The sequence below is a fragment of the Nicotiana attenuata genome, chromosome 1, assembly GCF_001879085.1.
Source record: "Nicotiana attenuata strain UT chromosome 1, NIATTr2, whole genome shotgun sequence".
Classification (NCBI taxonomy): domain Eukaryota; kingdom Viridiplantae; phylum Streptophyta; class Magnoliopsida; order Solanales; family Solanaceae; genus Nicotiana; species Nicotiana attenuata.
In genome coordinates this window covers 35456121-35528209 of record NC_031989.1, presented here as the reverse complement: position 1 = coordinate 35528209, position 72089 = coordinate 35456121, and the positions used below count along the sequence as shown (strand labels likewise).

Below are 72089 nucleotides of genomic sequence, written 5' to 3'. Positions count from 1 at the left end.
CAGCTGGATACTCGACCAAATTTTGTTTCAACTATCGTGATGCTATCGAACTCCGCTCGTTCAACCCTTGGGTGAAAGCTTGAATGGCCCAATCATCTGTGACCGATGGCAACTCCATGTTTTCCATTTGAAATCGGGATACGAACTCCCTTAGCATTTCGTTTTCCCTTTGTCTTATCTTAAAAACGTTCGATTTTCTTGTTGCGACCTTTATGGCCCCGGCGTGTGCCTTCACGAAAGAATCTGCTAATATGGCAAATGAGTCGATGTAATTTGGCGACAGGTTGTGATACCAAATCATTGCTCCCTTTGACAAAGTTTTCCCAAATTTTTTCAGCAAAACAGACTCAATCTCATCATCATCTAAGTCATTTCCTTTAATTCTGCATGTGTACGAAAGTGATGTGTTCATTAGAACCGGTGGTCCCATTGTATTTAGGTATATCCGACATACAGAACTTCTTAGGAATGGGCTTCGGAACCGCGCTCTGAGGAAAAGGCTTTTGCACGAACTTTTTTGAATCCAAACCCTTCAAGATCGGGGGTTTCCCCGGTATCTGATCAACTCGGGAATTGTATGTTTCCATTTTTTTATCATTATCTTCAATTTTTTTCTCCCCCGACTCAATTCTTTTGGTGAGCTCCTCGAGCATTTTCATAATTGTAGGATCAGTCCCTGATCCGTTACCATTCGACCTTTCTGTCACTGGCTCGGTACGACGAGTGATTTCCGGCTCGACCACACTCGGAGTTCTATGTTGACTTTGAAGCTGAGCAATATCGGCCTGTTGAGCCTGGAGCATCTCAAATATTACCTGGAGACTAACTCCCCGTCTCCTACGCCCTATTTTTCTTGGCCACCAGATCGGCCTTCCCTGCGCGCACTCCCTTTGGGTCCATGCCTAAATCCGCATTAATGCAATGTGCGAACTGATATCGACTGGGTCGACGACCGGTACTCCCCCGAGATTAGTCGGTGGCACCCCGACTCCTGGAGCAATTACATTGTTGTTTTCTCTGTGAGATCCAAGACCCTCATCACCATGTACGGGTACGTTTTGTGAGTTTGACATGCTTTAACCTGAGAGCAAAAATACTTGACAAGAACAAGTGTGAAAATAACGTGTGTTATCAGAATCAGCACTAAAACAATCACTATTACCCTTAGCCCGACGGTGGACGCCAAACTGTTTACCCTAAAGTTCGAGTAACAATTAAACTTGTATTGTGGTTTTAAGGATATGTGATTTAATTCAACGCCAATTGATAAACAAGGGATTAAATAAACAAATTAAAGAGTAAAGTAGACCAAACCAGTGTGTAGGCTAAGTCTCGAGCTCGACCTGTGACGGTCTCGAGGTATGATTATGGGAATAAATGATAAAACAATTCTAAAGAACAGTAGGTATAATAGCAAGAGAATAAAGTATGTATATTTTCTTATCAGTGAACAATGGGTCTACAAATGAATAGGATCCCACCTTTTTAAATAGGGGAATCCTAAATAAGGTACACTCCTAATTACAGTAGGAAATCATATTTGACAGCTGTCTAACCGCCGAAGATCAATCCATTCCGAAATTTACGCCGTGATCGCCGGGCCGTTGCGGGTATCTCGCTCTTTCCGTTACTAAATCATAACGGTATCATCTCGAGGGACGCCTTCTTCCAACCTCGGCAAATGATATCGACCTCGACATTGAAAAGGAGCTTCGACCCCGAGCTCGGCATCTTGGCCTTCCGACGTGGTATTACTTTCTCCATCGAAGAACGAAATCAGATAGCCCCGTTTTCCACCGTATACATTCAAAAAGATACTTCTTTTGATGAATAAATGAATTATTTTTTCTTGATAATGCAGATGGAAAACGATGATCGAAATCAAACTTGAGTATTCACTCATTTTCATCCCCTTTGTACATAAGGTTGCAAAGCCATTGAGAATACACCAACGTAATACTCTCTTACCCCCACTAATCTTCTGTGAAATACTATATGAAAATAAAACTAAGTCTTTTTTGTTTTGTTGAGGAAGAGGCAAACCCGAAATAAAGAAGATAAAGAACACCAAATTTTAATGTGGAAAACCCTTCAAATCGAAGGTAAAAACCACGGGATCACAAAGATCCAAAAAGCTCCACTATAACAATAAGAGGGTTATAAAAGTTCTCCAAATTGGCTACACAACTAGAGCCAAACACGGAGCAACAATAGCAACAAGAGCAACAACTAATCAATTGAAGAAAGAGTATAATCCACAAAATCAAGCTGCTGTTCGAGACTCGAAATCAGATGCTACGAGCCTCCAAATCCGATCTCCACCGTTCAAATCCAAGAACATGATGTTTCGAACGCTCAGTCAAAATTTCAGCCCGATCCAACGGTTAACGAATCAGAAAACGTAATTTGAATTTGGCTGGTCGGAATAAAAATCTGCAGCAAAACAAATACTTTTCTTCTCTCTTCTCTCTTGATGAAAGCTCTCTCTAAACCACTCTTATGTGCTTAAGTCTTTCAAAGACTTGTATCAATGAGCATAGAATAATTTTCCAAGGTTGTCCGATTTATAGATCATGAGTGGTGCTTTCTCTTAAAGCCAAAACCAACTCTAAATAGGAACAAAAACCGAATCCAATTCCGAATAGGAACGGAAACCAAAAGAGAATAGGATTAGGCCATTGGGCCTTTGGCTGGATAACATGGGCATGAGCCCAACAAACCCCCCCTCCAGCCAAGGGGCCAAATGTGTCTTTAAGTTCAGGAACTATTGACAGGCTTCATGCCTGCCAATTTTCTGCAAAATTTATGTTTATCTGCAGCCACCGCCTTTGTCAGCATATCCGAAGGATTTTCATCAGTGTGTATCTTTTCAACCTCAAATAATTTCTGCTCCACGGCCATTCTTATCCAATGATACTTTATATTTATATGTTTGGTCTTAGAATGAAAAGTGGAGTGCTTGGTGAGACAGATAGCACTCTGATTATCACAAAATAAGATGTACCTTGGCTGCTCAAAGCCAAGATCATTAATAAACTCCTTCATCCATAATAGTTCTTTGGCACCTTCTGTGACAGCAATATATTCGGCTTCTGTGGTGGATAGAGCTATGCACTTCTGTAGTCTAGATTGCCAAGAAACAGCTCCCCCTGCAAAAGTGATCAAATAACCGGAAGTCGATCTTGAATTATCAAGATTGCCTCCTAAATCAGAGTCTGTGTAACAAACAAGTTCAGGATTGCCATTGCCAAAGCACAGCTTCAAATCTGCAGTACCTTTCAAATACCTTAATATCCATTTTACTGCATCCCAATGTTCTTTTCCAGGATTGGAAAGGAATCTACTAACAGTACCAACGGCATGTGTAATATCTGGTCTAGTGCAAACCATAGCATACATCAAGCTACCAACGGCAGAAGAGTAAGGAATACGAGACATCTCCTTTTTCTCTTCATCAGTAGATGGACTCCGACTAATACTCAATTTGAAGTGTTTAGCAAGAGGTGTACTAACCACTTTTGCATCTGTCATATTGAACCTCTTGAGTACCTTCTCAATGTATTGCTTTTGGGACAGAAATAACTCCTTTCTGTCTCTATGTCGGTGGATTTGAATGCCCAAGATTTTCTTTGCTAGCCCCAAGTCCTTCATCGCAAACGATTTGCTCAACTGCTTCTCAAGGACTGCGATTCTGGATTTATTCTTGCCAACAATAAGTATGTTGATCACGCCCAACTATGCCTTATAAAAAGGACAATGCGGTCGCTGCAAATATAATCCGGTTTACAAGTCCGGAGTCGAATCCCACAGAGAACTGAGGTTTAGCTACAGCTGTTCACTATCACCAAGAAGACACGCTTGAACAATTCCTAACTTATAGATATTAAGATTCTTGTGTTTAACTACTTAACTAACAAATTAAAATAGTAAATTAACAACTAACGATACTGAGGGTTAGAGAAAAGATTAAGGAGGTCTAGAGTTATGATTTCCCCTATTGTCGGAATCCTTCCCGCTATGTCTTCTATAATTTTGCCTAAGTATTCTCTACCGATCATGAGCACTCTTATTACCGTAAATCTCTCCCGAGTAATTACGACAATTTACTAGACGCACTCTCCCGAGCTACGCTAGCTGGCTTTTAATACAGCTCACTTCAGATCGCACCCAAGGCTTTGTTATCCCTAATCCCACCTTTAAACCCTCGGTTATTGATCCCTCATATACTCTGGGAGTGGTGTTGTTCAACAATTACCTAAATATGCACTCTCTCCCGAGTTATGCATACAAAATAGGCACAGCTAATTGAGAGCTCTTCAATCAACCAGAATATAAACGTAGTTGAACAAATAGAGAAAAGCTATGGCTCAATTATATAAAAACACAACAAGAATTTATCCTACAAAAGGTTCTATCAAAACTCTAGATAACAAATTAGCTATTCATAATAGTATGTAAAACTACAATACTAAAAGTCATAACCAACAATGAAAAATAGGAAGAGGAAGGAAAAACTCGTAGAAAAATTCTCCGCCTTGCTCCCAATGTGTTCTTGCCTCCTTAGGTCGAATCTATGTCCAAAATATGTCCCCCTCCCTTTCTTGGCCGGCTTCCTTGGTTTAATATAGCGTTTAGGGCTTAAAATCCCGTGTTTTGCACATAAGTCCCTGAAATTTCCTCCTCCTGCCGCGGTTTTGCCGCGGTCGCGGTGGAACCGCGGCCAAACATGCCCTCTGATTCTTCAGTTGTCCGCGAGTACACTCTGCCGCGGTTCTGCCGCGGTCGCAGAGGAACCGAGGTTTTTCACCCTGTTACGTTTGGAATTTGGAAAAACGTAAAATATGAAAGTTGTAGCCCATTGAGTTAGCTTTCCAACCATATATTGTGGATCCCAAATGGAATTCTGAGCAAAAAGTTATGTCTATTTTACTAGACAGTGTCAATATGCCTCCTCAAGTCTTCGTTCGTACTTAATTATCAAATTTGACCCCCGAACACGATCCCGGCTTAATTCCTTGAGCTTTTACTCAGACTTCAAAGCTTCAAATCACTTAAATTCATTCCATAACATCTATATAGCTCGGAATCACACCTACAAGGCATAAAACACACAATTAGTGCAAAACACTAGCGATTAAAGCGCAAACTCAATTAAAGTGCAGTAAATTCGAGTGTAATAAGCGACTAAAATATGCAATTATAGCCTATCATCAACACCCCACACTTAAACCATTGCTCGTCCTCGAGCAATCAAACTACACTTTTTTATAGACACGACTTTTTTAAACAATTCTCCTAACTCATCACACCAAGAGTATTTAAAATAGACTAAGCACAAAAGCGTAACATCTTCACCTCAAGATTTGACTCACAAGTAGCACACCTTATTCACAACTCACCCACTTACTCTAATATAGAGGTCACTGACATTACCTTTCCTTCATGAATCAAGTGCCTCACACAACAAAAGAGAGTAGTTCCACATAATAAAATTTAAGAACACTTAGGAACTTAAGATAGAAAGAATTCACTCACTCTCAGAAATAACATTCATATGCCACAAAAGATGCACCATAAGCTTGCCCATAGTGTCTACTCCACTAATCGAGCTCATTCAATCTTGGATCAATTAGGACTTTATTTGGTTGTAATGTAGGCTACGGGACGGGTAGGATACATTTAGATATAAGAGTGACCACACCTCCCTAAGCACTTTAATACATACATTTTAACATTTAAACCCCATACTTATGTCAAACCAAAACTCCACCTTCACATCAATTTATATTACCCCATACTTCTTTAAGCACACTTACGTCAAGAGCCACCACTTATCAAGATTTTTTTTTCAACAATCCAACTATATTTTTTTTTTCAATTCAAGTAGCTCTTCCTTTTTCAAAACAGTGCACCTTTCTCCTTATTTCATTAGTTCCACTCAAAAGCCAAACCAACCACCCCACACTTTAACTTTTATAAAGTTCATAAACAATTCAAGTGCTCATGAGAGGTTTCAATGGTTCAAATAGATGGTTAATTCGAACAAATGGGTAAGGCTTGTAATGTGGTTGCCAAAGAAACAGGATTACAAGCTCGAATGGGTTAACTACGATACATAATAATTAGGCGCGTAAAATATACATATCTGGCTCAACAAAGAAATGCCTATATCACTTCCTAGACTGAATAAAACTACTATTTCGCTTTGCAAACACACGGGGCAAGTTCTAGGCATCAAATGCAATGCACAGAATATCACAAAACCTTACACACACATGGCACATAACTCACTTATGATTGGATTCATCAAGACACCCTAGTCAGAGCAGTTAAGCAAATTTAAAATCATACAATTTAAGGTACTTATACAAGAGTCAAAAACTGAGCCTAAGCGTCACAGCCAAAGTACTCACTATTCTCAAGGCATAATAAAGTCAAGAGATATTGCTTCATTTCAAAACAAAACACAATGGCTCCTATTCCCAAAAAAAAAACTAACTACACCCGGTTCAAATAAAACCCTTGGAAAAGAACCGTGGTTTAAAGAAAAACCAAGGGGTGATTGCTACACTACCTAACAAAACAAAAAATCTTTTTGGTATTTTCTTTAGACTTACTTCGCTCAAGAAAACTGTCTAGAAGATCCGTCATCAGGAAAAGTCCAATCTTTTAAAAAAAGCAAACACAGCTAAAGTAGCATGAAAAACCACCCAGACAATCTCCTCACCCCACACTTAAAATTGTGCATTGTCCCCAATGCACATCCATACATACAAGAAGGTAAAAGAAACTCCCTGGTAGGCCAAAGGCCGAAGCACTAGCCGCTCCTGGGGTACTCAGACTTCTCCCAGCTTGGTCCTTCGTGCGGGTACCTCACACTTAGTTCCAACCATTTCATTTGTTGGTGCATCCTTCCAATACCTTTGTTTTCCATGCTCCTTGAAAATAAAAACATTGACACTACAAAAATAATATAATAAAAAAAAATATAAAAAAAATAAAAGAAAGCAATAAAGCTGGGTTGCCTCCCAACGAGCGCTTGATTTAACGTCGCGGCACGACGTGAATCACTTTCTGCCTCCACTTTGAACTTATGAATCGGACCCCAAGTTTTGATTCTGCTCTATGATCATGCTCCTGGGGTGGTAGAACGAATCTGGCTGGCCCAATAAAATAATGTAGTATTCTGCGCTTCTTGGCCTTTATATGAGGTGTGTAATCCCGACTTTCTGGCAAGAAGAATTCCAGAATGTAAGCACTTTGTTCCTCATTCCTTGACTCCTCAAATGGCTCGGACGACTCTATTTCCATATCATCATCTAAACACAATGTGGAAAAATGCTTGGAGTGAGGACCAATGCGCTCAACTACATGAACATTGGGACTGTCTACATTCTCAACACTAATGACAATAGAATCAACTAAATATGTATCCTCAATATCCTTGGTTGACTCTAGTATCTCTTCTACAACATCGACATCCTCAAAATCTAGTGCGATTGATTGTTGGTGTTCTACTCTAGCCTCCTCCTCTAGCTCATCCTCATATTTTTTTAAATCCTCCAGTAATATGGCAATTTCTACAGCCCTTTCTTGCTCATATTGGCTACTATCCACAATGTCAACTTGTTGCGCTTTACCAGGTTCAATTATTTTATTCGCTTGAGCCTCCAAGTTGTGAATAGTTGCCCCTTGCCTTGGTACCCGCAGTTGTATCTCATCATATTGTTTCGTAAGGCACTTTAGCATATCCTCGATCTCTTTCAGGTCCTCATACCTGGGTTCTTTGCTCCTATTAACTTCACCAAAAAAAGAAGAACCATCAAAGTAAGGGGTTGGGGGAAGTAAGAAATATAAGTACAACCGTGAAAGTGGCCATCTTGACCACCACATCATATCACACACATTCCACACATAAGATTGAGTTGGTGTACAAAACTCACTCTCAGGAATATTTTGATAATTTTGCCCTGGGTGGTTTCCTTCACAATATGCATAAGGAGGATAAAAGTAGGAATTACCAACAACAAAAATTCTCATAATTCCATGATGTTATGTTTCTCAAATAAACAAATAAAACTAAAATAAAAAAAAGTAAAAAAAATCAAATAATAAAATAAAAGTTCAAACTTGAAACCTAGCAATATGTACACCTACAACTACACCGTTAGTTCCCCGGCAACGGCGCCAAAATTTGATCACGCCCAACTATGCCTTATAAAAAGGACAATGCGGTCGCTACAAATATAATCCGGGTTTACAAGTCCGGAGTCGAATCCCACAGAGAACTGAGTTTAGCTACAGCTGTTCACTATCACCAAGAAGACAAGCTTGAACAATTCCTAACTTATAGATATTAAGATTCTTGTGTTTAACTACTTAACTAACAAATTAAAATAGTAAATTAACAACTAACGATACTGAGGGTTAGAGAAAAGATTAAGGAGGTCTAGAGTTATGATTTCCCCTATTGTCGGAATCCTTCCCGCTATGTCTTCTATAATTTCGCCTAAGTATTCTCTATCGATCATGAGCACTTGAATTACCGTAAATCTCTCCCGAGTAATTACGACAATTTATTAGACGCACTCTCTCGAGCTACGCTAGCTGGTTTTTAATACAGCTCACTTCAGATCGCACCCAAGGCTTCGTTATCCCTAATCCCACCTTTAAACCCTCGGTTATTGATCCCTCATATACTTTGGGAGTGGTGTTGTGTCAACAATTACCTAAAATATGCACTCTCTCCCGAGTTATGCATACAAATAGGCACAGCTAATTGAGAGCTCTTCAATCAACCAGAATATAAACGTAGTTGAACAAATAGAGAAAAGCTATGGCTCAATTATATAAAAACACAACAAGAATTTATCCTACAAAAGGTTCTATCAAAACTCTAGATAACAAATTAGCTATTCATAATAGTATGTAAAACTACAATACTAAAAGTCATAACCAACAATGAAAAATAGGAAGAGGAAGGAAAAACTCGTAGAAGAATTCTCCGCCTTGCTCCCAATGTGTTCTTGCCTCCTTAGGTTGAATCTATGTCCAAAATATGTCCCCCTCCCTTTCTTGCGTCCGGCTTCTTGGTTTAATATAGGGTTTAGGGCTTAAAATCCCGTGTTTGCACATAAGTCCCTGAAATTTCCGCCTCCTGCCGCGGTCGCGGTGGAACCGCGGCCAAACATGCCCTCTGATTTTTCAGTTGTCCGCGAGTACACTCTGTCGGGTTCTGCCGCGTCGCGGCGGAACCGCGGTTTTTCACCCTGTTCCGTTTGGAATTTGGAAAAACATAAAAACATGAAAGTTGTAGCCCTTTGAGTTAGCTTTCCAACCATATGTTGTGGATCCCAAATGGAGTTCTGAGTAAAAAGTTATGTCTATTTTACTAGACAGTACGCAATATGCCTCCTCAAGTCTTCGTTCGTACTTAATTATCAAATTTGACCCCCGAACACGATCCCGGCTTAATTCCTTGAGCTTTTTCTCAGACTTCAAAGCTTCAAATCACTTAAATTCATTACATAACATCTATATAGCTCGGAATCACACCTACAAGGCACAAAACACACAATTAGTGCAAAACACTAGCGAATAAAGTGCAAACTCAATTAAAGTGCAGTAAATTCGAGTGTAATAAGCGATTAAAATATGCAATTATAGCCTATCATCATATGTCATCCACATAAAGCAATAAAATAATAAAATCATTGTCACACCTCCTTTTTCACTACACCCGCAAGGGCGTAAAGGAGTTTTTCCACTTAAAGGACAATCAGAACGGGATTTATTATTAAGGTTCAGAGTCGCCACTTGGGAGATTAATGGTGTCCCAAGTCACCGGTTCAGAATCCCGAACCGAGGAAATTATGACTCTGTTAACAGTCCGCGAACCAGAAATCCGGGTAAGGAATTCTGTTAACACCCAGGGGAAGGTGTTAGGCATTCCCGGATTCCGTGGTTCTAGCACGGTCGCTCGACTGTCATATTTGGCTTATTATTTGATTTTAATACATGTTTTGGATTTATGTCTTTAGCTTTGAACCGCTTTTATTATTATTGTTTATTTTAAAAGAATTGCAACGTCGTGAAAACGTTGTCTCGAACCACGTCACATAAATGCACCCGTGGTTTTGACACATTTTGACTTCGTTGAGATTTGGATTTGGGTCACATAAATGTGCACCCGTATTAGAATGTAAAATTATTTAAAGTGCGTGCCTAAAGAGACTATCGCGTTATTATCTTTGGGGAAGGCCGTGAAATTCGCTAAACGGCCTATCCCGAATTCTAAGTATTTAATATAATGTTTATGAGGGCCCCGCAATTTATGTATGTTGTCTGGCAAGGCTCATCTCGTTTTTATTCAAAGGCTGACCCTAAAGCGGCTATGATTTTTCTAATTATTTCGTCTCCAAAAAAAGACAAGAAAAGTCCTAAATAACTTGGTTATTGGGCTAAGGTAAACCAGGCATTGGCCCAGGTCCAAATGTGAAGGAAATAAGCTCTGAACCTGGGCTTGCGCAGCAGATGGCCTGAGGCTCAAAGGCTGTTATATCCCTGCCCCTTTAAACTCAATTGAACCACAATTTAATTAAACAAAGGTTTGCTGGAATTACTTCAAATTACTCCAGATGTGTTCCACCAGTTGGCAATCACGAAAAAATAATACTCACATTCGAACTACTGAAGCAATGATCCCTCATGAACTCTAACTGTCTAAATTCGAACAGGTTAACACACTCAAGCCAGTCCAATAATGATGCATAATTCAATTCAAGTAAACTATTGATTTGAACCATTAACCCTAAGTTATTAATCTGCTTACCTGCTACTGAATTACTGGAGGTTACTAAAGGCACAACAAACTGAGAAAATTGAGTTTTAACAAAGTAGTCATGAATGAATCTACTGGTATCAGCTACCGCAACACAAGGCTATTTGAGACATCGTTTCTCGACTTGAAATCATAATTTACATAGATTTCATATAATTGATCTAGCATTCTCATGTGAATCCAACCAATTCTGATTTTTTGAACTTATCAATGAAACAATGAAACTAGGACCAGCAGTAGATATACTAAACTAGGCTAGACAATCACAGGTTTGACAGTCCAAGTTTAATTTTATACAATCCAATTTTAGTTTCACTATGTATACAGGCGTATCAATATACTACTAACCAAATCAAAAATAATCTGAACAATATAAGAATTGTTAAAATAACAAAGCAATCAGAATCCAGGTTTCAACTTCATTTCATGTTTTCAACAGGAAGATGCCTACATCAAATCAGTCTCGAAGTGTACCTGGATTCGAATGAAAAAACACAGATGAGAAGGAGGAATAGATCAGCAGCAGTAACAACGATTCTCAGCAGCAGTAACAACAATTCTCAGCAACAGTTCAGAAACGATTTTAAACCAAAACACTTCGCAAAGCCCAGGAATACACCACAGAAACCAGCACCCAATAAATTGACCCAAAACTGACTCGATTGAAACTCCAAACCCACTTGAAATCAGGCCAGGACTACTTCTGAACTTCAGCTACCAAGGATTGAGCTAAGAGATGCAAATCAACCACTAGAACTTGAAATTAACCTGAGAAATTGAATAAAACAGTATTTTTTTTTTTGTAATTTCTGTTGTTTTTGGCTTTTTGAATTTTGAACTTTCTGATTTCAGATCTGGAAAACTCAGAGAATACTGATTTTGGGAGGGAAATATTTTGAGGGCTCCCAAAACTTGCAAATGAGGCAAGGGCATGCCCTTTATAGGCACAAATGAGTGAGTATCAGATTTCAGTTTTTTCTTCTAAGGTCCTTCTTTAATTTCAGTTTAGTCCCTGAGTTTTTAACTTGGGACACAAGCAACTATCACTAATAAATCAATCTAAACTAAACTTTTAACTACCACCCCTCCTAGAAGCTTCTAGTAATTCCCAAATTCAGTCCCCAAATGAAATCCCCAAATTAACCCTTTATTAACTAATTAGACTAAGGACTGACCAGCTAACTCTAATCAACTAAACTAAAACTGGATATACTCAACTATAATTAGAAGTTAACTAACTAAACTAAGCATTAATCACAGAATTTTGTTCAATTATTAACCAATTCAATCAACAATCAAAAGTAAACCCTTACCAGCTATTAGTCTAACATAATTAAGACCAGAAGTTGAGCTAAATCAGAAAACATTTAAAAGACAACTATTAAACTAATCGGAACGAATAGCTAACATGCGATAATTAAACTAAAAAAAAAAACCAATCGAACCCTCAGCCTTAACTAATCGTGCAAACTAATTACTATCAAAATCATTCTAGCACTCTACATGAATCCACATGCTAGCAAGAAAAACAGAGATAGAAGAGTGACTGAAAAAGGAAAGAAAAGAAAGGGAACGAACTTACTAAAAACAAAATCCGGCCAGTTTCGCAATCCAAATTCAATTAACTCCGGTAGGAATTGAACACCATCAATCACAGATTCATTATGAGGAAGGTCCCAGGATCAGGTGGTATCAATTTGGAGAGATTTGGGGCAACTAGGGTTTTGGCCGGAAAACCTTTGATTTAATATTCGAGGCATTTCAGTCATATTCGAGGAAAGGAACTTAGGTATTTGAGATGACGAGGCTGAGGAGAATCTACGGTGTTAATTTGGCGGCCATTGGCGTAACTGGCGTCGTGGCCGAAAAAGTTTTGGGGAAAGATTCGACGAGCTGGGCCGGGATTTGAAGGAAACGGGTAGTGGATTCATGATGAGGGAGAAGAGGGGGTCTCGTGGTGTTATTTTGGGGTGGTTTGGGAGGAGTGGCATTCGCCGGTCGGCGGCGGCTCCGGCGAGATACAGAGAGGTACGAGGAAGGAGGCCATGTCTCTTAGGTTAAGAGAGAATTCGGACAGTTATAATAGAATACCAAGAGCTATCATGGGCCGTTAGATTAAGGATGAGGGACGGTTCAGATTGGTTGCAAAATGGGAACTCCAAACGCTGTCGTTCTGAGAGAGAAGGGGAAACGGACCGGGTTAAGCCATTTGGTTTGGGTCGAACTGAGGCGATTTTGGGCCTTTGTTTTTGTTTTGGGCTTAGGCAAATTTAGGTAAAACCACAGCCCACATCTGATTTTCCCTTCATTTGTTTCCTTTTAATTCTTTTATTTCCTTTGGTTTTTTTTTTGTTTTTTCCATTTGTATTTTTCTGATTTTATAAAAATGCAAAAATTAAAATAAAGTCCTGGTATATTTCAAATCTAAACTAATTAACTCCTAAAATTATTTAAAAACTATTTCGTGACGAATTCACAATTAAAACAATTAAAAAGTGAACTATTTTTGTTATTTCCTTCATATTTGCTCTAAAACAAATTATCCCCTAATTAATACTAAAATATAAAATTAAGTCCTAAACAAATGTCAAGTGTATTTTTATATTTTTCATATGAATTAAAATGCACAAATAAAATGCAAACAATTAACATAAAATGTCACAAAATTGCAAAATAATGAAAGAAATCATTTCGTTTGAATTTTGGGAATAATTCATATAGGGCAAAAATCACGTGCTCACAATCATCATCAGAGAACTTTTGGAAGAATACACAGTGGTCTGAAGAAGTTTTCTTGTACCCTTATTCTTCTATGACAGATTCAAACTTCAAATACCATTGCCTTGGAGCTTGTTTCAATCCATACAGGCTCTTTTTCAATTTGCAGACATAATTTTCTTTTCCCTTATTTACAAAACCCTCAGGTTGTTCCATATAAATCTCCTCATCTAAATCACCATGAAGAAAAGCAGTCTTGACATCCATCTGCTCAATCTCTAAATCTAGACTTGCAGCTAAGCCTAGAACCACACAAATAGAAGACATCTTCACAACAGGGGAGAAATTTTCATCAAAGTCAACTCCCTTCTTCTGGCCAAAACCTTTAACAACTAACCTCGCCTTGTATCTAGGCGCAGAGGTATGGTTATCTTGCTTTATTTTGAATATCCATTTGTTAGATAAAGCTCTCTTACCTTTCAGCAATTTCACTAACTCATATGTGCCATTCTCATGGAGTGACTTCATCTCATCTTCCATCGCTTCGATCCAATGATCTTTGTGATTATCTTGCATGGTTTCATCATAATTCTCAGGTTCTCTCATGTCAGTCAAAAGTACATACTGATCAGGAGGATAGGGCATGGATTTTTGCTTCTCCCTTGTAGATCTTCTAAGAGAGGTTTCAGGAGCATTCGAAGTAGTTACCTGTGCAGGAATTGGTTGCTGATCAAGCACAACTTCATCAACTGGAGCATCCATAACATCTATACCATGATGATCATTTTGATCTTGATCACTATCTCCATCATTGTCTTAGGTTCCTTCATGTGCAATAGGTGCCTTAGCAATTGAAACTGGATCAATATCAACTAAGCTCTCATTACTCTGAGAATCTATCTTCTCAGCTTTGTCAATATCTTCAATAGTTTGGTCTTCAAAGAATTTTGCATCACGACTTTCAATAAGTTTATTGTCAACTGGATCATAAAAACGATACCCAAACTCATCTTGACCATAACCGATAAAGATGCACTGCTTAGTTTTGACATCCAGTTTCGATCTCTCATCTTTAGGAATATGCACACAAGCTTTACACCTCAGGTGATCATAAGAAACATCTTTGGCAAACCAAAATCTGTCTGGGACATCACCATCCAAAGCAACAGCGGGAGACAAATTGATAACATAGGCAACAGTGTTAAGTGCTTTCGCCCAAAATATATTTGGAAGTTTAGCCTCTGAAAGTAAGCATCTAACTCTCTCAACTAGAGTTCTATTCATCCTCTCTGCCAAACCGTTCAATTGAGGCGTCTTGGGCGGAGTTTTCTGATGACAAATTCCTTGTTCCTTGCAATAGTTATCAAGGGACCACAATATTCACCACCATTGTCAGTGCGAATACATTTTAACTTCTTCCCCGTCTGTCTCTCAGCTAAGGCCTGAAATTCCTTAAACACGCCAAGTGCTTGATCTTTAGGTTTCAAAGGATACACCCAGAGCTTACGAGAATGATCATCAATGAAGGTCAAAAAGTAAAGTGCACCACCTTTTGACTTTACTTTAAAAGGACCACACAAATCAGAGTGTACTAGCTCCAGTAAATCGGGCTTTCTTGAGGGAGGATGACTATGAAAGGAAACCCTTTTCTGTTTGCCAGCTAAACACTGGATACACCTTTTCAGCTTTGCTTGTTTCAATCCAGAAAGCAAACTTTTCTTGGCCAAACATGTAATCCCCCTATCGCTCATATGACTCAATCTTCTGTGCCACAATTCTGATAAAGTATCACCTTCCACCATATTTATTGAGTCATTAAGAATAGAGCCCTTTGTCACATATAAATAACCAGACTTGACTCCCCGAGCCGCTACTAACGAGCCCTTAGTGAGATTCCATTGGCCATTAAAGAGGGCATTATGGTAACCTTCTTCGTCTAATTTTCCTGCGGAGATCAAATTGAAAGGAAAGTCTGGAGCATGCTTGACATCTTGAAGAACTAACGTTGAACCATTATTAGTTTTCAAACAAACTGTGCCAACACCAAACACCTTAACTTCACTGGCATTGCCCATCTTTAACACTCCAGAATCAACAACAGTATAAGATGAGAAAAAAATCTTTTCTTGGTGTGACATGTGAGGTAGCTCCAGAATCTACTATCCAACTAGTCTCATGGGATACCAAATTGATGACGTTTTCATCATAAGCAAAAAGAAGGTCATCTCGAACAATAGCAACAATATTGTTCTCGTTATTTTCAACTTTCTTTCCTTCTCTAGTGTCTTGATTCAACTTGCGGCAAAACCTTTTGATGTGTCCTTTCTTGCCACAGTGGTTGCATGTAATATTATAGTTTTGGACCTTGACTTACTTCTACTTTTACCTCTATTGCTTGAGCCTCTTGTTCTATCTCTCCCCCGGTCTTCTGTAACCAAGATATCTACTTGTGAGGACGAACCCTGAGATTTTCTCTCACTTCCTCGTTCAACACACCACTCTTGGCATATTCCATGGTCACCTTACCTCCAGGAGCTGAATTTGTCAAAGAAACACAAAGAGTTTCCCAAGAGTCTGACAGAGTATTAAGAAGCCAAAGTCCTTGTATCTCATCATCAAAATTAACTCCCATTCCAGATAGCTGATCAAGGATGCCCTGAAAATCATTTATGTGATCAAGGATAGGGTTGCCTTCCTTGTATTTAAAGGTCATCAATTGCTTTAGCAGAAACAATTTGTTGTTTCGTGTTTTTGAAGCATAAAGAGTCTCTAGCTTTTCCCACAATGATCTCGCATTAATCTCGTTCACAATATGGTTGCGAACGTTATCTTCAACCCATTGCCGTATATATCCACATACTTGTTGGTGCTCGAAATTCCAATCTTCATCGGATATACTCTCGGGTTTATGAGCTGAAAAAACGGGTAGATGCATCATCTTCACGAACAACAAGTCTTTCATCTTGCTTCTCCATACATTATAATTTCTCCCATTTAAACATACCATCTTTCTCATATTCTCCTCCATTCTGTAACAACCTGGATAAATAACCAACGCTCTGATATCACTGTTATGTTGAGGAAGAGGCAAACCCGAAAATAAAGAAGATAAAGAACACCAAATTTTAACCTGGAAAACCCTTCAAATCGACGGTAAAAACCACGGGATCACAAAGATCCAAATTGTTAGGTGTTTGCCATAATTTTCTTACCATATTTGGTTTTCCTATCTCTTGAAGGAAAAGGGCAAAATAATTACCTTAACTGAGTTTTCCTTTTTGTAAAAGAAAATTATAAATCTCCAATATTTGGCTAGTCCTTTTTCTTGTAGGAAAAGGTTTGGACTTCTATAAATTGAGGATCCTTCCTTCACATTCAGTAGCATCCACAATGTAGCCATAAAGGGCTTGAGAGTCTTGTTAGGGGGAGAACTTTACGGGACAAGTGTTAGTGTGTTACTTGTGTTTGCCTCTTCGTGAGGTTGTTCTCTCGATATTTTGTACTCTCTTTTTATTATAGTGGATTGCTCATCTCCGTTGTGGACGTAGGTCAGTTGACCGAACCACGTTAAATGTTTGTGTCTCTTTTGGTAGATTTCTCTTTTGTTGTATGATTTATCGTTGTTCAAGGTTTGCTTTGCTAGCTTCCGCATGACACCTGATTTTTTCGGTCCTAACATTTTTTAGATATTATTTTCAGTTTTCAGTTTATCATCTTATGAACTCTCCAATTTTTGCATTTTAGTCATCTAAGCAAGGTTATACTTTGTGTAATCTATAATCATTCTTTAATAAATTCTAAAATAACTTCGTCAGACTAATCAATACAAAGAAGATTAAAAGGGAAATAATTCAACGTTAGTAGGAAAAATTCACAACTTGTATACCGTCTTATTTTGCATGCCGCATGTCCCAGGTCTCAACATCAACACTAATTAATGTATTGTTGCAGACATTTTGTATGACAAAATTCTTGAAAATAATCATATTTATGCATCTAATGATAGAAAATATCAAATCATCATTGAAGTTGTGATGCTATAAGATTCAGATTATTACCTCCAAGTAATATTTTCTATTGCATGCATAGATGAAAATTTTGGCCCTCCCCTTGTTAGGTGTTTGTCCAGATTTTCTTACCATAATTGGTTTTCCTATCTTATGAAGGAAAAGACAATATTTACCATAATTGGGTTTTTCTTTTCCTAGAAGGAAAATATAATTCTTCCATATTTGGCTTGTCCCTTTTCTTGTTGGAAAATGTTTGGAGTTCTATAAATTGAAGATCCGTCCTTCTCATTCAGTAGCATCCACAATGTAGCCATATGGGGTTGGAGAGTCGTTTTTAGGGGGGAGAACTTTACGGGATAAGTGTTAGTGTGCTTGTGTTTGCCTCTTCGTGAAGTTGTTATCTCGATTTTTGTACTCTCTTTTATATAGTGGATTGCTCATCTCCGCCGTGGACGCAGGTCAGTTGACCGAACCACGTTAAATGTTTGTGTCTCTTTTGGTATATTTCTCTTTGTTGCATAATTTATCGTTTTTCAAGATCTGCTTTGCTAGCTTCCGCATGACACCTGACTCTTTTCGGTCCTAACACCCCTCCCTCCTCCCCTCGCAAAATCTTTTCTTTCTGAAATATGTTTCCATTTTTATTTATTTATTTAAATATCATAGAATTTTAATTGTGTACAATTAAATGCAGGGGCGGAGCTAGAGTGTAGCCAGCGGGTTCGGCCGTACCCAGTAGCTTTGGTTCGAACCTTATTTGTCTTAAAAAATTCATTGAATATGTATAAATTATTAATTTAACACAGTAACTTAAAACGATTAGAATTCCGAACCTATAAGCTTGAAATCCTGACTCCGCGTCTGATTAAATACCGTTGCATAAGAATTAAGATGGAAGTGTGTAACTGTGTACAATCAAATTGGTCGTCACAGACATAAATACAAACAAAAAATTTGGTGGCGAGGGATGCGGGAAGCCATGAGGGTAAGGTAGCCTAGGGATCACATCACATGGGAGGGACAGTACACATTGGTTGAAAAGGTATCTGTTGCAAATAAGCTAATGTCTATAAAATGTATAGTAATATATAATGTACATTTTTTAATTTTATACTGTATATACAGTAGCTCAAAATATGGGGAACCTCTTTCTTACAAGACATGCTTTGCTCTTGTTTCACTCCAAGAAAAAACATACATCCCCACCTTGGTATTTTTTTAACTTCCTCTTATTTGCCCTTTTTCTAACTACCCTTTGTTTATATCATTTTTAGACTTAAAATTATATTAGCCAATGGTGTAATATTTTTGCAGTATAAATAGAAATTTTAACTGGTTACAACATGTTATTATTTTATATATAGGCTAATATACATAACTTTTTTGAAGAGTTATATGTTATTATATACACCGGCTTTATATGATAGTGTAAAAGTTCATGCATAACGTACTTGCACTCTTTTTTTTTTTTTTTTTTTTGTGTGTGCGCGCGCGTGTGGGATTATGAGTACCTAATTTTTCTCTTTTTTTGGTTTAGTTTAAAGCTCTAAAGGAGAGCAACCTCCTCAGATCTCTTAGCTCGATGGTGATATTTTTTGAGAAATTATTTTATCTATTTTTAGTGTGAGATTTGAAATAAATCAGGTTTCAGTTGTAACCTAATATGTTTGGTGATTTAGAAATTATAGAAGTATACCGTGACTTGCAATTTATTATCATTTTACTGCAAAAATCATTGACCTTTTACATTTATAAAATTTTTACTTAATTAAAATTAGCATTTGAATACATTTCCTATATGAAAACGTTACAAGTATTTTACTTCAATAGCAGTTGGTGCCTCCCGTTTTCATGTTTTCCTTTGTTGTATTAGTTAAGTTGCTATCTTAGTTCGTATTAGTTTATTTACCGTATTAGTGTGCCAGTAGTTGTAACTTGTCTTTTTCTAGTTCGGTCTGTTGCCTTGTGTGTGTTAGTGATTCCCCTCAGTCTGTCTTAGGTATAGTGGCTGTGGTCTGGGATGGTCGAGTGAGGTCATGTCCTCGGGGGGAGCGGGGGGTGGGGCGGGAGATAGGGCAAGGGTTAGGGCGTGGGTCGGGAGGCAAGGAAGGTAAAGGGAACAAGGGCGTCTATAGGTTGAGAATTGCGTCATGGAACATAGGTACATTAAGGGTAAGTCTATTGAGTTGGCGAAGATCCTCCAGAAGAGGAGGGTTAATATAGCGTGTGTCCAGGAGACAAGGTAGGTAGGGTCGAGGGCAAAGGACGCGGACGGGTATAAACTTTGGTACTCAGCAGTCCAGGGAGGTAAGAATGGAGTGGGTATCTTGGTGGATAGGGAACTTAGAGAGTCTGTGGTTGAGGTTAGACGAGTGAATGATAGATTGATGATTATTAAGTTGGTGGTTGGAGAGTGCACCCTCAAAGTCGTTAGCACCTATGCGCCGCATGCGAGCCTAGATGAGGAGGTTAAACGGCGCTTCTTGGGAGGGGTTAGATGAGATTGTGCGCCAGGTTCCGCCTGCTGAGAAGCTATTCATAGGAGGGGATTTCAATGGTCATATTGGGTCGACTGCAGGTGGTTATGGTGAAGTGCACGAAGGCTTCGGTTTTGGGGAAAGGAACGGAGGAGGTACCTCGCTGTTGTACTTCTCTAAGGCTTTTGGGTTGGTTATTGCGAACTCTAGCTTTCCGAAATGGGAGGAGCATTTGGTTACTTTGCAAAATGCGGTGGCAAAGACTCAGATTGACTATCTCCTCCTCAGGAGGGGTGACAGAGGGCTGTGCAAGGATTGCAAGGTGATCCCGAGTGAGATACTCGCGATGCAGCATAAGCTTTTGGTGATGGACGTTGGTATTATATTAAGGAGGAGGAAAAGGTCTGCTCGAGGAAGACCGAGAATCAGGTGGGGAACCTTAAAATAAGGATAAAGCCCAAGAGTTGGAGGGGCGATTGTCGGCTATGGTAGCTTGGAGAAGCAGTGGTGACGCGAGCACTATGTGGTCAGCGACAGTAGACTGTATAAGGGAGGCTGCGAGAGAGGTGTTAGGGGTCTCGACAGGCGTCTCTGGGGGGCACAAAGGAGACTGGTGGTGGAATGAAGTGGTCTAAGGTAAAGTGGAAGCGAAGAAGGCGGCGTACCTGAAGTTAGTGGGGAGCATAGGTGAGGAAGAGAGGCGAGCGTGCATGGAGAGGTATAAGGTAGCTAGGAAGAAAGCTAAGCTGGCGGTGACAGAGGCTAAGACTACGGCTTATGGTCGTATGTACCAGGAACTGGGGGAAAAAGGCGGGGAGAAGAAATTATTCCGGTTGGCCAAGTTAAGAGAGAGGAAGGCTCAAGATTTGGACCAAGTGAGTTGCATCAAGGACGAAGATGGTAGAGTATTGATGGAAGATGCCCAGATTAAGAGGAGATGGCAGACTTACTTTCATAAACTTCTGAATGAGGAAGGGGATCGAGATATTATGATAAGCGAATTGGAGCATTTCGAGAGTCACCGTGACTCTGAGTGCTGCAGGCGCATCAAGGTTGAGGAGGTCGTGGGAGCTATGCGTAAGATGAGTAGGGGTAGAGCGACCGAGCCAGACGAGATTCTGGTGGAATTTCGGAAGTGTGTGGGGAGAGCAGGTTTGGAGTGGTTGACTGGGTTGTTTAATGTTATTTTTAAGGCGAAGAGGATGCCAGATGAGTGGAGGTGGAGTACAGTGGTTCTAGTGTATAAGAACAAAGGAGATATCCAGAGTTGTAACAATTATAAGGGTATCAAATTACTGAGTCATACCATGAAAGTGTGGGAGAGGGTGGTTGAAGCAAGGGTGCGGATAACAGTGTCTATATCCGACAACCAGTTTGGGTTTAGGCCGGGTCGTTCAACTACATAAGCTATACACCTTGTTAGGAGGTTGGTGGAACTGTACAAAGAGAGGAAGAAGGATCTGCACATGGTGTTTATTGACCTTGAGAAAACGTATGACAAGGTTCCTAGAGAAGTTCTCCGGAGATGCTTGGAGGCAAAAGGTGTGTCAGTTCCCTACATTATGGCAATTAAGGACATGCATGATGGGGCTAAGACTCGGGTTAGGACAGTAGGAGGCGACTCTGAGCATTTTCCGATTGTAATGGGGTTACACCAAGGTTCTGCGCTCAGTCCGTTCTTATTTTCCCTGGTGATGGACGCGCTAACACACCATATTCAAGGGGAGGTGCCATGGTGCATGTTATTCGCCGATGATATAAATCTTATTGATGAGTCGTGAGCCGGTGTCAACGATACGCTGGAGGTTTGGAGACAGACTCTTGAGTCTAAGGGTTTCAGGCTGAGTAGGACGAAGACGGAATACCTAGAGTGTAAGTTCAGCGCTGAGCCGGTGGAAGTTGGCGTGGATGTGAGGCTTGAATCACAGGTTATCCCAAGTAGAGGCAGCTTCAAGTACCTTGGGTCGATTATCCAGGGGGGAGGGGAGATCGACGAGGATGTCACACACCGTATTGGGATAGGATGGATGAAGTGGAGGTTAGCATCTGGAGTCTTGTGTGATAAGAGAGTCCCACCGATACTCAAAGGAAAGTTCTACAAAGCGGTGGTTAGACCGGCCATGATGTATGGGGCTGAGTGTTGGTCTGTTAAGAACTCACATATCCAGAAGATGAAAGCAACAGAAATGAGGATGTTGAGGTGGATGTGTGGGCATACTAGGATGGATAAGATTAGGAATGATGTTATTCGGGAGAAGGTGCACGTAGCTCCCATTGATGCAAAGATGCGGGAATCAAGGCTAAGATGGTTCGGGCATGTTAAGAGGAGAAGCCCAGATGCTCCGGTAAGGAGGTGTGAACGGCTGGTTGTGGAGGGCACGAGAAGAGGTAGAGCGCGACCTAAGAAATATTGGGGTGAGGTGATCAGGCAGGATATGACGAGGCTTCGGATTTCCGAGGACATGACACTTGATAGGAAGATGTGGAGGTCGAGTATTAGGGTTGTAGGTTAGGAGGTAGTTGAGTCTTGCCTTACTTCGCACCTTTGTAAGACTAGTCTGATAGAGTTTTTTGTCTAAGATAGTTAGTGGCAATGTTGTGTCTTGCTATTTTGCTTTTCAATGCAGGACCTTTTGATTAGCTTTCGCTTTTGCTTTGCATATTTCTTCTAGATTTCATATTGTTCCTATTTTTCCTACGATTTCTGTGGTGATACTAATATTGTCTCATTTTTGTCCTTTTATTTTCTTGAGCCGAGGGTCTTCCAAAAATAGCCTCTCTACTCTTTCGGTGTAGGGGTAAGGTCTGCGTACACACTACCTACCCTCCCCAGACCCTACTAGTGGGATTTTACTGGATTGTTGTTGTTGTTGTAGCGGTTGATGAGATCAGAAAATAACCTTATTCCATGCACAACGTGGATTGATGCATTTAATCCCAATGTCTAAAGCTTCTTGTTTAGGATAAATGATTATAGAATTTAATTATATAATAATGCAGCTGTATGTTTGGATGATGATTTATTATATGGACGTAAAAGCACTAGATTATATTGTTGTTAACAACACGAAACCCTTAAAGTTATTTTGTACATAAAAACATTCAAAACGCATTGACAAAACTAATCTTTGGTGAGAAAAGTGTTACTCTATATTGGTTTAACATCGCTTTCATTTTGATGCTCTTTATTGGCTTGAGTTTTAATCAATTCACAAGTAATAAAACATGTGTGAAAAGGAGTCGAAAAGAATGTACCTCTCTTCTACCCCGGTACTATAAAAAAAAAGGTTTAAAGGTACCTCTCGTTATACTTTGAATCTAAATATATTTCTGTCATTATACTATTGGTTCAAATATACGCTTTTTCCGTTATGTTTGTCCAAAGTGGCCATCCAATCATACGTGGCACTGACATTTGATAAGGTGAATGCCACATAGCTTGCTACCTCAATGCCCCTAACCCATTTTACCCCTCCCTTCATTTTTTTCCCACCACTAAAATTTCCTTCCCCTACACCACTATTGCCACCATCACCGCTACCATAAAAATATTGTATTTTAAATTTTAGTATTTTTTATATAGATTAGGGGCGCTGATATGGCATGTCACGTGGTAACGAAGTAACTAATTATAACCATGTTAGTTAGCAAATATTAGAGCATGACTAATGATAGATAATTGGTATTCCTCAAGAGATATATACCTCAAGAAAAGGTAACATCAAATCAATGGTAAACCTTTGGCAATTTCGTAGAGAAAAGTAGTAGAGTTGTCCTTAATTTACTCTTTCTCTGGTCTTAGTAACCTGAAATTATAACATAAAGGAGAACCCAAATATATATCCTATTTATGTTGCATGAACGTATTTACAGTTGCGTATTTGATACAGGTGTATAAATAAGGGGCACATACAAGTATTTATCAATTTGAAGAATGTGTTATGATTTTTTAATACAAAGTACATTAAAATGAACGATTCACACAACGTTGAGAACCCTTTATCCCATCATATCCGGATTTGTCATAATTCGAGCCAAATTTCTTAAGTTCGGTCGATCTTAGTAGGATTTAACTTTTTTATGGGTTAAATTATACTATACATTATCAGTGTAAATTTTTTTAGTTTAAATTTAAACTCTTATTTAATTTAGAGGAAGATACTTTTCTTTCGGTGACAAAATTAAGTTTTACCTAATTTTTATAAAAATTGTTCCATCTACCAACCTAGTATATATAATATTATCACATGAGCTAGAAACAAAATATCAGCATTTGTGGATAAGAAAATGGAGCGACAAGTATCAATTGACAACATCCTTCCAAGTTGTCAGCTATTTACTTAAATTAGCTGCAAGATAAAAAAAATCAGTAGAATTTAATAAGTTTTACGTATTGGGAAGGGGAACCTTCGCGTAACTGGTAAAGTTGCTGACATGTGATCAGGAGGTCATGGGTTCAAGCCGTGGAAACAGCCTCTTGCAGAAATGTACAATAGACTCTTGTGGTCCGGCCCTTTCCTGGATCCCGTGCATAGCGGGAGCTTAGTGCACCGAGCTGCCCTTTTTTCTAACTTTTACGTTTGACATTGTAAAACAACTTTTACACAGTTAAATTACCAAAATATAACTTTACATAATAGTAAATAAAACAAGTTAAAAAAAAAAAAAGGAAAACAACATCACAACGAAATAATTACTATGTATAAAAATTATTTATACGTCAGTGCAAATAAGATAAACTACTCAAGATAACTTTGCCATTAATGCCCCGACATTGATGGGAGTATGTATTTTTTAAAAAAGGCCAAATACATATATAGCCCATTCAACTTGGCACCGTTTTTTATTTTGGCATTCTATCTTAACTTTGTTCTATTTTGGTCGTCCAACTCTATTTTATATGTTCCATTTTGGTCTTCCTACTCTATTTTTTATGTTCCTCTTTAATACAAAAGTTGAAACCAGAACAAAACATATGGCGCATGTGTATACACAAATCTGAGGTGTAATAAATATCCAATTAAATATTTCCACTTGATTCTTTTATCCATGTCAAACGGGTCAATACTAAAATACCTGAACCCGACCGTATTTGGGTAAAATTAAGTCCGCTTCTTATTTACACAAGAAATGACAACACTGAAAATGAAATCCGAAAATGGTTCACTTACTTTGTCAAATTTACACCCATAAAAGCGTCGACCTGGATTTCTTGGTGTCCATGATACTTTCAGTTCAACTTGAAATCCACAAGAACAAATATTCATTCCATATGAAAAAATAATTTTCTTAGAGACATGGATTCACTTCAAACTTTAAGCTTAGATGAAATAAACCCACAAAAAAAAAAATAGAATAAATAAAAAAACAATAAAATTGCAAAAGTTTGAAAGTTTCTGGATGACCAGGTATGAAATAGGAGATGAAAGCTTTGAAACTTTGAGAATGAAGATGGGGCAATAGTGGATGAAAAAATACGGTCGGGTTCGGGTATTTTAGTATTGACCCGTTTGACATGGATGAAAAAAATTATGTGGCAACATTTAATTGAATATTTATTACAGCTCAGATTTGTGTATACACACGCACTATATTTTTTTCACTGGATTCAGCTTTTGTGTTAAAGTGGAACATAAGAAATGGAGTTGGAGGCAGGGGCGGCTCTAAGGCTTTTGCCAGTGAAGCAATTGCCTTAGGCCCCCAAAATTTGGAGGCCCCAAATTTATTTTAAATTAATATTAGTATTATTATTATTATATACTAATACTTTATATAATTATTTAGTATAAAGAAAAGTGTTACAATATATTTTTTTGTTACTTGATTAGGGTTATTTTTATACCAATAAATTTATAAATTATAATAATTTTCCCCTCATTAATTAGTATATTTGCTTTATTCTTCAATTTTATTTTTTTCCTTTTTATATAGGAATTAAGTTATATATATCGACAACATAATGAACAACTTTTACAATATACTCTGAAATTGCATGAATACAAAAGCATTCGTGCACCGATTTTCTTTTAGTGTAATTCGACATATTATATTAGGTTATTTATAATTTATTTTAGATATACACTGAAAATTGTTACTTAATAGAATAAACTACAATTATCGTTTTAATTGATCAGAAGGAGTAAATATTTTTGACACCATCATTGCTCAAAACTTAAGCTATTACGTTATGTACGTTTATTTCTTTTTCTTGTTGATGTGACGATAGCCAAATCAAAATTTTCACTTTGAGTTCTGGACCTCAACATCTGATAGTCCACCACTTTATTTTTTGTGCTCTTCTTCCTTCTTTTCTTTTTTGTCTTAATTGATTAATTTGTTATTTAAAAAGAAAATTTTGTTGTTAGTGTAAGTATTTTACAGAATAATTTTAAGGGCTTCTCAATATAGTTTTGCCTTAGGCCACGAGATCCGTTGAGCCGTGATAAATGATGAAAAGTGCATATTTTTTAGTATATTTGCATATTAATTCTTGTGTGTGTCGCGGGAGATTACATGATTTTCAAAGTGAAATATACTCATTATGTGTTTTTTATGTGTAGGAACGAGTTTGGATGATAAATGATCAAAAGATGACAATTCGATACAAAAAGAAGAAATTAAAGGAGTGGGAGCTTGTCTATTCTCGTGCGTGGCACGAAGTCGGACGCGAAAAAGGAGAAAAGTTAAGGCACAAAACAGCAAAGCGAAGCAAAGGCACGGAGCGCTTCGCGAAATGGAAGAATTTCAAAAGCTGGATCCGCGTCAAAGTCCGCGTCTAGACGCGAAGGCAAACGCGGATCCGCGTCAAAGTCCGCGTCTAAACGCGAAGGCAGACGCGGATTCCAGCTCTCCCATCCGAAGTTGGATTGAAGAATTCCGCCCCTCATCAACCCTAGGTCATATAAATACATCCTAAAACACCACTTTGAAGGGAGAGACACTACTTTAGGGTTAGACAACACCCTTGGAGGCAAGAACACGCTAGGAGCAAGGAGGAAGATTCAACTACGAGTTTTTCCCCTTCTTCTTCCTATTTTTTCATTGTTGGTTATGATTTTTAGTATTATAGTTTTACATACTATTATGAATAGCTAATTCGTTTTTTAGGGTTTTGATGGAACCTTTTGGGGATGAATTAGTTGTTATATTAATATAGTTTTGAGTTAGTTGTTAATCTCTATTTGTTCAACTACGTTTTGATTTTGGTTAATTGAAAGGATCCTCAATTAGCCGTTCTTATTTATTATGTATCTGCTTGAGAGAGAGTGCATATTTAAGTAGTTGTTTGAACAACATCACTCCCGGAGTATAGGCGAGAGTCATAGCCGAGGGTTTAGAGGTTGGATTAGAGATAACGATACCTCGGGTGCGATCTAAGTGAACTGTAATGTGAATCTAGCTAGCGTAGCTTGAGAGAGTGCGTCTAGTAAATTATCATAATTGCTTGAGAGAGATTTATGATAGCTGGAGAGTTCATGATTGATAGAGGCAACTAAGTCAAAGCTATAAAAAACATACAATTAATGAAATCAACAATTGGGGAAATCATAACTCTAGACCTCCTTAATTTAGTCTCCAAACCTTTGTCTCGTTAGTTGATAATTTTACCGTTTTATAGTATTTGTTGGTTAATTAGTTAGATATAAAAATCTTAATATTACAATTTAGAAATTGTTCAAACTTGTCTTCTTTGCGATATTGAACAATTACAGCGAAACCTTAGTTCTCTGTGGGATTCGACTCCGGACTTTTAGACCGGATTATATTTGTAGCGACCGCTTATCCTTTTTAGGACTAGAGTTGGGCGTGATCAAATTTTGGCACCGTTGCCGGGGAACTGACCGCGACAGAAAATCAGAGAGCTTGTCTGGCCGCGGTCCTATCGCATTTTGGCCGCGGCCGCGCCGCTCCAGGCGTCAAAAAGAAGTCCTATTTCGTCTGGGACAAGGTTATTTCGGCCCTACACTATTCCAACTTGTATAAAAGGGGTCCTAAACCTATTTTGAAGGAGAAGGGGACACACTTTTGACATAATTTAGAACTAAGGAGGCAGAGGAGAACGTTTTTGAGAGGAAAACACAAGCACAGAGCCGCCGTGGAGGCCGGGTTTCATCTTTTCTTCCACCAACTTAGTCTTTTTATGCTTCTTTGTATGATTTGTTGTTTTGCTACCATGTCTATTTGGAGCTAAACTTCACGTTCTAGGGTTGTGGTTCTTTCATGACTATTGTTATTCGGATATTGATTTTGATTGCTTAGTTTATCATATTGGTTTATTTATTTAATCCTGCACTTAATTATTTGATTGTTTGATCACCAATTGAATACTATCTACGAATCTAGAGTTGAACTCGAAAGTGGGAATTCTAGATTGCATATAGGATTGAGTAGAGCAAGTTCTTGAACCTGGGCATCGGGGAACGGATTCGCGGTTAGGATAGACATATACCTAATTGCCTTGCTTGGTTGATTTACAGGAATTATAAATGCGTTCTTGTTGATCTAAATCCATAGACATATAGGTGTTAGGTTAGCTTGAATAGGCGAGTAAGAACTCGACAGATTCTTATGAGCAGTATTAACCCTGTCAATCAATAAACTAGATAAATTAATTAGACAATTCAATTGAAGAATACAATAGGAATGTTAGATAGCCCATAACCCTAGATCGTTTTCATTACATTGATATCATAAAAATCTTCTCTTCCTCTGTTTAAAGTTCATTATTTATATTTCTTTATTTAATTAGTTTAGAATCAAATATTTCTAGGTTTAATTCTTGTTTAGATAATTAGGATAGTCTAATTTAGTTAATAGTTAATCACAAGTCCTCGTGGGATCGACATCCGATTTTTAGTCACTTTATTACTTAACGATCACGTGCACTTGCGTGAGTGCGTTTGGCCGCAACAAGTTTTTGGCGCCGTTGCCGGGGACTTGAAAATTAGCTATTTTTCTAGATTAGACTTTTAATTTTATTTTTTATTTTTTATTTTATTTTATTTTATTTTTGTATATACTTTTATTTTTACAAATATTTGATATTTTTCTCTTAGTGTGTTCCTAGTTCTCTCAGCATGACATCTGGGGATGAAATATACAGAGGTAAGGCTATTGATGAAGACTCTTGGTTGACAAAAGACTTCTATGGCTCGTATTTTTGGTCTTGTCATGGCCTGACTTCTTGGAGATCTGAATTTGAATATGGGAGTAAGGGTTGGTATTGAGACGTATATTCTCGATTAGGCGAATATGCGGAACGACGTTGTCTTCTGACAACGTTGGTGAATGATTGGTCTAAGGAGAGAGATGATCTTGCACATAAAATTGTAATTTTAGCTTGGTTGTGCATAACTTATATGCAGATTTGAGCACAAAGGTTGATGCGTGTAACGCCCAACAAATTAATAGTGAGTTGTATGAAGCTGAAAAAAATCTTCTAGACGAAATTGAGGAGCTAAAACGAGAATACCAATCACTAGACCATGTTTTTCTTGAGGATGCCAATATTAAGAAGAGTGCTCTAAAGTCATATGAGGGAGTAGATAACATTACTTTGGGAGACTTGAGTGTGTGTAAATATGGGGATGCAAATAGTAGTAAAATTCATGAGTTAGGGCGCATTAGACCTCATTCCAATTATTTTTCCACATTGTGTTTAGATAGTAAGATTGTAATCGAGCCATCAGAGCCTATGAAGGGGTCAAAGAGTGAGGATGAGAGCACCTATATTCTTGAATTTGTTGTGCCAAAAAGCAAAAATTACATTCCTCATCTAAAGGCCGAGAGGTGTAGAGTGAAAAATTTATTACTTGGCCTGGTTATCTTTGTAGCCCCACCAAAGGTGCATAGCCACAGACTGGATGCCATGTTAGGGGTACAATTCATAAGTTCAAGGTGGAGACAAAAATTGGTTCAAGTCGTGCCGCGACTTTAAATTAGGCGCTTGTTGGGAGGCAATCCAGCTTTACTGCTTTCTTTTATTTTTATTTATTTTTGTTTATTTTATTTTTCTATCTTTGTAGCGTTTTTTTTGTAGGATTATGAGCATAGAAGAAAAGCCACTGGAAGTGTGCAAAAGTGAGCTATGTGGTTGAAACAAGTGTGAGGTACCCGCACGAAGGACCAAGCTGGGGAGAAGTCTGAGTACCCCATGAGCTGTAGTGCTTCGGCCTTTGGCCTACCAGGGAGTCTCTTTTAACCTTTTTATTAGTTATGGTGTGCATTGGGGACAATGTACAATGTTAAGTGTGGGGTGAGGAGATTGTCTGGGTGACTTTCTATGCTATTTTAGTTGTGTTAGTTTAATTAAATAATAATTTTTTTTTAAAAAAAAGATTGGACTTTTCCCGACGATGGATCTATTAGACAATTTTCTTGAGGGATTTAAGTCTAAAGAAAAAAAAACAAAAAGATTTTTTTTGTAGGTAGTGTAATAATTCCCCCTTGGTTTTTCTTTGTGCCGCGGTTCTTTTTCAAGGGCTTTATTTGAACCGGCTGTAGTTAGTTTTTTTTGGGGAGTAGGAGCCATTGTGTTGTGTTTTGACTTGAAGCAATATCTCTTGACTTGGTTATGCCTTGAGAATAGTGAGTACTTTGGTTGTGACGCTTAGGCTCAGTTTTTGACTCTTGTATAAGTACCTTAAATTGTATGATCTTAACTTTGCTTAACTGCTTTGACTAGAGTGTCTTGATGAAACCAATCCTGAGTGAGTTATGTGCCATGTGTGTGTAAGGATTTGTTATATTCTGTGCATTGCATATGATGCCTAGAACTTTCCCTGTGTGTTTGCAAAGCGAAATATTAGTTTTATTCAGTCTAGGAAGTGATATAGGCATTTCTTTGTTGAGCCAGATATATATATTTTACCCGCCTAATTGTTATGTATCGTAGTTAACCCCTTTGAGCCTGTAATCCTGTTTCTTTGGCAACCACATTACAAGTCTTACCCATTTGTTTGAATGGACTATCTATTTGAACCTTTTAACCTCTCATAAGCACTTGAATTGTGATGATTTATGTAAAAGTTAAAGTGTGGGGTGGTTGGTTTGACTTTTGAGTGGAACTAATGAAATCAGGAGAAAGGTGCACTGTTTTGAACAAGTAAGAGCCACTTGAATTGAAATAAAAAAATATATAGTTGTATTGCTGTGGAAAAAAAAGTATTTCTTTAATAAGTGGTGACTCTTGCTGTAATTGTGCTTAAAGAAGTATGGGGTAATATACATTAATGTGAAGGTGGAGTTTGGTTTGACATAAGTATGGGGTTTGAATGTTAAAGTATATGTATTAAAGTGCTTAGGGAGGTGTCGTCACTCTTATATCTAAATATATACTACCCGTCCCGTAGCCTACTTTACAACCAAATAAAGTCCTAATTGATCCTAGATTGAATGAGCTCGATTAGTGGAGTAGTACACTACGGGCAAGCTTATGGTGCATCTTTTGTGGCATATGAATGTTATTTCTGAGATTGAGTGAATTCTTTCTATCTTGAGTTCCTAAGTGTTCTTAAATTTTATTGTGTGGAACTACTCTCTTTTTTTGTGTGAGGGCACTTGATTCATGAAGGAAAGGTAATGTCAGTGACCTCTATGTTAGAGTAAGTGGGTGAGTTGTGAATAATGCGTGGTACTTATGAGTCAAATCTTGAGGTGAAGATGTTATGCTTTTGTGCTTAGTCTATTTTAAATACTCTTGGTGTCATGAGTTAGGAGACTTATTTAAAAAGGTCGTGTCTATAAAAAAGTGTATTTTGATAGCAAGAGTTTAAGTGTGGGGTGTTGATAAATGATGAAAAGTGCATATTTTTGAGTACATTTGCATAATAATTCTTGTGTGTGTCGCGGGAGATTACATAATTTTCAAAGTGAAATATACTCATTATGTGTTTCTTATGTGTAGGAACGAGTTTGGATGATAAATGATCAAAAGATGACAATTCGACACAAAAAGAAGAAATTAAAGGAGTGGGAGCTCGTCTATTCTCGTGCATGGCACGAAGTCGGAAGCGAAAAAGGAGAAAAGTTAAGGCACAAAACAGCGAAGCGAAGCAAAGGCACGGAGCGCTTCGCGAAATGGAAGAATTTCAAAAGCTGGATCCGCGTCAAAGTCCGCGTCTAGACGCGAAGGCAAACGCGGATCCGCATCAAAGTCCGCGTCTAGATGCGAAGGCAGACGCGGATTCCAGCTCTCCCATCCGAAGTTGGATTGAAGAATTCCGCCCCTCATCAACCCTAGGTCATATAAATACATCCTAAAATACCACTTTGAAGGGAGAGACACTACTTTAGGGTTAGACAACACCCTTGGAGGCAAGAACACGCTAGGAGCAAGGAGGAAGATTCAACTACGAGTTTTTCCCCTTCTTCTTCCTATTTTTTCATTGTTGGTTATGATTTTTAGTATTGTAGTTTTACATACTATTATGAATAGCTAATTCGTTTTTTAGGGTTTTGATGTAACCTTTTGGGGATGAATTGGTTGTTATATTAATATAGTTTTGAGTTAGTTGTTAATCTCTATTTGTTCAACTACGTTTTGATTTTGGTTAAATGAAAGGATCCTCAATTAGCCGTTCCTATTTATTATGTATCTGCTTGAGAGAGAGTGCATATTTAGGTAGTTGTTTGAACAACATCACTCCCGGAGTATAGGCGAGAGTCATAGCCGAGGGTTTAGAGGTTGGATTAGAGATAACGATACCTCGGGTGCGATCTAAATGAACTGTAATGTGAATCTAACTAGGGTAGCTTGAGAGAGTGCGTCTAGTAAATTATCATAATTGCTTGAGAGAGATTTATGATAGCTGGAGAGTTCATGATTGATAGAGGCAACTAAGTCAAAGCTATAAGAAACATACAATTAATGAAATCAACAATTGGGGAAATCATAACTCTAGACCTCCTTAATTTAGTCTCCAAACCTTTGTCTCGTTAGTTGATAATTTTACCGTTTTATAGTATTTGTTGGTTAATTAGTTAGATATAAAAATCTTAATATTATAATTTAGAAATTGTTCAAACTTGTCTTCTTTGCGATATTGAACAATTATAGCGAAACCTTAGTTCTCTGTGGGATTCGACTCCGGGCTTTTAGACAGGATTATATTTGCAGCGACCGCTTATCCCTTTTAGGACTAGAGTTGGGCGTGATCAAGCCACCCCTGGTTGGAATACCAAAATGAAACATATGAAATAGAATTGGAGGGCTAAATGGAACAAGGTTGAGATAGAGTCCAAAATAAAAAATGGAACCAATTTGAATGGGTTGTATATATATTTGGCCTTTAAAAATAATTTCTAATAGTAGCCTAGACATGGTGCCAGAAGACAAATGAGCAAAAATCTGCACTTTGGTTTTGTGAATATTTGGTTTTGTGAATAAGCAAAGAAAATGTACCTTTGCCAACTATGACTTGGGACAAAAGCACATTGACAAACCTCGCTGTAATAGTCTGTGCCTTCATCTCTTTTTATTCTTCTATTGATTTCTCTCTTTTACCCTCAGATCTAAAATTTTACCCATTAAGGGTGTGTTTGGTAGGAAAAAAATATTTTCTTAGAAAAAAGTGATTTTCTTACTTATTTTTCGATGTTTGGTGAGATAGCAATTTTTTTTTAATATATATATATANATATATATATATATATATATATATATATATATATATATATATATATATATATATATATATATATATATATATATATATATATATATAAAATTTACCCAAACACTATATGAGACAATGGGTAAGGGCCAGGAAGGTGGTAGGTTGGGGTCTAGGCTCCGAAGTCGTGGTGGCAATGTTAGGGGAGAGGTGGCGGGTGTGGGCGCCGCGCGGGGGAAGGGTGGAGGGGTGGGGGTGAAAGTGGGGAAGGTTGAGAAAGACTTTTGAAAAATATTTTTTCTCCTTTTGGTAGTCATTTTCCTCCAATTAGAGTAAAATAAATTCATGAAAAAAATATTTAAACCAGCCAAACCTGAAAAAAAGAGAAAAATACTTTTCACAGCAAATGTTGTAATCGAGATTGGTATAAGAGATTGTTTAATTAGAAAATCACTTTATTATATAAATAAGTTCAATATAATATTATTATTGTTTGGACATTGGAGGTGGGAGATCTAGTCGCCGAACTTAAACATGATCTGTTCGACATATTATTTGGTTTATGATTTCTTTTGGATCCTTTTTTGCCTACAAATTTATTATTATGGCAGGAAAAGCAAGAACATTAAGTTGCAAAACAAAATCCTAATTAAGGAACCTAATTGCTCATAGAATCAAAACACATGAAAGATCACTAGAAAATGGGACCTACACCAACAATCAAGAACACTAATCCACATGTAATCACATGATAAATCAAAAAGGCACGCCATTACTCTTTCTCCATTATCATTTATCAAACACTTTTCCACAAGAAAAGGGGAAAAAACGCCTTCTAATTAGTAACTTTAATGTTGTAAGAAAAGGTAAGTACCCACATCAACCAATCTTTCCCTCTCTCACAAACTTGAGTTCAAATTAAAGAATCAAAATCCAACTCAATTCCATAAACTTTCAAGTCAAAGTGACACTTAAAAACACCCCCAAAAAAACAAAAAGTGCAAACAAAAACCTAAAACAACCCTTGAAACAAATTCATTTAAAATTTTAGCTTATAGGGGCATGACATAGCAATCGATAAAGTGAGATAAAAATTACATGGGATTAAGGTTCAAATCCAAGTAAGGCAAAATTGTCACTATCTCCGCTCCAAAATAAGTGATTTTTAATTATTTTCACACATATTAAGAAATCCACCTTTTTAGCATTAATTAGCAATGAAATTGATCTTATTAACCTTTACTCTCTCTTCACATAAACACTCCTAATACATACTCCAACACTACTTACTCCAAGGGCAATGTAGGAAAAAAAATTAAATCATTCTTGAAATCTGAAAAAATCACTTATTTTGGACCACAAAAAAAGGCCAAAAAATCACTTATTTTGGACCGGAGGGAGAAAATAATTTTCTATACGCATATGCTTAAGAATGAAATTATATCATAATGTTAGTAAAGATAGCAAATATTCGGTAAAATAGTACTCCTTCTGTTCAAATTATGTGAACCTGTTTGACTGGCCACAGAATTTAAGAAAAAATGGTCAGAAAGGAGTCCATAGTATTTGTGTGGTTATAAGAACTTCTTATTAAGGATAGAATTGGAAGTTTAAGTTAACTTGTTTCCAAATTTAGAAAGGGGTCATTAACAAACCAAAAATAAAATTGGTTCACATAAATTGGAACAGAGGGAGCAGAGAAATGCATCATAAGTTGGTATTGGTTATTTCAAATTTATAAGGCTATATTTGTCAACTAAAATTACCCACGAGAAATAACAGCCAACTGTACAGGTTGTTACTTAAAGAGAGAAAATAAAATACAGAAAAAAAAAACCCAAAAACAACACTTCTTAAAAAAAAAAAAAAAAAAAAAAATCTTCAGAAAAAAGTATCCCTTATATATTTCAACATCTAAACAACACATTACACATCCCTTTTCTCTCCCCTTTTTCCTTTCTTTCTTTGTACCAATACAACAATGGCAGAGCTAGAAATCACTCAAAATCAAAGCCTGATGCCAAAACTCATCGATTACTTATCTTCTCTGCTCCAAAAGGTGGCTGAAGCTAACGATATTAATGGCAGATTTCAACCCCAAAAGATCTCAGTTTTTCATGGACTTACAAGGCCAAATATCTCAATTCAGAATTATTTAGAGAGGATTTTCAAGTATGCAAATTGTAGCCCTTCTTGTTTCGTTGTTGCTTATGTTTATCTTGATCGGTTTACTCAGTGCCAGCCTTCTTTGCCCATCAATTCCTTCAATATTCATCGTCTCCTTATTACCAGTGTCATGATTGCTGCTAAATTCATGGATGATATGTAAGTTACTCAAAATTCTCTTAATTAACTCCCAATTCTCTTAATTTTTCTTTTAAACATTGTTCTATTGTTAAAGATAATTCGGCTTTAATTCATTTATTATCAGTTTTTTTTTTTGGGTACAAAATCATGATCTTCTTCTCTATTGAACTGATACAGACTTAAATAGAACAATATTGACAGTGCGAACTCATCTAGCCGACTACAATTGTCTGGAATTGAGGCTTAGTTATTGTAGTAACCAAAAAGATACGCAAAATTATTTTTTAAAAATTCTCTACTTGAAAGGGTTATTGAGTTATGGATTTTCTTGGGTTTTGATTTTGTAGAGTAATTTTCTTAATTTCGAAAAAAAATGTGGATAAACAAAGAATTCCATGGTTTTAGATTTTCTTAGCCATTGATATCTCGAAAAGGTAAAAAAAAAAAAATTAAAAAAATTAAAAAAAAGAGGCTATATAATTGGAGGTCCTAGTTGTATAACACACTAGACATTGAACATGCACAGGGAGCTCGGGCTAGTAATTTATTTAACATCAGAAATAAAGCTTCTTATTTAATGACTAATTACTAGTAATATTCTTATTAAGTAGCACTTAGCAAGGACTTAATGATTGGTTAAGAAATCAATAAATTGAAACAGTGACAACTTGCTTCCTCCTTTATTTTTGAATTTTAAAAGCAATCCCACATTTAAAGACAACCACCCAATTCTTTAGTTGCATGGTCAAGATTACACATTCTCATTTGAAAGCTACACTCAAATATTAGTGACTCGATCTTCATCTCTTCTCACAACTTTAATTGATTAACACACTTGATATTTTGTTTAAAAACTGTAAAGTATAAGCTGATTTTTGTATATTTGATTATTTTATAGGTACTACAATAATGCATATTATGCAAAAGTTGGAGGAATAAGCACCACAGAGATGAACTTTCTAGAAGTGGATTTCCTATTTGGATTGGGTTTTCGCTTAAATGTGACACCCACTACTTTCCAAACCTATTGTTCATATCTTCAAAAAGAGATGCTTCTGCTTCAGCCACCACTCAATTTAGATGATTCTTCCTTATATATGGGAAGATCACCAAAACTCCAATACATTTGTTTCAATGAAGATGATTCCTCTTCCCAACAACAACAACAATTAGTTGTTTAAATTCGATTAGTCTTATTGATGTAGTTATCAAGTTAGGTTTAGGGTCCGTTTTTAAACCAAAAATTGTACTAAAAAAAAAGAGCTGTGTGGTTGTTGTATTTTGCATTTTTTTTCTTTCTAATTTTCCATTTTGGGGGTGATTTAGAACTCAAAAATGAATTGATATGTACATATGGGTGCTTTTACTTTACAGTCTGGCCAAAAAGTTTATTTCTTTATTGTTTTCTGTTCTTTTACTTTTTTTTTTTTCTTCTAATTAGATACTCCACTTGTTATTATCCAAGTCAAGATTCCAATGATCTGTATGATGAGGACACTATGATCAAAACACAGGTTGGCATGTAACATGTTCATGTAGCAAGTTGCACTGTTTTTAAATGTGAAGTGCTCAAGACATAGGCCACTCTAACAAATGCATGTAATAGTCATCTCTATAGGGATAGTCTGGTGGTCACGAGACTACGATTTAAAGGGAGACACCTTCAATCAAGTGGTATAATTTGGTCCTATTTTGCCAATTTTTTTACTTAAATAGATACTTAAACTTTAACTTGTTTTTTCTATAAAAATGATATTAATATATGATTTGAATAACAACAATCGAAAAATAACATAAAGTAATGAAGCATCACTTTGTTATAGGAGTAAAGTCACAGAACTGTACAGTCCAGCTCAATTTTGTATACAAATTGTATTGTGACAATAGACTAATGCCACTAGCACCGGCGTAGCCACACTATCTCAATGGTGGTCAAGCGAACACCCATCGCAAAAAAAATTATATATGTTGCATATATAGTGTAAATACTATTTTATATGGGTATATATTATTTGAACACCCTTAAAATTTGAATACTATTGTGTATTAAAGTTTGAACACCTCTGGTCAAATTTTTGGCTACCCCACTACACACTGGCATAATTATGTATATATAGTGAATTTGGCCGACTATTTATGTAACAATCCTAATAAGTTTTGTTCATTGTAAAGAAATGTTGAAGCAGTCAAAATGTTCTTGAGGATGTCAGTAGATTCAAATCGTATAACTAGTACTATGTGCTAAGGCATCGAATACCCCCAAAGTCATGTGCATAACTAGTGAAAAATATCAATGACTGAAATCGAAACGTGTTCAATTCTTAGTGCTTACCCAAAATACAGGGAAAAACAAAGCATAAATGTAAAAGAGATACTAGTAGTTTATGATGAGACACCAATGAGGAAAGGGACATGAAAAAGGAGGAAGAAGAAGTATGTGGGGGGGACATTGGCAAATACATCAAAAGAGGGTTACTACAAAGTGATAAAGTGGAAATGTTAGGGTCATTTCTGGCAGTAAAGACAAGTTACGACACTTAACAGTTGTATTTTGATTCTGGGCAGGGAACATACTACATGTGCAATTAATCATGCAATTGAACAAATGCTTCTGCATGTGACCACTTGAGACCTGAGACAGACACATTTTCTCCCAAAATATTTTCTTCTGTTTTTTTTCTTTCTTCCAAAAGAATTTCAATATGTCCTTTTCATCTCTCTGGTTAACATAAAGGGGAAAAAAGGGAAGCTAAAATTCAAATCAACAACAACAATAATACCCAATATGATTTCATAAGTGGCGTTTGAGGAGGGTGGAATATACGTGGACCTTACCCTTGCATTGTGTGAGGCAGAGAGACTATTCCTAATAAACTCTCGGCTCCATATTATCTTTGGTTGTCTATGTGCGGCCAAAAATACTCGAATTTGATCAAATTTAACTGGTCAACTACCCTTTTCCGTCTTGTCAAACAAAAGTTTATATTTTTCTCTTTTGAGTAATAGGATCTGATGTTCAAAATTAATGCCATTAATTAACCACACTTAGTTGCACAATTTTGTAGACGATCGAAAAGATGTAGATTTAAAACGTTTAGAATGATCCGAAACACACACACACAAATACACAGTTGATTAGCTACATGAACATATATATCTACAGTTGTACACCACAAACACACATATCTGACGACTGACATATTAGCATGTGTACATGTGTGTGTGTATATATATACACAACCGTAGATATGTCCATGTTAACAATATCTGAACCTATTCGCTATACTACAAATTAAAAGGGCTGTCAAGTCCCACTTAAATATGTAAATTTCAAGGGTCTGGATTGCATATAAAGTTGTTACCCTGAATAATTAAGTTATATTATAAATCGTTTGTGTAACTTCAAAACACGAACCATACATCATGTATGAGTCTGATTATTTTGGGGGGTAGGGGACGAACCACGTAAATTCATTTTGATTAACTACCTAGTTAACCAAATGAATATTTCCAACAACTTAATTTAGCAGCTCCTTCACAATATGACTATTTCCATTAGCTGATGCAATATGAAGTGGGCTTAGACCATCTTGGTTCTGTTCTCCGGCAAATTCTCTCTTATGTTTAATAATCTCTCTTGCAAAATCATTATGTCCTACAATACAAGCAATCGGGGGCGGCTCTAAAGGCTTGGGCCGTGAGGCGGTGCTCCCAAAATTTCAAGGTCCCAAATTTATTTTAAATTCTTATTATTATATAAATTATATAAATAATTAGTATAAAGAAAAGTGTTACAATATATTTTTTGTTATTTGATTGAGGTTATTTTATATCAATAAGTTCATAAATTATGATAAATTTCTTCACAGATTAATTATTATTTGCTTCAGTCTTCAATTTTAATTTTATCCTTTTTATATAGGAATTAAGTTATATATATCGACAACATAATGAATTACTTTTACAATGTTCTCTCAAGCAGGGGTGGAAGCACCTTTAACTTAGCGGTGTCAGGCTACACCACTTCGTTGAATTTTTTTAGGAAGTATATGTATTAATACCGTAAAGAAACGAATAACTAGAAAAAAATAACACCACTTGACAAAGATTATCTCTTGGTGTGTTGGTTAATTGTTTGATTTTGCTTTAAGAAGTTAAAGGTTCAAACCTCAACAAACATATTTTTTTTTTGTAAATATTTGAATAAGCCTTTGTGGTTAAAAATTGCGCTGAAGCAAATTGAACTTGGACCTTTTTTTAACCTAAACTCAATAAAAATCAATAGAGTAAGGCTATTTCTTATTTAGAAAAATGATAATTAAAGTTATTATGCCCGTTCTTTTATAAATTTCGACACCATTTATAAATTCATGTGTACGCCTCTGCTCTCAAGCTGCATGAACACAAAAGCATTCATGCACCGGTTTTCTTTTAGTGTAATTCGACATATTATATTAGGTTATTTATAATTTATTGTAGATATTCACCAATAAGTGCTACTTAATAGAATGAACTACAATTATCGTTTAAATTGATTATAAAGAGTAAATATTTTTGACACCGTTAATGCTCAAAACTTAAGCTATTACGTTATGTACGTTTATTTCTTTTTCTTGTTTGTGATTATAGCCAAATCAAAATTTGTGGACCTTAACATCCGAGAGTCCACCACTTTATTTTTTGTGCTCTTCTTCCTTCTTCTTTTTTTTTTTTTTTTTTTGAAATTCGCTTATTTTTGTTTTAAATGATTAATTTATTGTTTAGAAAGTAAATTTTGTGGTTAGTGTAAATATTTTATACAATAAATTTAAGGGCCTCTCAATATGATTTCGCTTTAGATCACGAGATCTATGCAAGCAATGTGCAGAGGATTTTCTGTTGCAACTTCAAATAACCTTTGGTCCATTATTTTGAAGCATCCATTAATAAAAATACTTGTGCAAAAAGTTTTAGCTTTCTTTTGAGCTTATATATATAAAAAATTATCTGTAGTTCTGCTAAAATGATCTGTTAATTTGCTTAATGGATTAATTAATTCTGGTCAATTTGACTCGTTTTTGTTAGGAGATTTCTTCTTGAATTAATAATTGGCAATCTCAGATTCGTTGACTAGTAAGATAAATTGTTAATTATCAATGAGTCGCTCTCTTTTGATATTTGAGTTCAACATTTCAAGCAATCTGGTTCAAAGTTCAGTTTTACTGAATAGATTTTCTGTTACTCGATGAGGACTTAGGGTGTGTTTGGTATGAGGGCTTAAATGTTTTGGAAAACATTTTCTGTTATACCAAACACACACCCTTAGACATTCGGAGATTTCTGTATTTCTTAATGGTATATATGTTCAGATTTATAAGCAATTCAAAGTCAATGAAAATGTAAACAATTGCTCTGCTAAAGTCATCTGATTCTTTGCTATTAATTCAGGTCACTTTGACTTTAACTTTTCAGAGCTTTCTTCTTGAATTAAGAATTGCCAATGTCCAACAGATAATGCCACATCATATCCTACATTTTTGCCACTGGATGCACACAGGGAGAGGAAAATTTGACTTGCTCTTTTTCTTGTTCATATTGTGATTATGAATTTTAAAGATTATGTTTAACTAACTAGTATGACTAATACAAGTTAAATGCATAAATAAACCTGAGGATTACGCTGAATTGTCAGGAATCGTGTATTAATGGAATTTGATAACCTGCTACATCCCCAGGTGAAATTGATTATAGAATCGTGGATAAATATATTATAATGCACTTCTAAGGTTTCATCCTTTACACATTTGAATTACTAAGATAACAAAACTAGATTGAATATGTATTACCACAGTCTTGGGTGTCCACGCCAGCTTGCGCCTGCATACGTTGAGTAACTTTGTCCACACAGACTTAAGAAGATCGGAAGAAATCACCCAGCCTTTTTGTGTCTGTTGAGGTTTTTGCTCTCCCATGGTTTCAGATGTGTCAATTGGGCAAATATGTCCATAGCGACTAGGATGGATATCTCGTATCCGAAAACTAGCAGTGCGCCCTGTCAGTCCTCTATAACTTAATTTTCTCCCATGAACTATTTGTGTCAATGGATTAGTTCGATCCAAAACTTGAGATAATGGGTGTAAACCGAAAAAGGATTCATAAGTAGTTGTTAATGGAGTTGAGGTTACCAAATTCTGAGGTGTCGGTATCAATTTATGCCGAATTGCTCCACATATAGTCCCCCAAACCACATTTTCTGAACGAACCAGAGCTAACCCGAATTGATCTTGTAAACGATCTGCTACAGAACGACTTGGATGCATCTTTGAGCAATTATTGCGCTATGTGTTTAGCTAAGTCAAATTGAATCAGTATGAAACGTACCCATGAGTTCATTTTCCATTATCATCAATTAACCAGGGTAATTGGAAGAGAAATATCTGAAGGCAATCAAGTAAAAGAGATTGTAATTGAGTTCAAAAACAAGGTTTTTTTTTAGAATTTCAATACATCCTGGTTGATCAAAAAAAATAAAAAATACAGGAAGATGTTGTTCAAGTACCTGAACAATTCCTACGTCTTGATAAGAATCTAGGTTTCTTCCAATAGTTTCTCACTAACATTGTAATGTAAGGCAATAAAATTGGAAAGACTGAAGAGAAGATAGAAAAGAAGATAGAAATTCCTCGGATAGGCGTTATTGCAGACATCACAGTATCATAGGTTGCTATCAAGGCAACAAGTGAGACTTGCAGTTCCAATTGCAAAGGAAATCCTACGGTGAGGAAATTTATCATGTGAAGAGACACGAAAAATCCGATGGAGTTGAAAACCAAGAACAAGCCATAGGTAATTGGATTGATGGTTCCCATCACTGACTGACCTGTGATACGTGGTGAGGGCACTTTTCCATCATTTCTGGTGCTGTTATTAGCGTCGGGCCAGTAAGTGTCCTGCCAAACACCTCCTGGTGGACTTAACACTGCTTGATAAGTTGCTGTTGCAATTAAAATAGCTATTACAAGAAGGGTGTCTCTTACTTTTCCTGGAGAATCTTTGGTTTTGTTGTGCTTGAAGTAATCTTGAAGCTTCTTAGAACGAGATTGAGGCTGATCTCTCCTGTGCTCTCTGCTGGATTGTACATTTGATGGATCTTGAACTGCAACCCAAGATTGGGGCGAAGCTTCTTGCTGTGAAGTTTGCATGTTTTCAACAGATACAGCACCACATGCTCTTAGAATTTCCTCAATATCTCTATCTCCAGATTCCTTAAGTAGTACATCCAAAGGTGTAAGGCCTCCCTTGTTCAAAGAATTCACCTCAATTGTGCCTTTAGGAACAACATTTTCGTCGAGCAATAGATCAACAACCTGGATGGTTCATTTTTCTTATCTGTTAGTAAATTGAAAGATAAAAATCAAGATGAAGAGATAAAAGAAGCATAAATAATACTATATACTTGCCTCGTATTGCTTAGTTGACACAGCAAGATGCAAGACAGTGTTTCCTAGGATGTCCTTCTTGTTTAAAAGATCATACTTGTTAGATTCATTGAGGTTCTCAAGTAATAATTTGAATGATTCAAACTGATGATTCTTGACAGCTAAATGCAGACAAGTATCGCCATGAGCAGTCACTTCTGCTGCAGAGTCTGGAAAAGCCACAAGAAGCTCCCTCATAACATGTTTTCTGCCTTTGATTACTGCATAGTGAAGGGGAATTCTTCTGTCTTTCCCCTTGATAAGGCATAGATTACGGTCCAAGTGCAAAAGCTGCTTCACAATCTCTATGTCTCCATTTGCTGAGGCGATATGCAAAGGGCTTAAACCACCCTGGTTTAGTTCTCTTGAAAATTCTGGCCTCAAATGAATGATCTCCTTTGCAAACTCAAGATGGCCACCTAAGCAAGCGATATGCAGACGAGTTTCGTTACATGCTGATGAAACTGCCTGGAAAAGAAGAGGGTCTTCTTTGATCAAGCTTTGCAAAGGATGAATATCTCCTTTTTTAGCAGCCTCCCACAGCCTTCTGTCCATTGATTTTACCAAAGAATAATGTTAACTACTTGGTTGTTTCTCCTTTGAATTCTAAAATCAGTCAGCTTTTGTTTCTCTCCACTCTGAAGGTCATGAAATTCAACTCTTTTTGGCAGGCAAAATATCATTTTTTTTAATCAAGAGTTGAATTTCATGACCTTCAAACTGAACTTCAACTGTCAAAGGAATAAAATATACCTTAAGTGCCCTTGTTTTGTCTTTCTAACTTTGTAGTTTGTACATTAAAAAAACCATCAACCAAAATAAGTGTCGTTGGCGCAAAAAAAGGTATTCAACAACAATATAGAAACTTCGGGTTGTCTCCTTTTTTACTTTCCTATTTTGACGTCCTCCCTTTGTGCAAATTTGCATCAGTGTTCATAAACAGGTAAATTATTCTACGCCGAAGCTTGAGTCACAGCTACTTAAGTGCCACAATAAGAGGATTCTAGTATTCGGTTGTCATAGGGAAAAAGAAGCAATAAACAGAAACTTCTCCTCTTTTTTTCTTTTCTGTTTTTCCTTTTTTCTGGGTTTCTACCACCTTGTGAAAATGATGCAGATGATCGATTTCTTGTTGGCATTGATAAATACATAAGACGTATTAACATGAGAGGTTCAAAGAGCAGAACTGGAAAGTCAGCGCAACTTGTGCAAAGTCGAGATGGTAATAAACTTCTGCCATATAGGCCGCCAACGTAGTTAAGGAGCTGTCAATCAATAGAAATGACAATGAACAAGAGAGCTCTCACGCCGCGTCTTGGAAAGGCGACGTAACGAAAGAAATCGAGGTGTCCACAGTGGCTTTCTGTCAACCGAATGCCGGCTCAATAAGCTAGGCTAGATTGCAAGTGCCGTACAGAACAGTATATACAAGAGAAATTGAATGACAGCCTGCTTGTATTACAAGAAAGCCGGCATGGTGCTGGGAAGGGAAGACACCAATACAGCGATTTGAATGTTTGCCAGAAACTTCGACTGCTAAATTAACCCCACTGATATACTCACTTTATTGCAATTTTTACTTTCCTTTTTAGTCTGTTTTAAAGAGAATGTCACTTTCTATATCTAGTAACTCTTAACTCCAATATTCCACATGACATATTTAAGACCACAAGATTAAGGGCATTTTGATATATTATACACATCTTTAGTTTCAGACCGCAAGATTCAAAAGTCTTCATTACTTTTATTTCAAACTAAGACACATAAAATGAAACGGAAGGAGTATGTCTTAAAAAGATAAATGCAAGTTACAGGACATAACGTAGAAAAGATGTAAAAACACAACAGAAAAAACACAAAGTTGATGTAAAAATGTAATATAGCCATTTTAAGACAGCTTACAGGCAAATTCAGAGACTTACATTATTTTGATGAACGAGTATGCATGTCCTAATGAATTCCTTCTTCATTATCATCAATTAACAAGGATGATTGGAAGAATAAAATATTAAAGCAATTACATAAAAGAGATTGTTAATGAATCTCATTATCAAGTTTCATTTTAGAATTTGAATACATCCTGATTGAACTTCAAAAGAAGAACAAAATACAAGAAGATGTTGTTCAACTAACTGAACAGTTCATAAATCTTGATAAGAATCTAGGTTTCTTGCAATAGTTTCTCAGCAACATTGAAATGTAAGGCAACAAAACTGGAAAGACTGAAGAAAAGATAATAAAGAAGAGAGCAATTCCCGGGTTAGGTGTTATGGCAGACATCACAATACCATAGGTTGCTGTCAAGGCAACAAGTGAGACTTGCAGTTCCAATTGCAACGGAAATCCTATTGTGAGGAAATTTATCGTGTGAAGGGACACATAAAATCCGATGGAGTTGAAAACCAAGACCAAGCCGTAGGAAATTGGATTGTTGGTTCCCATCACTGACTGTCCGGCGACATGTGGCACGGACATTTTGTCATCACTACTGGTGTTGTTATTTCCTGCAGGCCGGTAACTGTCCTGCCAAACACCTCCTGGTGGACTAAGCACTGCTTGATAACTTGCTGTTGCAATTAGAATCGCTATCACAAGAAGAGTGTCTCTTGCTTTTCCTGGAGAATCTTTGGTTTTATTGTACTTGAAGTAATCCTGAAGTTTCTTAGAACGAGATCGAGGCTGGTCTCTCCTATGCTCTCTGCTGGATTGTTCATTTGATGAATCTTGAACTGAAACAACCCAAGATTGGGGGGAAGCTTCTTGCTGTGAAGATTGCAAGTTTTCAACAGATACAGCACCAGATGCTCTTAGAATTTCCTCAATATCTCTGTCTCCAGATTCCTTAAGTAGTACATCCAAAGGTGTAAGGCCTCTCTTGTTCAAAGAATTCACCTCAATTGTGCCTCTAGGAACAACATTTGCGTCCAGCAGTAGATCAACAACCTGGATGGTTCATTTCTCTCATCTATCAAGTTGAACGTTAAAAATCACAATGAAGAGATAAAAGAGACGTAATGGCACATGAGAGATACTTGCCTCGTATTGCTTAGTTGACACAGCAAGATGCAAAAGAGTATTTCCTTGGATATCCTCCTTGTTTAAAAGATCATACTTGTCAAATTCCTTGAGGTAGTCAAGTAATAATTTGAACGCATCAAACTGATGATTCTTGACTGCTAAATGAAGACAAGTCTCGCCTCGAGCAGTTACTTCTGCTACAGAGTCTGGAAAAGCCACAAGAAGCTCCCTCATAACATGTTTTCTGCCTTTGATTACTGCATAGTGAAGGGGAATTTTTCTTTCCTTCCCCTTGAGAAGGCAAAGATTACGGTCAACGTTCAAGAGCTGCTTCACAATCTCTATATCCCCATTTGCTGAGGCAATATGCAAAGGGCTGAAACCATCCTGGTTTACTTCTCTTGCAAATTCTGGCCTGAGATGAACGATCGCCTTCACAAACTCAAGATGGCCACCCAAGCAAGCAATATGAAGAGGAGTTTCAGTACCTGCTAATGAAACTGCCCTGAGAAGAAGAGGGTCTTCTTTGATCAAGCTTTGCAAGTGATGAACATCTCCTTTTTGAGCAGTCTCCCACAGCATTCTGTCCATTACTTCTACCAAAAAATAATGTTAATTCCTTGAATTCTAAAATCAATCTGCAGACTTTAGTTTCCTTCATTAGTTGGTGCTTAGAACTAAGGAATATCTCAGCTCTGAGGATGTAAAACTTCAACTTTTTTTGGACAGGAAAAAAAAGAGTTGACTTTCATAATCCTAGAGCTGAATTTCAACTGTGAAAGGAATATCATATTTATTTATTTCCCTTTCCTGTTTCAAACTTTTTAGAATAAAGTAAGTGTCATTGACGCAAAAATGCGATCAACAATATAGAAAATTCTGGTCGCCTCCTTTTTTCCTTTCTATATTGTTTAGTCTCCCTTTAGTTCAAAGTTCAAACATTCAGCCTCTCCACAAACAGGTACATTTTCAAATTCAAATAATAAAAAGCTACCAAACCAGTTGAGTCTGCTATATGCCTTAATATGAGAATATTAGTACTCGCTAATTATAGGGGGGAAATTAATCTTTTGTTTCTTTCTGCTTTTTCCCTTTTATCAGGACTTCTGCTAGCCTGAGAAAGCAAAGGCAGATGCAGCTTAAATAAATTAGGTTCAACTGAATCATTCTCAATGTGGTGTACAGATATTAATGTGAAAGTTATTAAAATGTCAAAATTGTACATTTTGTATCCTTAATTTTAAAGTGCAAATGTTTCAAATAAGAACTTAAAAAATTGTACTCATAAAGTTTAAACCACGGGTCCGCCCCAGCATTAGAGAACAGATAATTGATATTGGCATTGATAAATTATTCATGGTGCAGCAACAAAGGAGGTTCAAAGAACAGAAGTCGATAGTCGTGTGAAGTTTGAGATGGTAATATCTTCTTCTGCCAATGGATACAGGGAAAACAACACTGTATAATAGCCGAAAAATGTATATTTTTGTATATATATACATTATGTATGTTATATATAAATTTATACACTTTTTCGTCTACCGAATGCAAATAATTTCTTGTGCAAGTGATAATTCCCCACGGATATAAGGAGCTGTAAAACAATAAAGATGACAATGAGAGCACACAATGTTCAGTAGCCAAAAGTTCAATATGGATCTGCATTATTTAAGAGAGAGAGAGAGAGAGAGGAAGATACGGTCTTTTCATCTGCAGAATTGAACCTGAAGTATCTTCGTCAATACTGCATATTGTACCTGTCATGAGGTAAAGGGAGAGGATGTCCAAACCTTACCATCAAAAAGAGAGTTGTTGAAGATTGTAACATGTCAAAAAGACTAGTTTGATAATCTTAATATGTCTAGATATTCGGGCTATTAGCTTGCTGATAGGCATTTCAACAGCTGCATATTTTTCAGCTAAGTTACCTTAATGGTGAGTCGTGGCAGAGTTAGAGCTAAGGAAAAAAACTTTATTCTAGCTTATTTTTGGCAATGTTGGTTGTAATAGGCATTTTCTTTACCACATACTTTCTAGTTCAATAGGTCAAATGTCGAACAAAGAAGCCAGAGGGCAAACAAACTTTCTGGAATTTGTCACTTCCATGGGCGGACAAAAGGGATTACACGTACATAGAAAGAAAGTTACTTCATCCTTCGGAAGCACCCATATTATCGACAGTGATTGTAACATCGATGCTGGATTTGAAGATGTATGCTTCTCTTATCCAGAAGCAGATGATGATGCATGGTTCATGCGGTAAAGAAAATGAAAAGTTAAATCTTTCTTCCCGCTTCTGCTTCTATAAACCATACATAGAGTCACCAAAACAAATTAACCTTACTTTAAAGAGAGCCAGTTCAACTCATAGTTCCGAAGTTCTTCACCAAATTCCAGTTCCTGTATAATTCTACAGAGTAGTCTGTCTCCAAAGCATAGTTATGCTCCAAATCTTGCTTGCCTGGGCAATATACTCTTCATTCAGGAGTCGTATGACACGTTGAACACTTACAACCAGTTGGTATCCACTCAAGCAGAACCAACCGGCCAATCATGACCATACCAACTCCAAGATTCTCTTCTCAAAGGCAAGTAATAAATAAAGGACAGCAAGACAGAATAAAGGTATTTACAATGGGTCGTTAATAAAGGTAATTATCATGTCTAATATTGTTTCGGCAAAGTAATTGCATTCTCTGTCTTTCGATGGAAGGAAAACAAGACTAACTTGCAGTATTACCATTGAACAAATTACACATTACAGCAAAACAGAACCAACAAACCTACTGGCACTGGCAGTGCCTATTGTCCTTCCTAAAATGTTCTCCAAAAAACTTCAGATTAAAAAAAAAGTTATCCAAAAGACACCCTTTTCTAGACACTTAAAAACGACTTCCATGTCAATAACCTTCAATAATTGGTTTCAACCCCTATCATGTTCATACCCCCTCAAAAGTTAAGGGAGAAACTAAGAGGAAGAGGGGGGGATGTTTGATCTCAGTTATCTAAATGAACTGCAACAGATCACAAGGCAATTCACATTTCATGAAGAGATCCAAATTTCTACTTCCTGAAACAACAAGAGTCTGAAAAAAAGTGACTCTTCTCTGAAACAGACCCACGAATCCCTATATTTAACAATGTTGCTTATACCATTCAAATACTAACAAATCAAAAAGAACTTGGGACCCAAACTCTTGTATCTTGTAAACTAATAATGTATAGAAAATAAGAGAATGTGGCCCATTAGTGTCGTTTCTTACAGTTGCGAGGTTTGTGTAATATTGTTCAACCAAGGCATTTAGATAGTGCTCCGGTACTGCTTGATACAGAATACAGATGTAATGGCTGTGTAATGATATGCAGAGAATGCATTCAGAAATATAACATAGAACAGGCAGGTCTGGGATCACTCTCGTGACAAGCCAGAGTTCATCAAATAGAAAGTTCTAACTGCATTAATGTTTCAGCACAAGTAAATGGCTAACAGTTTGTCACTTTTGGAATAAATACCTGTTCTCTTTGAACTGTGAGCATGCAACCACGATATGCTAACGTTATAATTGTTTTTCTAACACCAGAACATAGCATTTCACATTAGCCTTATTAAGAAAAACCATAGCTTTTCCCATTAGGAGCAGAACAAGCTACCATAACTTTAGCGCAAAACAAAACAAAAAATCCTGAATGTGCAATAGCGTTTCAAGCACTGGGGTATAGCATTTGAATAGCAGCGGCATAATAGCCATTAACCATGTTAAACAGGCACTACAAACTACTAACGGTTCCAATGTCAGAAACCCTGCTCTAAATGCACCGAGTTAGATAATTACTGCAACAAGTATCAGGCAATGCTAGAACAAAATCATAACAAAAGTTGCTACACCAATGAACTAATAAGTAATAAGGTCCTGCTCTAACCAATTCTACATTCTTCTGCTACTCAAAAGAATAGTAAATACCAAGAGGAAGGGAAAGGGATATTCCAGCTCACAAAATATGCAAAATTAGCTTCACACATACAACGCCCAAGTATGCATTCTGCAATTCAATGCTGCAAAAGATTCACCCAAAAAAGGCAACTTTAGCATTCATGAGTTGGCATTCTCTTAGGCTTCTTATGATTCTTCTCTGATAAAGCCTGCGCAAAAGCCTCCACAATCCTCTGCTGCGATTCAAGTATCATCTGAGTTCTTTTCATTTCCATTTCCATTCTCATCTCTTCCAACTCTCTTGCCATGTCCATCTTCATCCTCTCCATTCTCACAAATCCATCCCCTAACATCTTTATTGCCGCCACCATCTCCCCCATCGGGTCCTCCTTTTTCTTCTCCCTCACTGGGCCCACTCCTTCACCAGCAACCCTTTTCCCCATATCAGCCTTCTTCACAAACCCATCCCCCCTAAACATCTTACCAGGCCCAAAATTACTAGGGTGTTCAACTCCAGAATCCTCCATTCTACTATATGGTTTCGCCATTGGCGCAGCTGCCACGGGCATCCCCGGTATCCGGATACGAAACCCACCCCCTCCATTACTCACAACCCCTTGAAAACTACTACTCCGATTATTATTAGTGTTCACATTGTTGTTACCATACAAATCTCCTATGAGTTTAACACTGTTTTGACGGTAATCTTCAACATCCTCATCAGCTTCTTCATCACTAGAAACAGCATTAGGACCCCTTTCCATTGCATCCATACGCTTGAAAAGGACCCAAGCAGAGCAATAACGGTGGGATCGAACGCCACCGTAAGGAGCAGCGCGTTGAATTTCAGTACGGTAACGTTTCCGAAGCTTCTCCATCTTGTGACGGCACTGCACGGCCGTCTTCGGCGGATCAACACCAGGGCATCTAGCAGCAACATCGTCAGCTACTTCCTGCCAGTGATTAGCCCGGAGATTTCCCCGGCTTAGAGAATACCACTTGTCTCTATAAGCATCAATTAGGGCTATCGTCTCGTCGTGGGACCAGCACGGCGGCGGAAGACGGCGCGATGAAACCGCCACCGTAACGTTGGCTGAGGGTAGTTCTGATGGGGAGTTTGAGAAATCTTGCGTTGATGAAGATAGAGTCGCCATTGTTGAGATCAATTAGAAATTTGTAATGATGTGGGTAATTATTTATGTGTTGAGATGTATTAGATGTTGGTGATGGGTGGTGGGAGGCGGAGGAGAGCGGAGGCATAATGAAAGAAAGGTGATAAGTTAGGTTAAAAGGGGGGTTGCGGCTGATGTGGAGATCTAGAAAGAGGGGGGAGAGGCCACCGCTAAAGGTGGGTGGGGGTGCGGGGGAGGCTAACGTGCGCGGAGGGCGTAATAATGTTGACCGGGTGCTGGCTTTGCTTTGTTGCGTTCGGCGCCCACCGCCCAAAAGGCGTCAGCTGGCAGAGGAGTTAAAAGCAATTGGTATGGGCCGTTTGGCGTTTCTTGTGGGCGGAGCTAGACTTGGCGACGATTCACTCTCCTCTTTAATATAGGTGATTAATTAGCTTCGATATTGTCGCGTGATCTCTTCGTTTTTTGTTAATCTCTTTTTTTTTCTCTTTAATATTGGCTTTGAGTTTAGTCTTTCAATTGCACGGCATTGAAGTTTCTAAGCCCCTTCGATTGCTTGAATGGGAGAATTGATCTTTCTCATTAAATTCTCCATAATTAAATACATTGTTTGATGGTTTGAATGAGACGAATGAAACAATAAAAGAAAAGAATAATATTGCAGAGAAAAGTAGGGAGAGAGAATTCTTATTGATATTGGGATGAATTACAATGTAATAGAACCCTCTATTTATAGGGAGAGAGTAACTTAGCCACCAAGTAACAAAACCCCAGAATCTCTCTAAATATAGACATTCACCATAAATAAAATTCTATTTATAACACTCCCCCTAAATGTCTATTCAACAGATAATGTGCCTCGTTAAAACCTTAACTAAAATAAAATCCAGTGGGCAAAAAAATTCTAGAGAATGAAAAAGAGTACACATATCTAACAATACGCCTTTTGGTTGCCTCATTAAAAGCCTTGCAAGGAAAACCCAGTGGGACAAAACCTTGTAAGGGAAAAAGAGTATAACGCGTATTAACTCCCCCTCATGAGAGCATCATTTCACATCCTTAAGCATTTGCATTCCAATCTTATGCACCATCTTCAAAAGGTCTTTGGTAGATATTTGATAAACAAATCAGCCATATTAACTTGAATGAATATATTGCACCTTGAAATCATCATTCTTGATAGAAATGAATTGTCTTCATATGATCTTGTTGGAATCGTCAGTTCAATATCTTCACATAGAGGTGAAAACTTTTGCTATCATATTATCATGCATATAGTTATAGCAAGATACATTTGTGCACAAATTGCATTGAGGATGTAGTACTTCATGACCATGAATTCTATATGCTTTAAGCAATTTAAATCCTTCAGGGATTGTTAAGTTATATAAGCCATATAATAGACTTTAGATGCATATCAAGTTTTCATGTCATGCTAGACATATAAGATATCGAAAACGGATTGCACATACCATTGACTTATACTTTCAAGTGTTTGAACTACATGTTCAAAACTACATGGCTTTCATATGAAACCAATTCTATTTGAATTGTTTCTTCAGACTTAAGATCCTCATATATATATTTAGTGCTATCATAGATGTCGTTGACAAACATTTTATATCGGTTTCAATATTTTTTCATAAAGACATAACATAGAGATCTCTTCATTCATATATTCAGGTACCTGAATCTCTCATGAGATTTTATGAAGTGTTATGTCATGTGATCTTCTAGATCACTTGCCTCCTTATTATGATCATTTGCTCATCTTCTTTATCAAGAAGTTTATTTGAAACCGATTTGTCTATACGCTTTAAGCGTACCATAGACTTTGTCCTTCTAGGACTTATTCTAATAGGAGCATTTGCAGTGAGATATAGTTACTTTCTTTGGGCCAGCAAATGCGTCTGGCATGCTTTTCAATATATTGCAAATGAATTATCCTTTTATGAACTTCAAGTTCATATTATCTTATTCGAGGATCTAGATGTACAAATGATAATTCATTCCACGTAACTTTTTCTCAATTGTTTATCATGTCTCCCCCTCATGTTAGAAAAACTAACTTGTTACCTCAACTTTGAGAATCCACCTTTGTGCGTTATGGTGTTAATCAAAATATACACCGTACATCAATAATAATAAGATGGAATTATTTGGTTCCTGACCCTGAACCACTTGTGAGGGGAAAAAATAATATACTTTGGTATATAACATATATCAAACTGATATGATAACTTTGTTCTCATAAGCAATTATTTAGCTATTAAGTAGAGGCACTTAATAAATCATTTTGCTAAACCAACTGTGATGTAAACCAACTTATCAAGATGAACTTCTTAAATAGAAAATCTGGAAATTATGCTCGAAATTAAATTATTGAGCAAGTTACCTCGTAAAACACCATATTGTGGGTTATTAATAATCGCACATGTAACCATCTCATAGATGCGTCTTATGTGGTATACATGGCAGGTGAATGGGCCAATATTCACCTTTGATATTTCCAGCATTCATGGGATTCAATCCCAATTTTAGTTGATATATTAATTAATGAGAACATGCAACATAAGAGAATTCGTAAAGAACTTTCTAGTTCTTTAATATTTACCCATGTGAATTCTCTTTTATTTTTGCACATCATACTTAAATTGATATGGGTAAACCAATTATGCCAACTGAATAAATTATCAATATTGATAAACTTCAGATTTACACCATGACGTGTGCAATTATCAAAAAACTCCAAGTTTACTATGATGTGGGTTTTTATATCAATAAACATCCACTTTATTGTGGTATTCTTTTATTTGTGTAGTACAAACTGGAGAATGAAGCGGGTAACTTTTCACATACATTGTCACGACCCAAATCCACTACGGGTCGTGATGGCGCCGGACACCGTTGTCAGGCAAGCCAACTAACTCATCCATTAATTTCTCTTTTAATAATTTTAAAAATCTAAGAGTTTTACTTCCATTTTTCATATACATACAACCTCTGTTTCAATTCAAATGAAGAGATAACTAATAATACGCAACCTTCAAAGAAAAACCATCCCAGAACCCGGTGTCACAAGAGCATGAGCAACTACTGATAAGGACAATAAAATACAAATGTCTGTCCGAAATACAATGGACAGAGAATAATTAAGTAAGGTACTGGAAGGGAACTACTCTAGCTGCGGTCGTCTCGACAATGCAGCTCACCAAGTCCCCAAATCATCCGNATGTGCCAACATACGATAGAACACGATTTTTAACATTAACGTTTTAACACTTCATCATATAAGAACTTTTCACTTAACTCACTTCAGGAGAAACATATCAATGCACGGGCGAATACTCATAATCGTAAAATATGCGACCATCCAAGTAGTGGTCTAAGCCACCGTAGCCCCTTCTGGAATCTGCTTCCACACAACAGGCCATAACAATAGAAGGCCTCTGAGTAACATCATTTGCGGCGGCTGACAAGCCTGATACGTGCCATCACCAATCACTTACATAACTCGATCACGCTGCAGAAACCGACTGCCAACACCAATATGCCAAATTCAACTATGGCCAATCAACTACCTTCTTCCAATTTATCCTTGATTGCCTTAAAGATATCACTGATTTCTTCCAGCACATAACATACTCCCTCTGCACTCATCCTGAGCGACCTCGAATCACGAGACCATGCTGTCTCAAATCCCATGAACTGACTCATATCTCTCAAATGCCATACCGCAAGCCAAAACATCACAGATCGTCCTGAGTCTCCATTCGTAAGCTGCTGCATAAGCTTGATTCTCAATTGCGCTTATAGGCTCGAAATCATCAAGTATTATACTTCATCTTTTGAATTTTCACTAGGACCGCTGCTGAGAGCCACCCGCTCTGACTTGGCCCCGAATATAATCAACTCCATAAATCTTATAACACATGAATACCCTCTCGACGAGGCACCCGGTGGAATCACTTCCTTGAAACCTGCATTTATACAAGGCATAAATCCTGAATCCTTCCCCAAGTCTGAACATGGGCCAATAAGGCCAGTCATAACATGTATTTCAACAATCCCTTTGCTCAATTCATCTCTTATGTTCTTTTCCCGTAGCTAGAATAACCCATCAACATACTAATAACCAGAAACCTTGCAAGCAATCAACTCTACAACCCTATCACAAGCGGTGGGACTCTCCCACTTAGCTTGAAGCCATAATTTCACCAATCTGGAACTCACTCATCCTTTTTATCCCTTATAGACATAACTTTGCACAATCAACCGCCAAAATTCTCGAGATCTCTCTGTAAAACCTCTTTCTTATACTCTAAATCATCCGCCACATTCGCACGATCGATTCCTTCGCTACATACCCGATAAGATTCTTCGTAGAAGCCTCGCCAACCACGCGACTGCTAATCTGCTCACTTGGCTAACCCACCTATAGAAGGCTCTCCCCGGCATCTTCCAACACTGCTGCATAGGGTACAATTACTACGACATCAATGACCCTTTCTGAGTCTGAGCTCACACTCCAGTTGCACCGGTCCATTTTACCCCCTTGTGGACATCATTGAAATGTGCGACAACATCCTCCCAATTCAAAGCCATGCTGCATTCTTCTTCATTTAAGCGGCTCCTTCCCGTTATATTAAACCTCCGGCCGCACAAGAACCCTACTTCAAATTGAACCCGTAGACCCCAATCACCAATCATTGATATTATCAAATCACTCCAATTCTCCTTAAGGTACGTGGTCCTTCCACTGCAAGCCCATATGCATCTCCGCCACTCTCCCACTTTGGCGGAACTCATCCCCTTAATCGACTACTCAACCTTTGCTTCATATACCTAGCCTTTCTTGCAATTTGAAACTCCGCATGACACTTCCCACATGCCTTTCTCATCTTTTGCTGCTCAGTTGCTGCCTTAATAAGAATTTATCTTCATGGGACTTGAATTCTCAATTTGCTACTAGCTCCAAACCTATCCGAAGGTCATCTTTCTCGAACCATTAACAATAGAAATACAAATTAAATCCCGAACCACCGCATCCTGCGATATCTGATAGTTGTATCTCTGATACTATTTCACAATATCTTGCCTCAAAGGCGAATCGTAGGAGATCATAACACCGACAAACTTGATATGTCCAATTAGGACAACAGCACCCCAATATAAAAAAAAATCCACCTCGCTTTCAATTGCCAAGTCTTATTACTTCCACCAGTCTACATCCCGACCCTCCTTAGCTCGATTACCTTTCCCCCTGCCAGGAATAACACACTGAATCTCTTGATTGTGCGCTGAGTAAACCTCCCTTGAAATCCTTCACTGCCCTGACACGTGGGCAATACCCTACCATCATATTACTACTGCAGAATAGACATTCATAAGCATTGCGGCAACTTGTGCCTAGCCTCAGAGCCCTCGAAAATACCGCTACTGGGCGGAAGCAACAAAATATTCTTCCATAAGGCGACGATAATAATCTGATCACCTATACCGGGAGAAACATCCGCATCACATCTGTAGTACCATTACAGTTCTTCAATTTTCGATTTATAACAAGCGGTTCGCGTCGCATAAGATTGAGTAAGAAAGAAACAAAGGCATAAGCCTCTCATGAAATCGAATCGCACGATAAGGAATCAAGAAGGGAAGTACTCCTAACAGTCCTGCAGCCTCCCGAGGATAAGTACAGACGTCTCTGTACCGATCCGCGAGACTCTACTAGACTTGCTTATGACTCGCGAGACCCTAGGAACCTAGTGCTCTGATACCATGTTGTCACGACCCAAATCCACTACGGGTCGTGATGGCGCCGGACACCGTTGTGAGGCAAGCCAACTAACTCATCCATTAATTTCTCTTTTAATAATTTTAAAAATCTAAGAGTTTTACTTCCATTTTTCATATACATACAAGCTCTGTTTCAATTCAAATGAAGAGATAACTAATAATACGCAACCTTCAAAGAAAAACCATCCCAGAACCCGGTGTCACAAGAGCATGAGCAACTACTGATAAGGACAATAAAATACAAATGTCTGTCCGAAATACAGTGGACAGAGAATAATTAAGTAAGGTACTAGAAGGGAACTACTCTAGCTGCGGGTCGTCTCGAACAATGCAGCTCACCAAGTCCCCAAATCATTCGTGCTGCTACCAAATGTAAAATATACCTGTGCAACAAAAATGCACAGAAGTGTAGTATGAGTACGTAATTAACGTGCACTCAGTGAGTATCCCGCCTAATCCCGAGGGGGTAGAGACGAGATGGCCAATTTCGACACTCACTAGAGGCCAATTATCAATATTCAATAATGCGAGGATAATCGTGGAGTCATATAGTAGTTCTAGTTCAAGAAGCTAGGAAAACAAGTAAAACACCTTCAACAATAATCAAGGGCTTCAAGGTTTATTCTTTATTATCTTATCAGTCTATATCAAACCACGTAGGGCCAATTCCACATTTACAAATTTCAAGTAACAGATAAACACGCGCAAATCATGCCGAGGTCGATGACCCGCTCCAACAGAAATGTGAATTGTGCACTGCCGAGGGTCGAGCGGCACGAACCATAGATGCATCTATTCTCACCGAGGCGTTCGGCCCGTTCCATAAATAAACACATACCCTGCTCGCGAATCATCCATGCGACGCAGGCACACATACAATACATGCTCAATCAGTCAAATAAGAACTTATCGGGGAATATTTATTCAAATAAAACCAATTCTCCTTTAACAATTTAAGAAATGAAGTTTAATCCTTTTAGAAATTTACTTACCAATTCGATGTGAGTTAAACAATTCGAGTTACCAATGGGTTCACAATTAATCCACGTGCAACATGTTTTTGGGTCCTAACTACTCGGACAATAGCATAATAGTAGCTACGCACGGACTCTAGTCACCTCGTGCGTACGTAGCCCCCACAAATAGGAGCACATAATCAATTACTTCACCTATGGGGTAAATTCCCCCTCACAAGATTAGAAAGGAGACTCACCTCGCTCCGAAGAATCAAAACCGACATTCTACATTCTTCCGAGGACTCCAATTGATGCACCATGATCCAAGACTAGCCAATGGTTACGCAAATCCATTAATATATGCTCAAATATTCACTACAACTAATTTATAGCAATTCCTAAACCCGATTAGAAAGTTGAACAAAACGCCCTCGGGCCCACGTGCCCGGAATCCAAAACTTTTCGAAGATAAAGTTTACCCATAACCTTAGGAACTCGAATATATAATTTTCTCTTAATTCCATACTCAAAATCGTAATCAAAATCCAAGATTTCTAGTTTCCTAGGTTTTCAACCAAAACCCCAAATTTACACTAATCTTCATACTTAAATCCATACATAATTGATATATTTAACACAAAAGTGATGGGGATAACTTACCTTGACAATGACGACGAAAATTCCCTCCTTGAAGCTCTCCAAAATCGCCCCAAGCCATGAGAAATATGAGAGAAATGGCCAATCCCCGACTTTAAATTAACCTGCTGCCTCCAGGGATTTTCGCTTCTGCGGAAATAATCCCGCTTCCGCGGTCCCGCTTTTGCGAAAAATATTCCGCTTCTGCAGTCCGTGGGCTCAAGCCCATTTTCGCTTCTGCGATAAGCCAATCGCTTCTGCGGTTCCGCATCAGCGGGTCAAGGGCCGCTTCTGCGGTCCTGGCTGCCCTCGCCCTCGTCCGCTTCTGCGGCTTCTTCTTCGCTTCTGCGGGGCCGCTTCTGCGGTCCCATTCACGCAGAAGCGGAAATACCAAATACCAGCTACCTCAGCACTCCTTCAAACTACGGGTTCGATCCGTTAGCCACCCGGAATCCACCCGAGGCCCCCGGGACCCCAACCAATCATACCAACCAGTCCTAAAGCACATTACGGACTTGCTCGAGGCCTCAAATCATAACTAACAACGCTAAAACAATGAATTACACTCCGATTCAAGCTTTATGAACTTTGAACTTTCTAACTTCTATTTCCGATGTTTAAACCTATCAAATCACGTCCGATTGACTTCAAATTTTGCACACAAGTTATATTTGACATTATGGACCTACTTCAACTTTCGGAATTGGATTCCGACCCCGATATCAAAAGGTCAACCTCCGGTCAAACTTCCTAAAAACCTTCAAATTTCTATCTTTAGCCAAATGGCTTCAAAATGACCTACGGACCTCCGAATTCACTTCCGATCGCGCCCCCAACTCCAGAACCACCATACGAAACTACTCCCAGTCTCGGAATTCCAAGCAGACATCGATAACTCTGAAATGCACTTCAAACAAAACTTATGAAATTCCTTCTAAAATGTTAACTTCCACAATAGGCGCCAAAACGTTCCCGGGTTATCCAAAACCCGAACCGGGCATACGCCCAAGTCCGAAATCATCATACGAACCTGCTGGAACCTTCAGATCCTGATTCCGAGGTCGTTTACTCAAAATTCCAATCTTAGTTCATTCTCCCAACTTTAAGCTTCCGAAATAAGAATTCTCTTTCCAAATCAACTCTGGACTTCCCGAATTTCAATTCCGACCACGCGTACAAGTCATAATACCTGAAATGAAGTTGTTCATGGCCTTCGACTGCTGAACGGAGTGCTAGTACTCCAAACGACCGGTCGGGTCGTTACATACATATTACGTCGCTATACGTTGTAGTAATAGAAGATATTAAATCTTTCCTTTATTTATAGTCTCAATATAATCAACCGCTTTCGCGTGTACTTTGGAAACTGAATAAATTTATTTGAGACTTACTACAACACAATACCTTATTGGTAATCAGTTGTGTTTCTCCAAAATAGTATAATTGGCTCTTGCAGAGTTCTCAATTAATTTTGTACTATCGCAAATTCATCAACATCCATATGGTCATATATCTCTTTCAAGGAGAAAGTTATACCATCATGGTCATGGTCAAAATTATATGCAAGATATGTTTCTTGCATTATTGTTGTCATTTAATAATCACATTGTCAAAATATTTTGGCGTACAATAGGTACGTGACCAATGACTTCATGCCATAATAATGACATTATTTTCTTATATCATCTCAAACCTCCTTCTAGAGGTGAGTGTGGTATATTCATTACCACTAGCACGTTCATATTCTTCCAAGAATGAATATGTATTCATAAATCAGATGTTGTCACATTTACATCATGAATGGACCATTATCATCTGTATGTGCTTTACAAAATCTCATGTCAAATTAATGACAAATATTTTTCACAGAGTGAAAGATTATTTTGAGAATCCTTATTGTTCTCATTACCACAAATGATGACGATTATAATTTCGTCTATTGCCACGTCCATATCCATTGATACATTCATAGTAATAATTTTATCTTCTTTCAGACTTATCACATACTGCTATCAAATTCTCTTAAGGGAATGAGAATGGAGCAAATTCAATGGGATGAGTTTTCAATTCTTTGCCCACAATCATACATGAATTTGATCATGGCGAGGCATAGAAATTTTACCACTTCAGGTGGTTATAATTTCTTACGAACTCCATTAGAGTTATAGTCAAACTTTGTTGTCTTTGCTTGTATTTAAAATCAAAGTATAGAATAAAAGAGAAAAATACAGTAAAATACTTACCTTAAATCCAGAATTTAATCATGAAGGAAGTTCATGGAATAATTGACAATCATTATGCTCAATCTCAAAGCTTCTACTCAATTGGTTAGAGTCTCGTGCTGATAACGTGTTATGAAACAATAAAAGAAGAAGAATAATATTGCAGAGAAAAGTAGGGAGAGAGAATTCATATTGATATTGGGATGAATTACAATGGAATAGAACCCTCTATTTATAGGGAGAGGGTGACTTAGCCACCAACTAATAAACCCTAGAATCTCTCTGAATATAAACATTCACCATAAATAAAATTCTATTTATAACAAGTATAACTTTATAGTATAGTACTTTGGGGATGACAGTTATTTTGGAGGGCGGTCATCCACATATATGACCTGAGATCAATCCCCCTCAATTAGAGTTGGGCATATATCGGGTATAACCGATAGCCCGAACAGATAAAATGATATAGCGTTATGGATATCGGGTTATTGGGTAAACAGTTCGATAACAGTTTAATGTTATTTGACTACTGAGTTATTGGTTCGGGTCTCGGTTTGCCCAATTATATTAACGGTTTAACCGATAGCCCAATAAGCTTTAACAAAATTATAATTTACCCACTAAATATATAAAGTCACCTTATGGTTTCATTCTCTCAATTCTCTCGGCATCTTCAGACCTTATTCCTTAGAGTAAGTTTTAAACTTTTCTAAATTTCTCATCTTAATTCTTCCGTTAAGATTTGTATTCTATACTTTAAAGAATTAATTGTTCAGATTTTTAGTTTTTCTATTTGTTTCTTTTGTTGCACTGATTCTTTAGTATTTACAAGATTAGGAATTTATTATTTTCCTATTAGTTATGCCTGCCCGCAGTGAGATAGTTAATAAGATTAGATTGTTGAATGTCTTATTCCTTACTCCTATTAACTTATAACTTTGAAAATTGAGATCCTTCATTCGAATTTTCAAATGCAAAGAAAGTTTCTATTCTAAAGTTAAAATTTAATCCATCTTTTCTTATGAGCGAAAATTCAGTTCCTTTCTCTTAATAGTATGGTCACGATTTCTATAATAAAAAACATGAAAGTTTTGGATATTTTTTATTCTTATCGGGTAAACTGATAACCGAACCGATAAGGATCGATAACCGACAAATCGATAACCGATATCTTATCGGCTCGGTTATCGGTTTAGCATATTTATAAACCGATATCGATATGCCGAACCGATAACATTCATAACCGAACCGAACTGATTGATGCCCACCCTACCCTTAATGCCTTAGGTCTGAGCCTGTCGAACAGGGTTTGCCTTAGTGCGGTGTATATCTCCTGTGTGGTTTGTAGGCTATTACACAGTGGAGAATTTACCTAGTGCGCACAGAGTGCTCATCACAGAGTGCTCACCCGAAGGGCAGAGGTTATAGCGGCTGCGAGTTTTTATGGGGTTCCAAAAAATTTTATAGTCTAATATTTGGTTGTAATTTTGCACCATCTTATAAGTAATATTATGTGAAAATTGATGTGTTATTATATGTGAGATTGAATGTGAAAGAAAATTATCTATCTGTATCAGTCTATATCTATTTATACTATATTAAAAGTACGAAGGCCCTTAGCTAAATGTCGTTCGTCTTTTTTACCCTTTAAAAATTGAGTTCACACTAGACGAAATAGTCATTTTATTATTTGTTTACAGATAGTCATTTAATTAATCTCCTACTATTTAGGAATGATCATTTAATTATTCTCCTAATATTTTTAAACTAGGAAAGTTTGTTATTTATCTAATATTTAGGAATAGTTATTTAATGAATTTCTTACTATCTATGATAGTCATTTAATTATTCTCCTAATATATATAAACTAAGAAGGTTTTTAATTCAACTCCATTTATATTTAGGAGTACCAAATTTCTTCTTTTAGGTTTCCGAGGAGGTTTTTTTAGTTAATAAATTTTTGCCTATGTTATAAATAGAATTGTATTTATGGTGAATGTCTATATTTAGAGAGATTCTAGGGTTCATTGCTTGGTGGCTAAGTCACCCTCTCCCTATAAATAGAGGCTTCTATTCCCATTGTAATTCATCCCATATCAATAAGAATTCTCTCTACCTACTTTTCTCTGCAATACTCTTCTTCTTTTATTATTTCATAACACGTTATCAGTACGAGACTCTAACCAATTGAGTAGAAGCTTTGGGATTGAGCATAATGATTGTCAATTATTCCATGAACTTCCTTCATGATTAAATTCTGGATTTAAGGTAAGTATTTTACCGTATTTTTCTCTTTTATTCTATACTTTGATTTAATTACTAGCAAAGACAACAAAGTTTGATTATAACTCTAATGGAGCTTGTAAGAAATTATAACCACCTGAAGTGGTAAAATTTCTATGCCTCGCCATGATCAAATTCATGTATGATTGTGGGCAAAGAGTTGAAAACCCGTCCCATTGAATTTGCTCCATTCTCATTCCCTTAAGAGAATGTGATAGCAGTATATGATAAGTCTGAAAGAAGACAAAATTATTACTATGAATGTATCAATGGATATGGACGTGGCACTAAACGAAATTATAATCGTCATCATTTGTGGTAATGAGAACAATAAGGATTCTCAAAATAATCTTTCACTCTGTAAAAAATATTTGTCATCGATTTGACATGAGATTTTGTAAAGCACATATAGATGATTATGGTCCATTCATGATGTGAATGTGACAACATCTGATTTATGAATACATATTCATTCTTCAAAGAATATGAATGTGCTAATGGTAGTGAATATCACACTCACCTCTAAAAGGAAGTTTGAGATGATATAAGAAAATAATGTCATTATTATGGCATGAATGGTTATTGGTCACGTACCTATTGCACGCCAAAATATTTTGGCAATGTTATTATTAAAGAATAACATTAATGCAAGAAACATATCTTGCATATAATTATGACCATAACCATAATGGTATAACTTTATCTTTAAAAGAGATATTCACCATATGGATGTTGATGAATATGTGGTAGTACCAAATTAATTGAGAGCTCTGGAAGAGCCAATTATTACTATTTTGGAGAAACACAATTGATTACCAATAAGGTATTGTGTTGTAGTAAGTCTCAAAGGAACTTATTCAGTTTCTAAAGAATTCGCGAAAGTGGTTGGTCATACTGAGACTATAAATAAAGGAAAGATTTAATATCTTCTATTACTACAACTTGTAGCGGGGTAATATGTATGTGAAAAGCTACCCGCTTTATTCTCCAGTTTGTACTACACAAACAAAAGAATGCCACAATAAAGAGAAGTTTATTGATATAAAAACCCATATCATAATAAACTTGGGGTTTATTGATAATTGCTCACGTCATGGTGTAAATCTGAAGTTTATCAATATTGATAATTTATTCAGTTGGCATAATTGGTTTACCCATATTAATTTAAGTATGATGTGCAAAAATAAAAGAGAATTCACATGGGTAAACATTAAAGAACGAGAAAGTTCTTTACGAATTCTTTTATGTTGCATGTTCTCATTATTTAATATACCAACTAAAATTGGGATTGAATCTCATGAATGCTGGAAATATCAAAGGTGAATATGGGCCCATTCACCTGCCATGTATACCACATAAGATGCATCTATGATATGGTTACATGTGCGATTATTAATAACCCGCACCATGGTATTTTGCGAGGTAACTTGCTCAATAATTTAATTTCAAGCATAATTTCCAGATTTTCTATTCAAGAAGTTCATCTTGATAAGTTGGTTTACATCACAGTTGGTTTAGCAAAATGATTTATTAAGTGCCTCTACTTAATAGCTAAACAATTGCTTATGAGAACAAAGTTATCTATATCAGTTTGATATAGGTTATATACGAAAGTATATTACATTCTCCCCTCACAAGTGGTTCAGGATCAGGAACCAAATAATTACATCTTATTATAATTGATGTGCGGTGTATATTTTGACTAACATCATAACGCACAAAGATGGGTTCTCAAAGTTGAGGAAACAAGTTAGTTTTTCTAACATGAGGGGGAGACAAGATACAACAGTTGAGAAAAAGTTACATGGAATGAATTATCATTTATACATCTAGATCCTCGAATAAAATAATATGAACTTGAGGTTCATAAAAAAGATAATTCATTTGCAATATATTGCAAAGCATGCCAGACGTATTTGCTGACCCAAAGAAAGTAACTATATTCTCATTGCAAATGCTCCTATTAAGTCCTAGAAGGACAAAGTCTATGGTAAGCTTAAAGCGTATAGACAATCAGTTTCAAATAAACTTCTTGATAAAAAAGATGAGCAAATGATCAAAATGATCATAATAAAGGAGGCATGTGATCTAGAAGATCACATGACATAACACTTCATAAAATCTCATGAGAGATTCAGGTACCTGAATATATGAATGAAGAGATCTCTATGTTATGTCATTATGAAAATATATTGAAACTGATATAAAATATTTGTCGACGACATCTATGATAGCGCTAAATATATATATGAGGATCTTAAGTCTGAAGAAACAATTCGAATAGAATTGGTTTCATATGAAAGACATGTAGTTTTGAACATGTAGTTCAAAAACTTGAAAGTATAAGTCAATGGTATGTGCAATCAGTTTTCGATATCTTATATGTCTAGCATGACATGAAAATTTGATATGCATCTAAAGTCTATTATATGGCTTATATAACTTAACAATCCCTGAAGGATTTAAATTGCTTAAAGCATATAGAATTCATGGTCATGAAGTACTACATCCTCAGTGCAATTTGCGCACAAATGTATCTTGCTATAACTATAGGCAGATAATATGATAGCATGAGTTTTCACCTCTATATGAAGATATTGAACTGACGATTCCAACAAGATCATATGAAGACAATTCATCTCTATCAAGAATGATGATTTCAAGGTGCAATATATTCATTCAAGTTAATATGGCTGATTTGCTTATCAAATCTCTACCAATGATCTTTTGAAGATGATGCACATGATTGGAAAGTGAAGGCTCAAGGATGTGAATTAATGCTCTCATCAAGGGGAGTTAATGCGCGTTGCACTCTTTTTCCCTTACAAGGTTTTGTCCCACTGGGTTTTCATTGCAAGGTTTTTAACGAGGCAACCAAAAGGCGTATTGTGACGACCCGACCCGTCGTCACGAGAGTTACCGCCCCATTTTCCCCATTCTATGCCTCTTCATGTTTAATTATCGGCATTTGGTGTGTGAGGGTTGATTTGGATTGGTTTTGGTAGGAAATGAGACACTTAGTCTCTTTAAGGAAGGCTTGTAATGGAAAAGTCAACCGGATGTTGACTATTGAGTTAGAGGGCTCGGATGTGAATTCCGGTGATTCGGTTAGCTTCGGGGGATGATTTGTGACTTAGGAGTGCGATCGGAATCGGTTTTGGAGGTCCGGTGTAGAACTAGGCTTGAATTGGCGAAGTTAGTATTTTGGCGAATTCCGGTTGATAGGTGATATTTTGATCCGAGGGTCGGAATGGAAATCCGAGAGTTGCTGTAGCTTCGATATGTGATTTGTGATGTGTGTGCAAAATTTCAAGTCATTCGGACGCCGTTTGGTTGGGTTTTTGATCGAATGCGTGTTTCGAAAGTTTTTAAAGAACTTAGGCTTGAATCCGATGAGAATTGATGATTTTAGTGTTGTTAGATGTGTTTTGATGATTGGAACAAGTTTGGATAATGTTTTAAGACATGTACGTGCTTTTGGTTGGGGTCCCGGGGGCCTCGGGTGAGTTTCGGGGTGGTTTCGGACCATTTCAAGGCCATTTTTAACTGCTGGTTTTTGGCTACAGCAGTGTTCTATGCGATCGCGGGGAACTGGTCGCGATCGGGGTGAGTAAAATGTGAGAAATGTGCCAATGAATCGCGATCGCGGAAAGCCGTTCGCGATCGCGGAGAAGAAATATCCTGTTGCGTTGATCCCACTTCGGAAGCTTATATCTCACAATCTATAAGGAATTTGGAGATGATCCAAAAATGAAAATTGTAGCCCTTTGTGTCTAGTTTACATAAATGTAAATTAATTGGAATTTGAAGTTGTGTACAAAAAGTTATGGTGGTTACACTATAGGCTGCCCGGGAAGGTCTCTAATACATAGGGTTGACTTTGAAAGCTTATATCTCGCAATATATAAGGATTCAGGAAATGAGCAACATATGAAATTATAGCTCTATGTGTCTAGTTTTCAGAACATCAAACCATTTGTAATTTAGAGTTGTGTGCAAGAAGTTATGACCGTTATACTGGAGGCTGTCCGGAAGAGCTGGGAACTGTTCATCGCGATCGCGAAGCATTGACCGCGATCGAGAAGAGTAAATTTTGGGCTGGAAAAATTGTTCTCCACGATCGCGAAGAGTAAATACCTGGTTAGAATGTTTTAAAACACGTCAGTCGCGATTTTGGGGTCATTTTACACCCATAGTTGCTCGTTTTTGGAGATTTTTGGAGGAGATGAAAGAGGGATTCAAGAGGAGTCGACTTGAGGTAAGAATCTTTGTCTTAAAACTCGATTATATTGTGAAATCCACCTAGAAATTCATGGAATTAAGCCTAAAATTGATGAGCTAGGGCTTGGAATTTTGAGAATTTAAATTGGGATTTGAGGGAGCATTTGGACTCCGATTTTGGTAAATTTGATATGTACGGACTCGTGGTGAGACGAGGAATCCGGTGATGTGAGTTTTGTAATTTTTCGAGAAGTGGGCCCGGGGCTCGGGTTTTGCTAGTTTCGAGATTCTTGCTAATTTTCGATTGTTTTCGATTGGGTATTGTTCCCTTAGCATATTGTGATGTATTCGCTCTGGTTTTGGTTAGAGTCGACGCGCGTGGAGGCCGATTTGAGGGGCAAAGGCGTCGCGAGCTAGGGATTTCACCGGTCCGAGGTGAGTAATACTTGTAAATGATATCCTGAGGGTTTGAAACCCCGGATTTGCACATCATAGTGCTGTATTGTGGTGACTTGCACGCCAGGTATGAGCGTGGGGTAGAGCACCGTTGGGGATTGTGACTTGGTCCGTCCCGGTTGTTGATTTTACTGCGTAATTGACTGAAACCTACTTGATGCTATCGTGATTTGGGTTGATTGCCATGTTTTGGGCTTCATGCCGATTATTTGAATCCTTTAGGGATTATTATCACTGTTTTCATGACACTTAGCATATTAAATGATTTCAGTCCTGAGTTAAACCCTGTTTTGAAATGTGCAGTCATATTGCTAAAGTTTAAAGACTTAAATTGCATTTTTCTGATGTTTTGAGTTAAAAGCTATTACTTGACATTGCCCGAGTGGCTCATTTGCATGTTCTGGACTGAGGATGGATCGGGCTGCACGCCGCAGCGATACTATGATGATATTGCGCTTGGGCTGTAGGAGCCCCTCCGGAGTCTGAACCCCCACAGTGAGCGCGGGTACCCAAATGGATCGGGCTGCGCGCCGCAGCGGTCATGTGCATTGCATTGCATTCATGCATCGGTTCCTGTTTGTACTACGTGTCATGACATCCAGCACTCTCATTTCATTGGCATTCATGCTACTTCTTGCACTGTTTACCAGACGCCCTGGTGTTAATTGTTAGTGGAGTGTTGTGCCCGAGGGGCTGACTTATGTGCGGACTTGCACTATCTGATTACGCATTCATTTGCTTGACTGTTGAGAAAAAGATGTTTTCAAAAGAGGTTTTAAACTGATTCAGATATTTTCCAAAGGATTTTCACGGTTTCACTGTTGTCTCAAAGATTTGCACTGTCTTATATAGCATGATGAAGTGCTTTTACGTGATTTCTTGCCTCTCAGTTATTATTTACTCTTATTACCACTGAGTTGGAAGTACTCACTTTACTCCCTGCACCTCGCGTGCAGTTGCAGGTATTGTACACCCGGAAGCGGGTTATTTAGCTGATTGAAGGTATGGCTATTGTAGCTGAGTAAGGTGACCGCCAGCGTTCGCGGCATCGGATGTTGTCTTTGATTTCCAGAATTTTCCATATATATTATTATTGGCCCTGTAGTTGTGTTCAGGTTTTTTTTAGATGCTCGTGACTTGTGACACCCCGGTCGGGTAGAAATTAGCAATTTTAAATGCCATTAAGTTGTATTTATCTATACATTTATGTTTAATAATTGTTAAAGAAACGGATTGGGTTAGTTGGCTGGCCTTGTCTTCACGAGAGGCGCCATCATGACCGGGTATGGAAATTGGATCGTGACAAGTTGGTATCAGAGCCAAAGAACCCCAAGATCCTCAACCAAAAATTGCAAATGCCCTTGAATTTCAACAATTTAATACCCCAGAAAATTCCAAAGCTAAATAGTATTAGAGAAAATAAATGAAGACATGAAAAGATGCACGAACCACCAAAAATAATGAAAGGCTCGATCAAGCTTGAGGAATCCCACGTCTTTTTCACCAATAAAGAGAACTACATATCAAGATTGATAACTAATTATATTAGAGCCCACACCTACTATACACCATAACATATTTCGATTTGAAACTATGTGGGCATCACATCATCCACTGTTTCAACAATTAGTCCATAATGTTTGGTCTGAAGACCAGCCTCTACTTGATACTGTTAATAAGTTTCAATTGGTAACTACTCGATGGAATAAACAAACTTTTGGCAATATATTTCAAGAAAAAAGGAAAATTCTAGCTAGACAAGTAGGTGTTTAACCAAAAATGGAATTTTGGCTAAAGCTATATTTTTAGAAGAACACGGATTACTGATAATCGCAAGAATATATAAAAGAGAATAATTTGAATAGCCAGAATATAATTGAATAAAGCAAGTAATCCAAAGTATATTCAGATGATTTTTCGTGTCCCTACAATTGTTCAGTCTTCTCCTTTTATAGCTATCTTAGATGTAAGTGCCTTTGTTTGATCATAATAAGGTTATTATGAGCAATAAATGACATTGAATGCTACGTTACATTATCATTACATTTAAGACAGATTCTCTAACGTTTTCAGCATTTAATGCTTATCAAATACTCCCTCCGGTCCAAAATAAGTGATTTTTTGGATGTTATCACACAGATTAAGTGTGACGACCCGACCCGTCGTCACGAGAGTTACCGCCCCATTTCCCCCATTCTATGCCTCTTCATGTTTAATTATCGGCATTTGGTGTGTTAGGGTTGATTTGGATTGGTTTTGGTAGGAAATGAGACACTTAGTCTCTTTAAGGAAGGCTTGTAATGGAAAAGTCAACCGGATGTTGACTATTGAGTTAGAGGGCTCGGATGTGAATTCCGGTGATTCGGTTAGCTTCGGGGGATGATTTGTGACTTAGGAGTGCGATCGGAATCGGTTTTGGAGGTCCGGTGTAGAACTAGGCTTGAATTGGCGAAGTTAGTATTTTGGCGAATTTCGGTTGATAGGTGAGATTTTGATCCGAGGGTCGGAATGGAAATTCGAGAGTTGCAGTAGCTTCGTTAGGTGATTTGGGATGTGTGTGCAAAATTTCAGGTCATTCGGAGGTAATTTGGTTGGATTTTTGATCGAATGCGTGTTTCGGAAGTTTTGGAAGAACTTAGGCTTGAATTCGATGAGAAATGTTGGTTTTAGTGTTGTTTGAGGTGTGTTGATGATTGGAGCAAGTTTGAATAAGGTATTAGGATATGTTGGCATTTTTAGTTGAAGTTCCGGGGGCCTCGGGTGTGTTTCGGATGACCAACGGGTCATATTTGGAACTTGTTCGATTGCTGAACTGCTGGTATCTGGTTTCCTTCTTCACGAACGCGAGGGGTGTCTCGCAAACGCGAAGAGGAAAAATGGGGGGCTGAGATTTGGCCTTCGCGAATGCGAAGGATGAGACGCGAACGCGAAGGAGGGGAACAGTGTGCTACGCGAACGCGAGAGTGCAATCGCGAACGCGTAGAAGGAGTTTGGGCCTGGAGTCAATTGGCCTATGCGAACGCGAGGCATGCTACGCGAACGCGAAGGGTCTGGGGAAGTTGGCCTTCGCGAACGCGAGAGTGGTCTCGCGAACGCGAAGAAGGAGGGATCAGACCTGGGCAGAATGTTTTAAAACATTTCATCCGCGAACCCAACCCACTTTTCCTCCATTTTTGGGCATTGTTGAGAGCTTTTGGACGGGGATTGAAGAGAGTTTCAACTGGGGTCGATTGAAGGTAAGTTTTATGAGTTAAAAACATGATTTTATTGTAGAATCGTCCTTGAAATTCATGAGAATATAGCCAAATTGTAAGAAATTAGGGCTTGAGTTTGAAATTCTAAATTTGAGATTTGAGGGGCCATTTGTGGTCCGATTTGAGAGATTTTGGTATGTATAGACTCGTGTCGAGATGAGGAATCCGGTGATGTTAATTTTCTGATTTTTCGAGAAGTGGGCCCGGGGCTCGGGTTTTGCGAATTTCGTGATTATCGATATTTTTCGAGTCTTTTCGATTGGGTTATGTTCCCTTAGCCTATTGTGACGTATTCGTTGTGGTTTTGGTCAAATTCGACGCACGGGGAGGTTAATTCGAAGGGCAAGGGCATAGCAAGCTAGGACTTTGGCCAGCTTGAGGTTAGTAATAAGTGTAAATGCTGTGTTGAGGGTTTGAAACCCTGAATTTGCACAATGTAGTGCTATGTGAGGTGACTTGCACGCCGGATAACGGGCGTGGGGTAGAGCACCGTCGGGGATTGTGACTTGGTCCGTCCCGCTTAATAAAATTACTACCTAATTGATTGTAGTTTTGTGATATCCTTATAAAAATGGATTAATTGTCATAATTGGGCTTTGTGCCAACTACTTGAATCCTTCAGGGATTATTTTTACTGGTTTCTTACCATATTTCTAGGTATTGAACTCAGTCCTGGTATTTAACACTGTTTTTTTGTAAACTCAGCCATTTTTCTAAAAGTAGGAACTAAAGTAATATTTTTAAATGAAGTTTGGGCTGA

At 37.5% G+C, this 72089-nt stretch overlaps 6 protein-coding genes across 7 annotated transcripts; 2 read left to right on the top strand and 4 right to left on the bottom strand.

Moving 5' to 3' along the window:
- On the top strand, nt 20029-20493 carry LOC109234928 (craniofacial development protein 2-like). Its single transcript, XM_019400970.1, has one exon. It carries the CDS (start codon nt 20029-20031, stop codon nt 20491-20493), a length of 465 nt encoding a protein of 154 aa, XP_019256515.1.
- LOC109224542 (cyclin-U4-1-like) lies at nt 35584-37364 on the top strand. The gene is made up of 2 exons (XM_019389110.1): nt 35584-35983; nt 36864-37364. The coding sequence occupies exons 1-2, from the start codon at nt 35640-35642 to the stop codon at nt 37144-37146; spliced, it is 627 nt and encodes a 208-aa protein (XP_019244655.1). The 5' UTR covers nt 35584-35639; the 3' UTR covers nt 37147-37364.
- LOC109240674 lies at nt 42266-43378 on the bottom strand. The gene has a single exon (XM_019407342.1). The coding sequence runs from the start codon at nt 43144-43146 to the stop codon at nt 42496-42498; it is 651 nt and encodes a 216-aa protein (XP_019262887.1). The 5' UTR covers nt 43147-43378; the 3' UTR covers nt 42266-42495.
- Nucleotides 43393-43977, bottom strand: LOC109234920 (ankyrin repeat-containing protein At2g01680-like). The gene has a single exon (XM_019400962.1). It carries the CDS (start codon nt 43975-43977, stop codon nt 43393-43395), a length of 585 nt encoding a protein of 194 aa, XP_019256507.1.
- Nucleotides 45416-50047, bottom strand: LOC109224516 (ankyrin repeat-containing protein ITN1-like). 2 transcript variants are annotated; one of them, XM_019389095.1, is made up of 3 exons: nt 46929-50047; nt 46459-46855; nt 45416-46365 (listed from the first exon to the last, which is right to left on the bottom strand). In XM_019389095.1, the coding sequence occupies exons 1-3, from the start codon at nt 47099-47101 to the stop codon at nt 45547-45549; spliced, it is 1389 nt and encodes a 462-aa protein (XP_019244640.1). In that variant the 5' UTR covers nt 47102-50047; the 3' UTR covers nt 45416-45546. The 2 variants fall into 2 exon arrangements, with proteins under 2 accessions (XP_019244640.1, XP_019244634.1); XM_019389089.1 differs by having other exon boundaries at nt 46459-50047.
- Nucleotides 50141-51978, bottom strand: LOC109224531 (trihelix transcription factor ASIL2). The gene has a single exon (XM_019389101.1). It carries the CDS (start codon nt 51524-51526, stop codon nt 50525-50527), a length of 1002 nt encoding a protein of 333 aa, XP_019244646.1. The 5' UTR covers nt 51527-51978; the 3' UTR covers nt 50141-50524.

Bases quoted from the DNA above. Each gene is read 5' to 3' on its own strand.
- LOC109234928 (XM_019400970.1), top strand. From the start codon at position 20,029: ATGAGGAGGTTAAACGGCGCTTCTTGGGAGGGGTTAGATGAGATTGTG.
- LOC109224542 (XM_019389110.1), top strand. From the start codon at position 35,640: ATGGCAGAGCTAGAAATCACTCAAAATCAAAGCCTGATGCCAAAACTC. The intron at 35,984-36,863 runs GTAAGTTACTCA...ATTATTTTATAG, and splicing joins GCTAAATTCATGGATGATAT to GTACTACAATAATGCATATT.
- LOC109240674 (XM_019407342.1), bottom strand. From the start codon at position 43,146: ATGCAAACTTCACAGCAAGAAGCTTCGCCCCAATCTTGGGTTGCAGTT.
- LOC109234920 (XM_019400962.1), bottom strand. From the start codon at position 43,977: ATGGACAGAAGGCTGTGGGAGGCTGCTAAAAAAGGAGATATTCATCCT.
- LOC109224516 (XM_019389089.1), bottom strand. From the start codon at position 47,031: ATGGACAGAATGCTGTGGGAGACTGCTCAAAAAGGAGATGTTCATCAC. The intron at 46,366-46,458 runs GCAAGTATCTCT...TGAACCATCCAG, and splicing joins TGTCAACTAAGCAATACGAG to GTTGTTGATCTACTGCTGGA.
- LOC109224531 (XM_019389101.1), bottom strand. From the start codon at position 51,526: ATGGCGACTCTATCTTCATCAACGCAAGATTTCTCAAACTCCCCATCA.